Source organism: Neophocaena asiaeorientalis, unplaced genomic scaffold (assembly GCF_003031525.2).
Source record: "Neophocaena asiaeorientalis asiaeorientalis breed wild unplaced genomic scaffold, Neophocaena_asiaeorientalis_V1.1 scaffold113, whole genome shotgun sequence".
NCBI classification, from domain to species: domain Eukaryota; kingdom Metazoa; phylum Chordata; class Mammalia; order Artiodactyla; family Phocoenidae; genus Neophocaena; species Neophocaena asiaeorientalis.
The window spans coordinates 2775556-2847644 of NW_020172316.1; the positions used below are offsets into that span (position 1 = coordinate 2775556).

Consider the following 72089-nt stretch of genomic DNA (forward strand, 5'->3'; position numbering starts at 1 on the left):
TCTAAGCAGCAAGGATCTCATTCATTTGATGGAGAAATTAAAACCTTTATAGACAAGCAAAAGCTGAGAGAGTTCAGCACGACCAAACCAGCTTTACAACAACTGCTAAAGGAACTTCTCTAGGCAAGAGAAGGAAAAGACCTACAATAACAAACCCAAAACAATTAAGAAAATGGGAATAGGAACATACATATCGATAATTACCTTAAATGTAAATGGACTAAATGCTCCCACCAAAAGACACAAATTGGCTGAATGGATACAAAAACAAGACCCATATATTTGCTGTCTACAAGAGACCCACTTCAGACCTAGAGACACATACAGACTGAAAGTAAGGGGATGGAAAAAGATATTTCATGCAAATGGAAATCAAAAGAAAGCTGGAGTAGCAATTCTCATATCAGACAAAATAGACTTTAAAATAAAGACTATTAGAAGAGACAAAGAAGGACACTACATAATGATCAAGGGATCAATCCAAGAAGCAGATATAACAATTGTAAATATTTATGCCCCCAACATAGGAGCACCTCAATAAATAAGGCAAATACTAACGGCCATAAAAGGGGAAATCTAAAGTAACACATTCATAGTATGGGACTTAACACCCCACTTTCACCAATGGACAGATCATCGATAATGAAAATAAATAAGGAAACACAAGCTTTAAATAATACATTAAACAAGATGGACTTAATTGATATTTATAGGACATTCCAGCCAAAAACAACAGAATACACATTTTTCTCAAGTGCTCATGGAACATTCTCCAGGATAGATCATATCTTGGGTCACAAATCAAGCCTTGGTAAATTTAAGAAAATTGAAATTGTATCAAGTATCTTTTCTGACCACAACGCCATGAGACTAGATATCAATTACAGGAAAAGATCTGTAAAAAATACAAAAACATGGAGGCTAAACAATACACTAGTTAATAATGAAGTGACCACTGGAGAAATCAAAGAGGAAATCAAAAAATACCTGGAGAAATCAAAGAGGAAATCAAAAAATACCTAGAAACAAATGACAACGGAGACACACACATCCCCCAAAATTTATGGGATGCAGCAAAAGCAGGTCTAAGAGGGTAGTTTATAGCAATACAATCCTACCTTAAGAAACAGGAAACATCTCGAATAAACAACCTAACCTTGCACCTAAAGCAATCAGAGAAAGAAGAAATAAGACTGGAATAAAGACACAGACCTACTAGAGAATGGATCTGAGGATATGGGGAGGGGGAAGGGTAAGCTGTGACAAAGTGAGAGAGTGGCATGTATATATATACACTACCAAACGTAAAATAGATAGCTAGTGGGAAGCAGCCGCTTAGCACAGGGAGATCAGCTCGGTGCTCTGTGACTGCCTGGAGGGGTGGGATAGGGAGGGTGGGAGGGAGGGAGACGCAAGAGGGAAGAGATATGGGAACATATGTATATGTATAACTGATTCACTTTGTTATAAAGCAGAAACTAACACACCATTGTAAAGCAATTATACTCCAATACAGATGTAAAAAAAAAAATCAACCACAAAGAGGAAATATTTGTAGCCCTAAGAATGGGTCATTTCTTCAAGGATAAAAGGGAAAATGGAGAAAAGCAGAGGCTCAAAGGAAAAGAAAAATCAGATAAGGAGACCTACCAGCCAATTAAAGACTGTAAGTAAAACATATTGTTCAAATTGATTGGTTTTATATATAATCTCTCTAAAACCTAGAGAAGAATATTAAATAATTTCAGAGAAATAAGTTTGTGATGTGCTGAGATACTAGAAGGCAGATACTTCCCTGATGAACTATAAATAACACCCATTCATTCATTCATTCATCCATTCAAAACCTGCTCTATGCTATGTGCTCTGTGAGGGAATGAGGATACAGACTTAAATAAAACAGTCCCTTACCCAATGAAGCTAATTTGAATGCTGTTAATAAAGTCTATCTATAAAGAAAACTATGTTACTTCGTAATAAAGTCTGTCTATAAAGAAAACTGTTACCTCATTTGAATTATGCTTGAATGTTTCCTAATGGCTATTATAAGAGACAAGAGCAGCGCATATTTCTCATTCTGAGATATACCTGCTTTGGAAAAGAAAAGCATAACTACCATTATATTTGGCTTGCCTGTTCAGTTTGGAATTGGTGCTGAATCCCAACAAACAGGGAAAGTCCAATTAAAGTAAACTATACTCGGCGACTAAAGACAGTTGTGGGTATGGATGCAGCTGTTTGACTTTAAGGTTAAGGTGGAATCAGTGAGTATATGACTTAAAGAGACACGAAATTATTATCTTACAATTCCAGAGGTCAGAAGTCCAAAATGGGTCTTACTGGGCTAAAATCAAGGTGTCAGCAGGACTGCATTTATTCTGGAATTTCCAAGGGAGAATAAGCTTCCTTGCCTGTTCCAGCTGTTAGAGGGTACCTTGCATTACTTGGTTTATGGCCCCTCCTTCAAGTCTTCAAAGCCAGCAGAGCAACATCTTCAAATCTCCCTCTGACTCTGACCCTTTATATTCTGGCCTCACCCTTTCACTTATTACCATCTTTGTGATCACATTGGGACCAATCAGATAATCTAGAATAATCGAAATCCCTATTTCTATCATATCTGCAAAGTCCCTTTTGCCAAGTAAGTAGCATATTCATAGGTTCTGGGGATTAGAACATGGACATTTTAGGGGGCCATTATTCTGCCTACCACACTGAGGTTTTATTTTATGGTTAGTTATCTATGAAACCTTTTCACAAACACTTCCAGGAGATAGGGTTTTATCAGAAGTTTTCAGAAACTGGCTGCATTTGGAGGATGCAATATCTAAAGACCTAAAGATAGTCAGTTCCTAGTATATGAAAAAGTAAAAAAGAGAAAATTAGCCCTGTTAAAACCATCAAGAGGAGCCTATTGTTTGTGGGAGTCATACACATACAAGCAATTGATATATTCATACTCTTCCTACCAACAATGTTTTCAACAAAGACAGGACTGCTTTTTTAGTAATTACTGGGTAGTTGGTGAGTATGTTAGTTAGTTTGTTAGTTAGTTAGTAGTTAGTGGGTGGTTAGTGGGAATGTTTTTGGTTATCAAAATGATTGGAAGGGACACAAGTGGCATTTAATGGGTGGGAGTCAGACATGCCAGATACACCACAATATGAGGACGAGGACGACACAAATTAAGTAAGAAATGACAACCCACATTATTTGTGTAGGTAAAAACCTGTTTATAATTACTTAGGCCTAGAAACTATTTCCATTTTACATGTAAATACAAAGTATTTTTTCTCTTTTTTTAATACAAAATATTTTTTTGCATTCTTTTATGCAATGATCATATACATGGTACTACATAATCAAGCAAAACGTGTATTTTTTATTCAGAACTTAACCAAGAACTGCTCATCATTTTGGAAAATTATACCTTCATCAATCATGCTTCCTCAATGTATCAGTACAATACAACCTGCATTGTTAGCTATTGCATTCAGTGTGCCCCTCGGTATACATGCAAGTCCTTCATGACATCATCATGCCTTCCAGTGTAATTGTGCTTATGGATTTACATACTGGAATACATGTTTATTACATATTATTTTGTTTCTATTCCTTTTGCTATTACAATTAGGGCATTATATTTATTTTCCTAAATTTGTATGTGTAAATTTTTAAATTATCTATGAATTCCATGTTAAGTAAGGAAGGGAGGCATATTAAAATATTTGTTATAGAAAGGGAGCCATAGGACTGTGCTGCATTTTCAGGGCTACGACTAGCATTGATCTTCACTTTAGCATTGATTTTAGGTAGCCTTTGAAAATTACAGATGCTCCTTACTGCAATCACCGAATAATGATGAAGATTTTGCTTGCACTTTCATACTTCAACTAATTTAGTTGGCTGCTTAGAACTTTCTTATATACAGTGGCTAACAGTCTACAACATGTCCCTCTACTAGACCTCAGAGACTTTTTCTCCAACACTACTCAATCTACAGTTGTGGACTGGGGGGATATGAGAACATTAAATGAAAGTATTTCATTACACTAGTAATATAGGGTGATGAAATAGATCCCAATTTTTTTAAATAGAGAGGGGTTATGATACCAGTTATCTAGAAAACTACAAGAAGAATTTGGTTTGTAAAAAGTGTGTTTTATTTCATTGATACAAACAGCATGCCCATAAAAAGGAGTTAGATGTAGAGTGTTAGGCAATAGGTGTCTGTAGAAGAGAGAATGATTTATTCTTTTTTAAAAAAAATGAATTAATATTTTGTATTCCTACCCCTAAATTTTGAGAAATAATTTTTTATCTCCTAGAGAATTCTTGGTGTACATGTCAAGTTTTTAGAGGGAAGAACAATTTCTTTAAAAGGAAATATACTAGATAACCATAGGTAAGAGGAGATATACTCATAATCTAAGTATAATGGAGCTTCCATGAAGTCATGCTTATCAACCAAAACACAAAAAATAAGTATTGCACGAGCCTTTAAAAATAATATATTTACCAGAGTTTTCCTGAAAGGGGCAGTACAGGGTAAGTTTTACCTAGCACATCACACAGAATGTTGCCTAAAATTCTTCTTAACATTTCTCTCTCCTCCTAAAGTGCCACATACGTGGCCATTATTAAACTTTCTTCACAGTGTCTGTATGTTTTCAAATTATGACCCTTCTTACCAGCCTCACAGGATAAGGGGTTCATTCCCCAGGATAACTCCTTTTTTTAAAAGACAAGTCCCCAAGAATTCTGCTGAACAAAATTCTTCTCAAATTTCCAAATTAATGTTTATTACTCATACATCCCAATCGGTTTATACGGCTTCTGCTCTCCCTCTTAGGCTCTGTCTTAGGGACCATCTCAGATGTTCTGGGCCCTTCTGTACCTCATCAGATTATAATATTTCTTGCATCCTCCCAAATCTGGAGCCAGACCAGAAGTTCCTAAATCTGAGATACTCTATGGTATCTGCGCCATTAAAACTGTCACTAGAGTCTACCGCATATGTTTTCCTGTGCTTGTTTTCTCCATCTTCAAGTGCTTTCTATGAACTTCAAAATCCTTCCAAGATGGACTTTCACTTCTTCAGGAACTAACCACATTAAACAGATTAGGAAGCTAGCATTCCAACATTCTCCTTTCCTATGAATTTGTCACTTGCTTTTGATTTCTTAACTATGAGACCATTTAAATATTCATTTTTAAATTCTCTAAAGTATTATTTACCATGAAACCATTTATACAGTCTATTGAAAGATAAAAATTAAAACCTTTTAGTGACTCAACTCTAATTAAATAAATACCCTTTTTTGCCTGTTTCTCAGCATGAGATTAATTATAGTTTCTATCCAGCATTGCCCAAAGGAGACTTTGTATTTGGAAAACATGACTGAGTGTTGTAACTAGAAATATGTGCCCTGTAGAGAAGAGTTCTATACAATCTACATTAAAGCGACTCCAGGATTCCCCAACCCTTTTGCTCCAATGAAATTTCATCCCAAAGAGTAGTCAGTGGATTGGAGTTAACTGCATATTAGATAGATAGATTAGATAGATATTAATATAATATAATTTATTATATCTATTGAGGACTTTTTGGTCCTGAAAATTCTGCTTTGCTTAGGTAGTTCAACCTCCAGATGGGTCAGCCATTTCTCAGAACTAATATAGTCTCCTCATTATTAATTTGTTGATATCAGCTTTCCTATAACATCTGATTTTGTAATCTACACAAAAAATTCTGAAATAGAAAAACAAGGAAAAACGGAGGGAAGAGATGAAAGGAAGAAACAATTTCCTATTTATGTTCTTCAGTTGATGTTCCTTTTAAATAATTTTTATCCTGTAATATTTTGTGTGTGTGTGTGTGTGTGTGTGTGTGTGTGTATATATACATATATACATATATATATATATGTATATATGTATATATACACACACACAAATATATTCAAATGCTGTTTTGGAAAGGAGCAAAGTACAAATGTAAACATATATACTTACATAACACAGTTATATTTTCTTCTGACCCTTCACATTCTAATCACTATAAAAATATTTTTCCCCACTCTGGAATAATCTCTTTTACACAGACTGTGTGTTTTTTTTAAAAAAAAAACAAACGTTAAAGCCGCATCTATTAAGCTTAATATAAATGTAAATAACTACTTTAGGAGCCTCAAATATCACTATTCTTAGCAGGATGCAAAGGGCCTTATAGTTAAATGGTAATATAATTAGCATTATGCCCAGCAAAAAACCAAAGCGAAAACTTTAAGGGTGTTTTTAAAGCTACAAGGGTTCGGTTTTTTTCGTACAGTCACAAAATTGCTAACCTCAAACTTCTATGGTTCTAAAATCACTCAGGGAAGCCTGCTTTAGAACATTTAACAGAATGCATACTTGTTCTGTGAACTGATCTGTAAGTGCTATTACTGTTTTACTGCCTGCTCCCCACTCTCTACCAGCAAGTAAGTCTCAGTAGCATTTTGAGTGCTGTGACTGGAAATGGAATAAAGTATTTCAAGCACATTAAGATTTATCAAACTTACTAAAAAATAATTATTTCTTGAAGACTAACCTCTTTATGAAGTAATGTTTTAAGTGCATAAACTTTGTAATTTCCCACTAATAGGAAGTCTGCACTTTATAAAACTAAGAATAGCTTGCTTAACATTTACTTATATAATATAGTTGACCCTTGAACTACTCTAGGGTTAAGGGCACCAACCTGCCACGTAGTAGACCTGGGTATAACTTTTCAGTGGGCCCTCAGTATCCGCAGTTCCACATCCACGAATTTGACCAACCTCAGATGGTGTCCTGCTGTAGTATGTGTTGTACTTAACGGAAGAAAGTCCATGTATAAGTGGACCCGTGAAGTACAAGCCCTTCTTGTTCAAGGGTCAACTGTAGTTACTACTTGCCATGCACTATTCTAAGCACTTTATATACATTAATTCATTTTTTCAACAGCCCCATGTGGTAGACACTAGTACCATCCCCCAAGATCATATAGCTAGTGGGTGGAAGGATCTGTCTCCAGAGTGCACACACTGAATCATTACACTAAACGGTCTTTCATTTGTCTCTGTTTGGGAAATAGGTATTATTTCTAAAAGCATAATTGAACAGGATATTTTTTTTATGGATGCAGGTAATCAAAGGTGGAATGAGGGAGAGATGTGCCTTTGGGAGGAATCGTGAACTTCTGTCACCACAAAATTTGTGATACTTTGTATTTCATTACCTGATTCCGTAACTCTTTTTTTTTTAACGTCTATATATGTGTTTCCATGTAAACATGCTGAGCAAATAAGTTTAGGCTTAGACCATGTATCAATTATCAGTTAGCACAATAATGCTGCACTTTAATATACTATCCCCAAACATAGAATGTTAAATAACAACCATTTATTGTTTCTCCTCTTTGTCGGTAAGCTGGGCAGTCCTGGTTTCAGCTAGCCTCACTCATACCTCTGTCATCAGCTGTGGGTCAGGCAGGCAGTTCTGCTGATCTGGGCCAGGCTTGGGTTGATTCAAAATACCTGGGATGACCCAACTTTGTTCTACCTACTCTCTCGTCCTCCACTAGGCTAACCTAGGCTTGCTTTTACGGTGATGGCAGGGTTGTTGCAAGAGAAACAAGACTGCAAGAGTTCTTGATGCCTAGACTTGGGACTTTTACACCATCATTTCCATTGACTCCATTAACCAAAGCAACTGACTACACCATCCCAGACTCAAGGAGCAGAGAAATGGACCCCACTCTGCAATGCAAGAAACTGCAAAGTCACATTGTGGGGAGGTGGGGGGGGATAAGGTGAATAACTGGGCTCTTTTGTGATCTATCTACCATTGCATACGCCATTTCTTTTGTATTATTCTGAAACATTCTAATATATGGTCTATTCCCAATTATTTCCAAGTGTATACAGAACATACAACAATACAGATCATCTTCAAGGCCATAAAACAAATAGTATCAAATTTTAAAAGATAGAAATCATAAAATTACATTTTCAAACCATAACAGAACTAACTAGAAATCAATAACAGAAAGGAGTCTGAAAAATCCTCAAATATGTGGAAAATAAGCAATGCATTTATAAATAAATAAGTCAAAGAGGAAGTCTCAAGGGAAATTTTTAACTACATGATAATTAAAATCCAACATTTTAAACTGTGTAGAATACAGCTAAAGCAATACTTAGAGAAAAATGTATGGCATTAAATGCCTATATTAGAAAAGAAGAAAGATCTAAAAACAATAACTTAAGCTCTACTTTAAGAAGCCAGGAAAAAAAACCTAAAGCAAATGGAATAAAAAACTAAATATTATGGCAGAAGCCAGTACAATTAAAAATACAACTGAGAAAAACCTATGAAATCAAAGGCAGCTCACACTAAATAAAGGTGAAATGAGAACTTCCTTGAAATATTATAGTGCATTGGTTCTCACACTTAGTCCCAGGACCCCTTTACACTCTTAGAAATTATTGAGAATACCCCTGTCCCCAAATTTAAAACACAAGCACACACAATCACACATTCCATTAGCCTTCATAGAGATATTACCGCCACATATCATGTAGCCTCTGAAAAACTCCACTGCGTACTCATGTAAGAATGGAAAAAGCAAATAATGTCTTATTATTACGAAAAAGTTTTGAGTTCACGGATACTAAGCAAGACTCTCAGCAACCCCCAGGGGTCCCCAGACAACACTTTGGAGAACCTGAAGAGGAAGAATCTCCAAGGCTTAGGTAGATTGGAATGTTAAGAGTGAATTTATCATATGAGACTTGCTCATCTACCCGCTAAATATATATCCCCTGGAAGGGTCCAGAGGACACTCCTTTCATTAAGACTGTGCAATATACATTCACGAGGGGAATCCCACCATCCTCAAAGCTCTGTGGTGGCTGTTCTTTGCAAGCCAGGAAAGACAGAGGAAACTGCTGCCACTGAACCACGCTCCTTGAACTCAATAGGGGTAGTGGCAGAGTGACAGGGACCGAGTTGCAACACTGAATTGCCAAAAGCAGGTTGATGTGGTTGCCATAAAGCGTTGTAAAGTCAAAGCATTAATCAGAATAATTTGGCATAAATATATATCTTTGGCATAGGTAATTGATCATGGTGTCCCTAGGACTGAGTTAGAAGGGCAACCTACTAAAGTCTTAATTTGTAGATTTAACTTAAATCTGACAATGTTACATTGGAGTTAGGGTTTCAGTAGGAATAGGAACTTGCTGCTATTAAGAAATTGTATTATGCAAAAGATTCAGTGTGACCAGGCTTTATGGACCCTTAGAGAACCAAGTGCCTTAATGTTTGGTGCAATTTACAATGCATAAGCAAATCCTAGGTAAAGCAACTTCACCTTTTTTAGTTTAGAAAGCTGTGGAGGGCTTCCCTGGTGGCATAGTGGTTAAGAATCTGCCTGCCAATGCAGGGGACACAGGTTCGAGCACTGGTCTGGGAAGACCCCACGTGCCGCGGAGCAACTAAGCTCATGCGCCACAACTACTGAGCCTGCACTCTACAGCCTACGAGCCACAACTACCGAGCCCACATGCCACAACTACTGAAGCCCGTGCACCTAGAGCCCATGCTCCACCGCAATGAGAAGCCCGCTCACGGCAGCTAGAGAAAGCCCGCGTGCAACAACGAAGACCCAAAGCAGCCAAAAATAAAATAATTTTTTTTAAAAAAGAAAGCTGTGGAAGCAGCACATCTATTTTGCCCAGCACTCTACCACAAAAAAAAAAAGGATTAAATTCGCTCCTCTCCAGAGAGATGGGAGTTTCTCCCTAAGAGTGCTTATGCATTATAGTTCTATCACTTTAAAATATTTTTTTAAAGCTAGTGCTCTTCTCGTGCACAGAGTTGGTCAATTTATTTTGAAGCACTATAGAGGATTAGCTTCCGTCAATGTGTATACTATATTGAATACAGATGATTTTGAGGAAACCTCTTTTGAAGAACATTCTATTAGTTTCTGCTAAGTCCCATTTTAGGCCTTCCTGCACGTTGGTCTAGAGGTTTTCCTTTGTCATATTCTCTTAGTACTACAACTTCTTAAAAAAAACAAACTACAACTTCTTATCCATAGCCTATGGAGAAGCTCTGTGGTCCCAACCTGAAATGTGATGCCTCAAATGAAGTTAGGTTTTACTGAGCTATTATTCTATACAACTGTAGAAAACAAACAGTTACTTACTTAGGACTGACTCACAAAACTCATATGCTGCTTCTGCCTGAGACAGCCAAAATGGAATGCTGTGGAAAATGTACCCAAATTTTAAGAAACATTGAGACAGGAGCTTAAGGACAACCTTAATAGCTTTTTATTCTTCTCTTAATGTTTAGTAACTTTGGTTTTATCAAAAACTTAGTTTATGGGAAGAAAAAAATGTAAAAAACAGGGAAAAAAGGGAAGGAGAGGATTAAGATTGGCTTCAGAGACAACTCAAGCTTGGCTTTGCTATAGGTAATAGGTATCATTTTTCCCTAAATGAATGAAGTAACTTTAAATTCATTTAATTGTTCCAGATCATGTAAATCTGGATTTCCTGGAAAAGAAATATATATTAATGATGAAATTCAGAAAATGTAAAAGGCTTTTCAAACCATCAAAGTAGTGTCTGAAATCAAGGGTATAAATTACTCAACTTTCAACTACCAAAGTCAAAAGGTGATTACCCTTAGAGAGAGATTAATTGTAAAAACCACTTGTGCTGTCAAGAGAACACAGAAATTTACATAATTAGTAAAAAGGACATAAGTTCTATCATGATACTCCTCTACTAAAAAGTATCCAATTGCTGTTTCACTCAGAGTGTATTAGTTTTCTATTACTGCCAAATCAAATTATCACAAATTTAGTGGCTTAAAACAGCGGAAATTTATTACCTTACAGTTCCGATAGGTCAGAAGTCCAGTGAGCTCAGATGATTCTCACAGTCTTACAAGGCCAAAAATCAAGGGATGTGCTCCTTTTGGAAGGTTCTAGGAGAGAATCTGTTTCCTTGCTCATTCAGGTTGTTGCCAGAAGTCAGTAGTTGTAGGACTGACGTCTCCATTCCTTTCTGGCTGTCAGCTGAGGGCTCCTCTCAGATTCCAGAGGCTCTATCTCGGACTTAGGAGAAGGAGGAGATCCTCTGAGCTTAAAGGTTAATTGATTAGATTGGGCCCACCTGAACCACCAGTGATACTCTTCCCATCTCAAGATCCACACCCTTTTGTTTGTTTGGTTGGTTTCTTTTCTTTTAAATTGAAGTATGATTGACATATAACATTATATTAGTTTCAGGTGTATGACATAATGTATTTATTGTGAAAGATTCACACTAATCAGCCTAGGGAACATCCATCACCACACAGAGTTAAACAAAATTATTTCTTGTGATAACTTTTAAGATCTACTCTTTCAGCAACTTTCAAATATGCAATACAGTATTATTAACTGTAGTCTCCATGTCGTACATTACATCCCCATGACTTATTTATTTTATAACTGGAAGTTTGTACCTTTTGACCCTCTTCACTAATTTTGCCCTCCCACACCCAACCTCTGGCAACCACCAATCTGTTCTCTGAATCTATGAGCTTGGTTTTGGGTTTTTGTTGTTTTCTTTTGTTTGTTTTTACATTCCATATATAAGTGAGATCATACAGTATTTGTCTTCCCTGTCTGACTTATTTCACTTAGCATAATGCCCTCAAGTTCCATCCATGTTGCCACAAATGGCAAGATTTCATTCTTTTTATGGCTGAATAATATTCCATTATATATATATATATATATATATTTCGTTACCCACTCATCTGTCAATGGACACTTAGGTTGTTTCCACATCATGGATATTGTAAATAATGCTGCAAGGTTGTTTCCACATTATGGATATTGTAAATAATGCTGCAATAAATATAGGAGTGCATATATCTCAACTTAGTTTTTGTTTTCTTCAGATAAATACCTGTAAGTGGAATTGCTGGATCATATGGTAGTTCTATTTTTAATTTTGGGGGGGCCTTCATACTGTTTTCCATAGTGGCTGCACCCATTTCCATTCCCATTCCCACCAATGATGCACACGGATTTTTTCTCCACATCCTCGCCAACACTTGTAATTTACTGTCTTTTTGATAACAGCCATTGTAACAGGTGTGAGGTGATATCTCACTGTGGTTTTGTAGGGGTTTTTTTTGCGGTACACGGGCCTCTCACTGTTGTGGCCTCTCCCGTTGCGGAGCACAGCCTCCGGACGCACAGGCTCAGCGGCCATGGCTCACGGGCCCAGCCGCTCCGCGGCATGTGGGATCTTCCCGGACCGGGGCACGAACCCGTGTCCCCTGCATCAGCAGGTGGACTCTCAACCACTGCGCCACCAGGGAAGCCCCTCACTGTGGTTTTGATTTGCATTTCCCTGGTGATTAGTGACGTTGAGCATCTTTTCATGTTTACCTGTTGTCAAGGTCCATACCCTTATCACATCTGCATAGTTCCCCTTGCCATGTAATGTAACATAGTCACAGGCTCTAGGGATTAGGACACTGACGTCTTTGGGGACCATTACTGTGTCTACTATAGAGAGGAAAAGGAAAAGTCCTAAAAGGTCTAGAAGATCCTGTGTGATCTGAGCCTCTGCTACTTCTGATCTCTTTTCCTCCTACACTTCCCTTGCTCACGCAGCCCTGGCTTCCTCCAAGCTGTTCCCTGAACACACCAGGCAAATTCCTGCCTTTGTCCTTGTTGTTTCCTCTGCCAGAGGCTCTTCCCCAGATTCCACTCTAAAATTTCATCCCCATCAAGTCTTTGCTCAGATCTCATCTTCTTAATGAGGTCTACCATCACTGCCTTGTTTGATAGTCCAGTATTTGATTGTTTTTTCCCCATAGCACCTATTACCCTTTAACTTACACTACAACTTATTTACTATTTCTTGCTGTATCTTTCTGCTGGAATATTAGGTCCACAAGAGTGTCTTTATTCCTCTGATGTATCCCAAGGCTGTAGTACACATTAGGAGCTCAATAAATATTACTTGAATTGGTTGTTGAACAAAGTTTTCCAAATATTGACTGATGGATAAGGTTACACGTATACGTTCTGTTTTTTGTAGGTCATGTAAACTGCCATAGAGTACCTGAAACACTGAATTATCTCCTTGATCCTTACTAATTTCTCCTTTCTAGATCAATGACATTACTCAGTGTTTCCATATTTTAATTCATCAAGATCAATATTCCTTTTATTCTGGATCAAAAGAAAACTTTGAAAAAAAATGACTTATTTATACCTGTCCATTCCCTCTAAAAAATATTTTTGATCCTTTGTGATAAAAACAAAGATGTACAGTAAGACTAACACCAAACCTCAAAAAAAGGCAAGAAGAAACAAAGATGTAAAAAAGAAGTCTTTATTTCCAAAAGCTTAAATACAGCAATGGCATTTTATCTCAGATTTTCCAGGTTCTGTTTTTAAAGTCTACTCAAACCTTTTCATTTTGGACACTTCTGACAGTCACCACAAGATGGAGGTAGTTTAAATCAAATATGTTTCTTAAGTATTAGGAACACAAACGATGTTTTCAACAATAAAAAATCTAACTACTTAAATTCCACTTTGAAATTACGCTTCAAAAACTACCTCTGCAAGACTTATAGCAACTTATTAAGAAACAGCCAGGAAGAGACAGATGGCTTAAATTTATAAAATATCTCTACTGCTTAATCAAGAAATAACCTGATAATTTAAGATACAACCCACAGGCTCCAAAGACACCTGTTGCACTGACCCACCTCAGAAATAAGTTCTAAGTCCCTTCCCAGTGTCAATATCTCTATTTCAGCACACAATGCCCTAAGGTTTCTCACAGATTGCAGACTTGGAGCTAAAGCATGCATATGTCCTGGGCCAGAGATGCCTTTTTGTCCCAAGAATTTCCCTATGCCTAAACCTAGATTAAGTGCTGGCACAAACAAAATAACTATTTATATGAGGAATTCATCAAACTTTAATGATGTTTAAATATTCACAATGAACAAACATGTGCAGTGATTTATGTTGAGATGATCCTTTGTATATTGTAAATTTTTAAGAAACTTTATATGACCAAAAATAACTCATTTGCTTTATGTTGTTTTTAATATTTTCTTTTCAAATATTCTATTACACAGTAGATATTTCTAGAGCTGCAATTAGAACCCAGGAGATTCATTTAAAGCACTTCTCACGGGCTTCCCTGGTGGCGCAGTGGCTGAGAGTCCACCTGCTGATGCAGGGGACACAGGTTCGTGCCCCATCCGGGAAGATCCCACGTGCCGCGGAGCGGCTGGGCCCGTGAGCCATGGCCGTTGAGCCTGTGCATCCGGAGCCTGTGCTCCAAAAAAAAAAAAAAAAAAAAACCACTTCTCAACTCCAGTGCATCTTAATTAAATGATTTAAAAATCAAATAACCTAAGTTTTAAAGAAAATACACTATAATTCCACAACACTGCACTCTAAAGAATCTGGGTTTCTGTCCAGTTGCTATCAGTATATTTCTATGTGATTTTAGGCAAGACATGTGTTCTGTGTTCTTACCTTCTGTTCCAAATGCTCCATAACCTACCTCCCTAAAACTCAGTAGCTTGAAACAACCATCATTTATTTTTATATCTCACAATCCTGTGAATCAGGAATTCACACAAGTTTTGGCTGGGTAATTCTGTTCCACGTGTTATGAATGGACTCCCAGTGATACTGAGCTGGCAGCTGGGCTCTGTGGAAGGGTCTGTGACAGCCTCACTCACATACTTGGTGCCCTGGTCAACTAGAAGGCTTAGTTTAGCTAAGTCCTTTTCCCATTCCATGTAGTCTCAGGCCCTTTCCATATTTCTCCCACAGGGTGATGGGTCTGCTTACCTGGCAGATCAGGACTTCAGGAGACCAAGGTGGAAGTTGCTGGTCCTCTTACAGGCTAGTTCTGGAACTGGCATAGCATCACTTCCCCTGTACTATATTGGTTAAACACACACACACACACACACACACACACACACAAGGAGAAATAGATCCTGTGTCTCAATGGGGAGGAATGTCAAAAGTTTGCACCCATCTTTAATCCATGGCATACTCATTTTTTTAATAAGGGTAATTAGCAAACATTAACTACATAATGTTTAATGGATGCTTAGTGCATGCCAGACACTATTCTTAGTGATTTATATGTATTCATTCCTTTAATCCTAACAATCCTATAAAGAATATACTATCATTATCACCATTTTATAGATGATGAGGCTGAGGCACAAAAAGGTTAAGTAACTTGTCCAAGGTTATACAGTTATCAGACAGGACTTAAAAATAGTCTCAGTCCATAATCTAGGCTTTTAATCTTTATAAAAAGAAAATTCTAAGATTCCAGTAACTTTAACCACTACCTTTTTTTTAATATATATATTTTTTAATTTTATTTTTGGCTGTATTGGGTCTTCATTGCTGTGTGTGGGCTTTCTCTAGTTGCAGCGAGCGGGGGCTACTCTTCATTGCGGTGCACGGGCTTCTCATTGCGGTGGCTTCTCCTGTTGCAGAGCAGAGGCTCTAGCTGTGCAGGCTTCAGTAGTTGTGGCTCGTGGGCTCAGTAGTTGTGGCTCACGGGCTCTAGAGCGCAGGCTCAGTAGTTGTGGCACACGGGCTTAGATGCACCGTGGCATGTGGGATCTTCCCGGACCAGGGCTCAAACCCGCGTCCCCTGCATTGACAGGCGGATTCTTAACCATTGAGCCATCAGGGAAACCCCTAACCACTATCCTTTAATCGACCAGTTAGTAGTACAGTAATGTGAACTGCATAGGATATCAAATGCTTACTGAAATTAATGTAAGGACACTGAGTCAAGAAAATGAGTATCAGATAGATATCCACTTTGGAAAGCTATTTAAAATTATGTCAGAGGGATTATTTTCACCTTGAGTCATTTCCTTTTAATGACCTAGTCAAAATTTTTTAAGTTAAAATAATTTTGATTCAACTTATTTACTAATGTGAGGTGAATTTCCAAAACTGGATCTGAGTCGCAATACCTACACTTTTGCTTCATTAACATCCAAAAGTCTTACAAGCTCATTAAGAACTTTAACTTCAATCAGCTTTCTACATCAAATAGAATTCTCAGCCCTTTTCAAGCCTGTCTGAACCTACAATGTCTGCACAACATATACTAGTGTATTTTACTTTTAGTCTATTCCTACTTATTATAGGGATAAAAAAATGTATTGGAAAGTACTTGAGGTTTAAAAGAATATTCATATTTAAGGCTAAGTCTGTAATTCACAGGAGTGTCTTCATGCCCTAAATCACAGCGCTATTGCCAACCAATTCACAGGAAGTTGGAGAAACAGAGACTCACCTTTCTCCCTACTATCATAACATGAGAGTATCCAGTGTTATGAACAGAAGGGAAGAAATACAGAGAGCATTTGCCATTCAAGTTACACTGGAAATCTGAGATACAGATGAGCTGGAAAACACAAAGCTTACAATCAGAACACAATGTCATCTAGCTCAAGATTTGTTTATGGCCATAAACTTTCCTTTACTTGCATGTTAGAAGATGAATAAAGCTGTGCATCAAAATTAAACTTTGTTTTAAAAATCAAAACGCAATGGAAGCTTTTTAGTTTTTTTTTTCTAGTATCTTTCTATTTTTCTCTTATTCTTTCTTCATAGTGTGGGAAAAGATAGGGGCTGGAAAATCAAGAAAGGCAGTGAGACTAAGGTAACTGGGTAAACAAGAGTAAAAAATGGCAGGGGAATGCGGGGAACACTAAGTAAATTAATCATCTTGAGTCCCAGAAAAAAGATCAAAGCCCCATGCCTTATTTCTGCTCAATCTCTAGCAACTAGCATAATGAATAAGACAAAATAAACGTTTGACAAATGAATGATAATAACTTTAAAAGAGTTAGGATCAGGTAGCAAGAGGAAGGAAGGAAAGGAAAAGTACTCTTTAGATTTACAACACTTTATATAACCTGATTAAGACATTTTGGAGAAAAGGCAAAACAACATTTCAGAAGGGAATGAGGGAATTTAACCACAAACCTTCAAGCTAGAAATTACTATCTTTTTAGCCAACAAGTTTCTTTGCAGAACTTCATCTCCTAAAAACATTTCTACATTTCTTCACTCTAATTGCCAAAAAATATAGTTGGTAACAAAACCATAGTTCTTCATCTACAAAATCATCCAACAACTCTGCACACATACACACAAAAGGAACCACTGTGAAGTTAGCAAGGCTTCCTAAAAGCTTACCCTTTCTTAAATTTCAGGAAAACTCATTTCATATAAAAATGAGTAAGACCAAAGTAGTGAGGTCAAATCCCATACAAAGTTATTATGAGAAAAAAAGAGAAGAATGACATCCCTAGAGACAATGAAAGCATGCCAGAAAGACATAAGCCTAAAAAGATCAAACCCATAAACTTGTTTCAAACTGAGCTAAAGGACATCAATAAAATGATACAAGCATGAAATAACAACATAAATCAGAATTAGAAACCTAAAAATGATGTACAGAATTCAGAAAAGAATCAAAAACCAAAGGCAAAATCATTTCAAACTGAAGACTAAACCAGAAGGCACACAAGACTGAATACAAGAAATAAAGACTTAAAGGAAAGACACTGAAAAGAAGGAAAACTCAATAAGATACAGAAAGTATTTTAGTTTCTCCCACCTCCAACTGAGGAAGTAATTTTCAATGCCACAGCAAGTCTTCCTCATTTTTCAGAGTGCACTGAAGAAGAGGAATACAGTGATATTTCCAAGGGCTGTTAAATTCAGGGTCTTAGTTGACATGATGAATCAAAATGTTCTCATGGTTCCTGTTAAAAGTGGGGTCATAAGAAGCCAGGTGACAGAAACTTAGCCCATGTCTGTCTCACAGTAGGCCAGTCACAATATATAGTCAGAGAACTCTTGATCATTTGAACATTGTGCTGGTCCACTGCATTGATGGCATCATGTTCATTGAACCTGCAAGAAACAAGTGGGAAATACTCTGGACATTCTGGTAAGGTACATGTATGCCAGAGGGTAGAAGGTAAACCACAAAAATTCAGGTTTACCACATTGGTGACGTTATGAGTCCAGTGGTCTGGGGCACGCTAAGACACCTCTTCCTAAAGGATAAATTGTTGCACCTTGCTCCTCCTACCATTAAAAAAGAGACACAGCACTTGGTAAATCTCTTTTTGGTAAGCTTCTGGATTTTGGAGACAACCCAATATCAATGAGAAAGTGCTTCAAACCATTTCTCAGATTACTTAGAAGATTCTAGTGGAGCCCAGAGTGAGAGAGGGCACTGGGACAACTGACTTAACACCTAATCATCAATTACATCAGAGCATATGAAATACATGGCCAGAGCTGTCCCTCATAAGCTCGGTACTGTCAGATCCACAAAGCCCTGAGACCAGGCCAGCATTAACAGTAACCTATGGCACATTCAGATTGGGGCACAATGAGGTCCACAGGCTCCAAGTTTCATGACAAGGTGACCCAGAAGCCCATGTCACTTACCTCCAAGACACTGAACACCTCTCCCTCAACTCACAATCTATGACTTGAGTTCACTACCATCAGCTGACAGGAGGAAAAAATCCAGGCTTGATTCAGACAGATCGGCTTGATATGTTGCTGTAAACCAAAACCTGACTGCTGCCATATTAGATTCAGAGTGGACTTGAATGACAGTGATGAGGGGAAAATCCACCCAATGGGCTGAGCTTCAAGCAATAAACCTGGTCAGCACTTTGGTCTAGTGATGTGATGTCAAAATTAATGCTCACCGCAGACTTTATGTCAACATCTTCCTAGTTATTTAGCTTGTCTGAGCACATTCTCTAGTCCACTTCTCAGGAAGCGCTCAAAGGAAACTTCCTGAATTCTTGCATACTGATACTGTCTGAGCAATGACTTTTACTTAAAAATCAGTTTCATCAAAAACATACATGTAGGGCATCCCCGGTGGCGCAGTGGTTGAGAGTCCACATGCTGATGCAGGGGACACAGGTTCGTGCCCCGGTCCGGGAAGATCCCACATGCCGTGGAGCAGCTGGGCCCGTGAGCCATGGCCGCTGAGCCTGCGTGTCCAGAGCCTGTGCTCCGCAACGGGAGAGGCCACAACAGTGAGAGGCCCACGTACCGAAAAAAAAAAAAAAAACATGTAGATGCAGAGAACAGACTGGTGGTTACCACAGGGGAAAGGGGGGTGGGGGAAGGGGAAATGTGTAAATGGGGTCAATTGCATGGAAACTAGACTTTTGGTGGTGAGCATGCTGTAGTGTACACAGAAGTCAAGTTATAACGTTGTACACATAAAACAGATTATAAACCACTGCTACCTCAATTTTTTAAAAGATCAGTTTTCTTAGATATAAAATCTGCTCACATTTTTTTCCCGCAAATATCTTAAATGTATCATTTTCTCCTGGCACAGTACTGTATTTAAGTCTTGCTTTTCTAAGTCACTGTTTGTCTAGATAGCCAAACCCAGTTTATATCTGGGAAAATATTCTTAGTAGACAAGATGTTCTTCCAGTATATAGCTCCAAATATTCTTTTTCAGCAAAGTATTCTTCATACAGTTTTGTTCACTATATTTTTTTAATCTCTAAAATGTCACTTTTCTATAAATCCTTTCTATACCTTTTCTTTCTGATTTCTAAAGTCATCATCCTTTTTTGCACTGTATTTCCAAAAGGCATTATCTGTTGTTCATCTACTTTTGTGTGTATTCTCGTTTAGTCTTCATTTCTAAATTTTTTTCCTTTATTTCTAGTATTTTCCCAAGTTCTTCAAATTCTGATTTTTAGTATCCTTTCATATTTTGCAGCATTTCCAAAACATCTTAGAACCTATTTTTACATAACAGGTCATAATTTTGATCTATTTTATGTGCATGCCTTTCTGGTGTGCTTTCAATGTCTATGGGAAATTTTGTTCGTTATCCTCTTTTTTTTTAACAACTTTGCATGACTATACTTTTTTTTGTTTTTTTTTAGTTAGTTTTGGCTGCATTTGGTCTTTGTTGCTGCACGTGGGCTTTCTCTAGTTGTGGCGAGCGGGGGCTACTCTTGGTTGCGGTGCACGGGCTTCTCATTGCGGTGGCTTCTCTTGTTGCGGAGCACAGGCTCTAGGCACGTGGGCTTCAGTAGTTGTGACATGTTGTCTCAGTAGTTGTGGCTCACAGGCTCTAGAGTGCAGGCTCAGTAGTTGTGGCACATGGGCTTAGCTGCTCTGCGGCACGTGGGATCCTCCCAGACCAGGGCTCAAACCCGTGTCCCCTGCACTGGCAGGCAGATTCCTAACCACTGTGCCACCACAGGGAAGTCCCATGACTACAGTTTTATGTTACTTACTTATTTTTGTGTGAAATCAGCTTTTCTGAACTTTAAAATGAGGCTTGTTTCAAGGTAACTTTTCCAGCTTCACAGATTCTACTGTTTTTGTATAGTACTGGAAAATGTGGCAGTTTGTTTCCTCAGATTTTCCTGGCTTTTACTTTTGTTTTGTATTTTTGTTGGTTTTATTGTATTTTTTAAGTTGAGATACAACTGACATATAACATTGTATAAGTCTGAGGTATACAAAGTGTTAGTTTGATATATTTATGTATTTCCTGGCTCTTTTTAAATAAAGGATGTGATGGATACAAAGACAGGTAAGATACAATACTGGGTAAAAATAACGAATCCAAACATAGCAAACAAATATTTTTAGCCAGAAAGCAAACTTCATGCTCCACAGAGGTTTACGGAAATAAAATGCCCTCTCTAAAATAAAACCCACAGCCCTTTTACAAAAATGTGTATAACTCAAATACAAATCCAACAGTTTAATAGGAAAACTATCCAGATCTACCTTGAATAATTGAGTTCTGTATGTAAAGAAACAGGATAAAAAATATACTCCTATTTTAAGGTGGAAAAGACTTTAAAAGTTTCAGATGAAAAATACTCTACAAATGTAATGATAAATGGATTTTCATCCATGCCAGTACATTCCTTAGTTTCACTTCATCTCAGAGAACTAAACAAGTCTTCAATGGTAGTTTGCTGTGATTTAAAAAGGATATCAAAACCTTCTATACAGGGCTTCCCTGGTGGCGCAGTGGTTGGGAGTCCGCCTGCCGATGCAGAGGACGTGGGTTCGTGCCCCGGTCTGGGAAGATCCCACATGCCGCGGAGCGGCTGGGCCCGTGAGCCATGGTCGCTGGGCCTGCGCGTCGGGAGCCTGTGCTCCGCAACGGGAGAGGCCACGGCAGTGAGAGGCCCGCGTAACACAAAAAAAAAAAAAAACAAAACCTTCTATACAATGTGTTACTTTATTCTTTATAGATATGTATTAAAGATAAAGAAAGATGCAGATTACCTAGATACATGTGTTATGGTGAAATATCATGTCAATTAAAACCTCCTTTTCATACAAGTGCCAGCTTGATGAGGAGGATAAGGAGGATAATTTGAATAAAAGAGTGATGACTGCGAGTGACTGCAACAGTGAATTTAAAAAAGAAAAAAAAAAAAGCCATTAAGTGCATAATGATACCAAAGGAAAAAAAATTTCAATTCAGGACAGCAGTGGAGGTCACCAGAGCACCAAAAATAACTCTGAAAACTGATAAAGGAAACGAATTAAATATTTATCCTGCTATCCTGGTATGAATGTATTCCATGATAACCAAATAGCCCTAATGGATGGATGCGACAAGTTTCTTCTATATGAAAGAATTCCAACTAATAAATGCAACAGGAATGATAGGTTTGGAAAGTCCTCATTTTGCAAATCTTAATGAAATAACTGATTCAGGCAAGTATCATTAATGCATGCTTTTAAATACATTATGTAAAAAGTTTATGGGGAACTTTCCAATGATGGTGTTTGGCTTTTGCCCACATGCCCAATGAACAACCTGAGGACCATTAAAAGTGGGACAACCAGAACTAAATGCCTCATCGTTTGACATAAAGTACACCATACTACTATCAAGTATTCTTGCTCAAAAAAAATGAGATTGCAGAATCTAATTAACCTTCTCTAGATATAACTTCTAGGATATGGGACAAATGACAGAACTAGTTAAACAAGAACGCTATTCTTGCAAGAACGCTATTCTTGTTTAGATCAAATTCAGTCTGTGGTGCGCTCTGTAGGCAACTCACATGGTTCCTTCAACAAATCATGGTGTACTGAACAGTGGGGAAGAGCAGGGGAACTCTAATTTAAACTTCAAGACACTCCAAAGACAAAACCAAATACACCGTGTAGACCTAGTCTCAACAGAGACTCACACAAACCAAACATAAAATTTAACAAATTTTGGAAACAACTGGGAAATTTTTAAAAGGACTGGATATTAGAAATTAAGAAAATAGTGATGGTTATATGGTTATTAAAGCTGGATTACAGGTGGATGGAGGTTCATGACATATTTTCTCTATTTCTGCAAAGACTTCAAACTTCTTGTACTAATTAATAAATCACCCTTTCAAAAACTGCTCAATAATAATCGACAAGTTTATTATCAAGAAACTTCGGTAGGTTTTTTAAAAGGCTGTGTTGGTTTTACAAGACTGAAAGATGACAATTCATGACAGGGCAAATATAAACAAGGATAATTAAAATATTAAATACCATCTAAATTAAAAGACCATAATTCAAATTAATTATAATCTTTGTGTCTTGTTAGAATCAGCTGTACAGTTACCCGTCATGAAATTCACCTCACCAACTCATGAAGACTACAAAGCCTCACTACAAACTCAATTACATAATTTACAATAATCAGTGAGTGTTTTGCACTTAAGCATGCACTATCACAGAAAGCACAAAATCTTATATACAGGGATTTTTTGTTTCTTTAAAATGTATCTCAAGCATCATTTAAAGTGCGAGCTACAAATATGCTGTATCCTTTAAGAAAAAGGCTTCTAAAGGAAGTATGAGACAGCTATTCGATACTGTCAAGAGTGGTTATATAACTAACCGAAGGAAACCCAGCAGTACCCTGCTAAGTCTGTTTTATTGTGGCAACCTTCTCCTTTGTAGTTGAGTTCTTAGCTCTTACTGTATTACCAGCCAAACATGTATTCCATTGCTTTGGATACAAGACTTTCATCTTTTTTTGGCGTTTGTCTGTCAGAAATAACCTATTAAAAAAAAACACACACAATTGTAAGGTTATGGTTTCTTTAGTATCATAGTCAATTCTTCAGTTAATGGCTAATTTAAAAGTGCCAAACACTAAAGTGGATTTGCAACAATAAATTGTGTATTTAAAAATTAAAATATAGGCTTGCTTGGAACATCCTTATGCTTTTAAGAATAACAAAATTGTATTCCTTTGGCAAGGCAAATTACATCTGCTCCTTAAATTAGTAAACTGAACAAACAACACAAAAGCTAAAAGAGATAAGGACTTTAAAATACTAGTTTAAGAAAAACTAAAGGGAAAAATTAAACCAGTTCTAGAATGATCCCCAAATTTCAAGGGAAGTCAAACTGCCCTACTAAAGTGTTTTATTTGCTATCTCAGGACCTGTGTCTGCAGCTAGGCAAGTTCACAACTACTGGCTAATTAAGCAGGCAACAATAGCATACCGAAAGACAATCATAATACTTCTAGCATTCTTCAATGAATATAATGAACTTTTCCTTTAAACTTTTTTGAAATAAGAAGTTTTGAAACGGGGACTGGTCAATGTTTTCTTTTGATAACCAAAGCTACTTCCAATCTGAGGTTCTTCATTTGCAACACCATCAAATTTAGTTATCAGTTTAACAGGGAATTAACATTCCCTCATGCCAGAGACGTCCACAAGAGAAACTTTTTACGTATGCAACATACCTTAGAGAAAACTAAACTAATTAACTCTCAAAATGTTTTTTTAAATGGCAAAGAATTTTTTTAAAAACTCAAGATAAATTTCCAACTGGCTAAAATTCTAATTTTTAAAATAGGAAATTTAAAAATGCAAAGTTTATAGGTTTCATCAAGCCAATCAACTTCAGTAGGAAATATTTAATGGCATACAAATCAATCCAATGAAAAAGTTAAACATGCTAAGCACTGCAGCCCTTAAAGTATATTCTTTTATCCAATCTTTAAAATACCTGATAGTCACTAGTAGAAGCTTTGTATGCTGTAGCAAGAGGTCTCATGGTAGAAATCCTAGGAGTACTTCCAGGTTGGGTTGGTGTACCTAAGGTTTTGATTGGTGGTGTAAAGGCAACAGATGGAGATGATAAAGCACACCTGTCACTGTTTTCCATCACGCTCTAGAGAAATAAAGACAAAGAACTTCTCTGTTTATTAACATAATACATATCATCCACTATTATGTCCTACTTACAAAGAAAACTTCATTAAAAGTAGCGTACTTTATTTAATCTAATTAAACATTCAAATAACTTTAGGGTTGAGAAAACAATATGTGCTTCTCAGCTAGCATATGAGATCTAATGCTCAACCAGAAATCTCACTTGAACGACCTCAAATATCCTCAAGAAAACTATAGACTCTCAAGAGTAAGAATCTCCTAACAAACACTACGGAAAATTAGTAAGAAAAAAAAAAAAGAATTCTTAGGGAAACTGAGGGGTGTGGGGCATCAAAGTCCAGTGCTTTTTAGTAACCCCAAATTTTCCTCTAGCCTCTGCAAACACCTGCTACAGCACAACGTAATAATTACACAACTACTCAGTGATCCTAGATTATGATAACAGGAGCCATGTCTGCTTCATGCACTAGTGTGTATACATAAGTCCCAAGCACAGTGCCTGGTAGGTAGCAGAAGTTCACATACATTTACTTAAAGAATGATCATGATTTTACAAGCCACGAAGTTTAAATTGTGCCCAGGATTATTTTATCAGTATACAAATATATAATAATATTTAAATATTTTAAAGTAGAAATGACTAATAAAAAGCTTCAGCTTTTAGAAGTTAACCCTCAGTTACCATTCTTATGAAATATTTCATTCTGAAATAGCACCACTCCTTTGAGGTAAAGAATTTGAAGTTGCTTTGCACAAAAAAGGGAATGGGTTAAAAGTTAAAAGACCTAGAATGCAGGCTTCACCTTAACAACTCTGGGTAAGTTACCTAAGTCTCCTTGGCCTCTTTATTTGTAGAGTGAAGGGGTTGGCATGTATTACCTCTAAAGTTTTGTGACTAAATATCTTTGACTTACCAAAAAAGAGTGCTGTAACATCATCCATCACATTTTATAAAATAAGAGGCACAGTGAAGCAAAGTGACATAACCACCAATGTTAGTACTTAGACTTGTGCACTACATATAAATTAAACTGCTTTCCTTACACCAGCAATAACTCACTTTATCTATACATGGTTTTACACCAATCATGATGGACTCTCCAAAAATTCTCCCATCTTTGCTTAAAGCTTTCCGGGCCTGCAGTTTAGATTGATAACGAATATGCATCCAATTTCCTGTGTTAGACATCTGCAAAAAATGAAGTTTTCTCTTAAATTAAAATACAAAGTATACAAAATTTAAACTTAATGAGTTCTATTAGAAAACAAAAACATATGAAATAAATCTGCTTCCACTTTTTATTTGATGCCCTGTAAAAAGCTGTATACTAGGATTCAACAAAAATCCTATTAAACTATTTCAATACATTTCAATAGTTCTCAAATCTCTTATATAAAGAATATGTGACAAATATTCTCTGAAAGCAAAGTAATTCTCAAAAGATAATGGTTCTTATAAAAAGGTCTTATCAACACTTGCTATGAAATTTTTTAAAAACTGTATTCATCAATCTGATTTTGCATAGGAGTTAAGTCAATTTCTAGTAATAGAAAAAAGATTTGTTATTTATAACTGGCAAGCTAAAAAAGCTCTAAGAACTCTAAGAAACATCTCCCTTTTCCTTTATCCCCAATAAAACAAGCTCAAATTGGAAAACTTGGCATGATCTTTTTTAAGAGACTGTGAACTATTTTTAAAAGGGGGAAACCTGAAACTCTCACTCTCTTGCTTATCTTCTCTCTTTATCCCTTTTTATCAAACACTATGCAACTACCAGCCTTCCAAACTCCAATAGATAGATACATCCTATGAAAACTTTAAAAAAAAAGAAAAATTTTTAAGTTTGGAAAAAAAACACAACATTCAGCAGCAGTTTTCCCTCAATTCACAGGTTATCTTTCCTCAGCTTAAATCTTGAAATGAAAAGAATTAAGACTTACCACATGTTTTAAGATATTTCCATACTGTGCAAATTGTAATAATATATAGGAAGCAGATGCTTGAGGAAACCTGGGGTTGGCGGGGGGACAAAAAGTTGTCTGAACAGTCAACTTCGATAATACAAATGCAAATTACCTTACAAGTGTTTCACAATAAACTCCCCCTAACTGTCTAGAACATTAATAAGAGACCCTGAACATCCTATTTTCCCCTATATTAGCTAAATCTATTCATTTGCCCATCACCCAAAAGCAAATTATGTTAAAATTACTTTTGACTCAGCCACTTTTCTCCAGCCCCAAATTCCACCTTCTACTCTCACTGTCATTATCATAATCCTTAGAAAAGTACTATGAAGTTACAGTTCTGTAAATAACTTATTTTACATGGGTGTGTGTGTGTGTGTGTGCACATCCATGAGAGAGAGAGAGAGAGAGAGAGAGAGAAAGGGAAATGTTGCGATATACTACTATGGTTATTAAAGAGGAAAGAACTTTAAATTATATAGAATCATATCAATATATATTGAGCACTACCTGAAAATTCAGAAATGTATTCCTGAAACAAAAATACAGTCAGAACCAATATCAATGGTTAACAATCAATTAAAAGGACTGTTACCAAAATTTTAATAGCCATATCTCTGTATGGGAAAATTTTAAGTGATTTTTACTTTCTTCTTTATAAAGTTCTGTATGCTTTGAATATTACAATGAGATATAACTTTTATAGTCCAAATAATAAAGCTATTTTCAGCTTGAAAATCTGGAGTTTCCTTAACCAGTAACTTCAGTTATCTGGAGCTTGGATTAGAACCCTAAAGGAAAAAATGTAAGTCACAAAAATAAATGAGAAACTCCACACGTTAAAATCTATGTGACTAAAATACTCACTGCATTCAGGACTGGAAATTTATTTTATGTTACGTAAATTTGGATATAAGGTTACTAATCCCAAAGAAAACAACAAATGAGTCAGGGTGCCTACAAAGCAGAACTAAAAAAAAATTAAAACGAAAGGGAGAAATAATGGTTGCAAGTGATGCAGGCACTTGAGAAATAAAACATAATTCCAAGAGTCTAGGACCACTCTGAGTAGAAGCAGTCCAATATCCTGTCACAGAATCACCCTACAACAATAAATGATATTTCATGATGACCCTGAGTCAGCAGGAAAAAATTAAATTATCAAAGGAAGAAGATATATAATGTATTTTAGATGTACTTCCCTATAAATAATCAAAATAAAATATTTTATCCCTTAGAAGAAAATGTTTCTGTGCTTGCAATTAAACTTATATGCAGGGTTACTGAAACATAAAACCAACAGAAAATAAATAGCTGGGAAAGTGTACATCTTAAAAATGAAGGGTTAACAGAAGTACTTCAAGTAACTTATCTAATTACTGAGGAATCTTAAAAATGACACCATTACTACTGAACCTGAAAAACACTTGAGAGTGGACAGACACATTCAAAAACATACAGCCACTTACTTCACAAGAGAATACAAAAATTTAAACACATAAAAGGGAAGAAAAAAAAAGAAGCAGCAGCAGTCAGCCCAACTGCTATGGACATATGGCTAAGCATGCCCTTTCTGGAGAACAAGGGAAAGCAATGACCCTGCTTATTACCTAAACAGAATCAGTAACAAAGAATCTCTCTGAAAGGTTACACAAAAAACAGGTGGCAATTACTGCCTTACAAGGGAGAAAAACTAACTGGGGGAAAAAGTGGGAAGGAAAACTTTTCACCATATTCTTACACATTCTTCTGAATTTTAAATAAATTGAATATATAAAGTCCACTAATATTTATTTACTGGGCATTGTTCTTCCTTCAAGGAGCTCATATGTTTTTATATTTTTTTAAACCCCAAAACTAAATATAGTAAGGTCCAGTAACAGTATGACATCACACTGTCAGAAACCAACCTTATGTAGTACAGTATAAACAATCACAGCCTGAAAATAAAAGACCTGGGTTTTCGATGAAGCTTTACTAATAACTAGATGTAAGCCTCTGAGTAAATCACTTAATCTGTCTATATCTCAGGTTTTTCATATGTAAATGATGCAATATGATCTCTAAGACACTTTAAAGTACTTTATTAGATCTAAAACTCCATTCAACTAGGACTGTCATGCACAATTTCTATTAATATTCAATATTCTGTAGCTAGAAAGTATCAACCCTGTGACATAGTATGCGTATATATACAAATGAAATTCAATCTGTTAGTTCAAAACTGGTTAAGTCCAATATAAGCATAGACACAGTCACAACAAAGAGAGAAAGGAGCTTCCTAAGTCTAAAGGGACAACCAACCCTCTTCCAATATCCAGCAAATGTGCTCAAGAGAAGATAATCTGAGAAGAGGCATACAGATAAATGATGGAAAAACTATTAAAAATCAAACATTACTTAAACATTACTTAAAATACAAAAATCAAACACTACTTAAATACATGCTGAAATGTCAAGGTGGTATGTACTGATGTCTGCAACTTACTCTGAAATATACCAACAACAAAAAAGATGAATTAATAGTAGATAAAACAAATGTAGCTGTTAACAACTGCAGAATCTAGGTGGTCGGTACATATGGGTGTTTGCTGTGCCACTGTTTTAGTTTTTTTATGTTTGATAATACTCATTAGAAAATGTTAGGGCTTTTTTTTTTTAAGTAAATAATCTAGAAACCTTACCCGAACACAGTCACCCAAGTGTCATCAAAGTGATCTTCAGATGTCAAAGAATCTCCTTGAGTATAAAAAGGATCCAACTGGGCAGGAGATAATGTTGTCTTTCGTGGTTGACCAATGTTTGCTGGACTAAACACACTTTGCCCTATATTAGTATATTTAGTAAGTTAGTTACCAATATAAACATCTTGATTTAAAATATCAAAGCTTTAGTTTTAAATGGGAAAGTATATTAAAAGTTGGCAATTCCATAAATAATTCAAAATACACACTATAATCAAATGATAATTATATACTACCACACAATTTGAGAGGAAGTCATTAAAATTTGAGCATAATTTATCATTTTGCAAATGCTTTATTATTTATTATAAATTTGCTAAATGTTTTATTAATTTCCAGTTAAGCTTACAGCAGAAGGATCTCCAGTCAACCTCAAGGACTTCATATTCCAAACCTACCACTTTCATTATGACACCTCTGCCTTAAAAAGATTCAGTAACTCCTCATTACACACAAAACAAAATCCAACAAAATCCAAATGTCTTGGTTGTTCTCCACAATATAGTTCCAACCTTATTTTTTCAATATACCCCTAAACAGTATCTACCCTAGTCCCTAAGATGTGAACGCAGTTTTCTTTTATTGAGGTCATTTCTATCTGAAATGTCTGATTCTGTTCTTTCTTTTCTTATTCTTCAACAATAATTACCAATTAATGAGTACTTCACGTCCAACATGCCAAGCTAAACACTTTACGTGTTCATTTTATCTCAGAGGCTCTGTCCTACTGAGACCACACATTTCTGAGAAGCAGAGACTATTTCATCTTTGGAGTAGTAATAATGATTCACATACGAGAAATATTTTTTCAGCACTTAAATGTACACCAAGCATTATTCTAGGTATTAAAAATACAGTAATGAACAAGTTAGACCAAAGGGGGGAAAAATCTCTAATAGAGCTTAAATTCTAGTGGAAGAAAGACAAGTAAATACCTAGTATGTTAGAAAACAGAAAATCTTACAGGAAAAAAATAATAAAGAGAAAGGTGAAAAGGAACATGTATATACATAAGGGTTAATATTCAAAATATATAAGAAACTCATACAATTCAATAGCAAAAAACAAACAAAAAATCAATCCAATTAAAAATTGGGCAGAGGTACTAAATACACATTTTCCAAAGACATACAAATGGCCAACAGGTACCCAAAAAAGGTGCTCAATATCACTAATCATCAGGAAAATGCAAATCAAAACCAAAATGAGATATAACCTCATCAACAGCTATCATCAAAAAAAAAGAAAGAGATAAGTGTTGGTGAGGATTTGGAGAAAAAGGAATCCTTGTGCACTGTTGGTGGGACAATAAAGTTGTTGCACACACTATGGAAAATAGTATAGAGGTTCCTCAAAAACATTAAAAATAGAGCTACCATATGATCCAGCAATCCAACTTCTGAGCATATATCCAAAGAAAATGAAAACAGGATCTCAGACATCTGCACTCCCATATTCAATATAGCACTATTCACAAGAGCCAAGATATGGATACAATCTAAAGGTCCATTAATAGATGAATGGATAAGAAGATGTGGCACGTATATACAATGGAATGTTATTCAGCCATGAAAAAGAAGGAGGTCCTGCCATTTCCTACAGTATGGATGGATGTTGAGGGCATGATGTTCATGATGATAAGTGAAAGAAGTCAGACAGAGAAAGACAAATACTCTATCACCTCACTTATATGTGGAATGTAAAAATGGCAGAACTCACAGAAGGAGTAGACTTGTGGCTACCAGGGGCCGGAGGCTGGGGGATATGGGGAGTTGTTGTTCAAAGGGTACAAACGTCCAGTCATAAGATGAATAAGTTCTGGGGATCTAAAGTACAGCATGGTGATTACCTCTAATAATACTGTATTATATACTTAAAAGCTGCTAAGAGAGTAGATCTAAAGGTTCTCACCACAAAAAAAGAAATGGTAATTAAGTGACATGATGAAAAATGTCAGCTAAGACACTGGTCATTTTGTAATATCAAAATGACCACAGTGTGTATCAAATCAACACACTGTATACTTTAAACTTACACAATGTCAATTATATCTCATTAACTCTACTAAATGTTAGTTTCCCTTTACTATATCCATAAATTAACCTGTGACAGAAGACTTACATGTTACTCCAAGAATCAAATGAAACTTTAGGTAGACAAGAACTCACAAAAGTTAACTGTTTTTTTTTTTAACTGTTTTAACAATATATAACTTCAATACTATAAATGATGCACTTAGTACAATTATTCTTTTGCATCAACAGCACAAATATATTCAGTCAAACCTAAAATAAAAGACTTCCAGGAATGATGTCCATTCTCTTGCCTCCGAACAGTAGTAAACCGAAACTATACCCTCAACAGAATTAAAAGCCAAAGGCATCAATCAAAAACTACAATGCAACAATGTGATTCTAACTAAAGAGGAAAAATATGGTCATCTAAGGATTTCAAAATTCTTAATTTTTTATGCCATACAACTTGAATCCCTTTACTTCATCTGGAGTCAAATTTAGAGACCAGAATTAATCTAATTTAACCCATTAATGTAGCCTTTCCTTAAGGGAAAATAAAAATACATTTCAGATCACCTCAGATCTACTAGGCTTATTAAAGAATCTATTTAATTCAGAACACTATCCTAGACCCTACTAGAAAATAAAGATGCTCAAAACTGACTGCTTATATTCAGCTGTTGAGTAACCAGGCAAAAAAGAATTTAGCAATAAGAAACAAATATTCAAATATTTTTACAACAGTAATCAAGCAAAAGAAAGTATGTAACAGTTATTAACTCTAGAGAAAACAGAAAGATATACAAGAAGGACATGGAATCCTAGTACATTACATGGCTCAGTCTTACAGATTTATCTAATTTTAAAATTGAGTTCATGCTTAAAAGAGACAATATGAAGTAAATAACTGAAAAGAATGTCAAACTGCATACATGCTATAATACATCTAGCAATTTTTCTTTTTCCTAGCAATTCTTCTTTTCCTCATCACCACGGATGCATTTAATAGGTACAAAACATTTCTAAAATGAGGCTGATTTAAAATGAACCACCCCACTTTGACAAGTGTCTGCTAATCAACCAACTTATCAACTACCCCATTTTAGGAAATAAAGAGAAGCACGCAAAAGATAAGCTTAAATAAGTTTAGTTCTTACTACAAAGACATGCCTTTAACACAAAAAAGATGGTAAAAGGCATTCTAGTATAAAACCTAAAGCCAATTCAAAATTTTTATGTTCTGCATTACCATTAAGAAGGTACAATTTAGTTCTGCTACATTATGTAATAACCTTCAAGCAAGAAATTAAATGGAAATCTCAAAATGAGACTACCATTATGACTTTTAAAAATAAAACAAATCAAAATTAAGTCTCAAACGAATAAGCAATCTAATTTTTGCCCTGTCAACTACTCTGAAAAACATAATTACTTATACATAATCTAAAACTATTTACATAACTTTAGCATAATTGCCCCCCACCTTGTTAACATTTCATTGCTCCACTGATTTTACTTCCTTTCAATCAGACTTCTGGTACTCACATGCAATGCTTTATAAGATGAAAATAAAGTGTGCCTAGCAAACCACATCAAATTGAACTGTAATGTGTCTCCCTTTGTAAATCACTACTCCGTCTTCTTAAGATCAGACTGAAGTGGAGGGCAAAATAACTTATTACCCTTTATGAAAATGTCTTCAATTGAAGACCACATTCAATTATTTCAAAATAGACAACTAACCTAAATGAAAATAAAAGAGATTAAAAGAGTAGGAATTTTAAACAGACACATGGCATATGAAACTTGGGAGAAAAAGAGGTTCCTGGCAGTGTTGTTACCTTCTAACCATGAAACAACGTAGCACAATGTATAATAAAGAATTTGGCCTCAGCCCAGAGAGATGTCTGGCCTTTATCAGGTTCCTGGGAGACAACCTCTAAACCCTAGGAATTTCCCCAGCGACAGGAGTGTTTTCGTTACTTGTGGCAGGCCCCTCAACCTCAAGAGCACCTGATAGTTTATGATAACAAGGTGACTCCTAGTGAGGGTAGGTCACGCCATAAAGACCAACCATGAAGACCATCCATGTTGTAAAAAAGGTCACCTCTAGGCAGAAGGGATAGAGACTGAGTTTAGCCACTTGATCAGTGATTCAATCAGTCATTTGTATGTAATGAAACACCAATGAAAACTCAGGACATGGAGGCTCCAGTAAGCTCCCTACTAGCCAATACTCTGTGTAGTGCCATATATCAATGCCAGGAGGGTAACATGCCACGGAAGTTCTTGTTTTCAGCCTATGCATCTCTTTCTTTAGGTGGTTCTAATTTGTCTGCTTTCTCTATAATAAAACTGTAACCTTAAGTATAGCACTTTCAGTTGGTCCTGAGTCTTTCCAGTGAATTATCCAACCTTAGAGTGGGCTTGGGAAAGTTTGAATTTGCAGCCAGCAGGTCTGAAGTGAGGGTGGTCCTGGGGACCCCCAAACTTGCAGCTGGCACCTGAAGAGAGAGCAATCTTGTAGGTACTGTTTCCTTAGACTCTTCAGTTTGACAAAGTCTTTGTACCCAGAATAATATTGAACAATGAATACAACAATAACCAAAACAATATGGCGAACTGAACACTTTATTCATCTCTAATCCCTGTCAGACACCTAATGACAGTCAATCTAGAAAGTCCCAGGTTTTGGAGAACACAGAAACTGTGAAAGGTGTGAAAGAGGCTCCTCGTTGAAATTAAGGAAAACTAGCTTAAGAGTGTATAATACGGGATGAAATGGCAAGCCCTTCCTCATCTTACCCAGCCACTCTACCACCAAGAGACCAAGGTTTTAGTCCCTGAGGAAAAGGAATCTCAGTGGCTCAGGACTCAGTGGGTCCAGTCACAGTGGAGAAAAACTATGTAAAAGAATAAGTAAAAATCTGCATATTGTAAAGAAGACTTCTACGGTATGGAAAAAAGGGAACCTTCCTACACTGTTGGTGGGAATGTAAACTGGTACAGCCACCATGGAGAAAAGTATGAAGGTTCCTTAAAAAACTAAAATTAGAGTTACCATATGACCCAGCAATTCCACCCTTAGGCATATATCCAGAGAAAAACAGAATTCAAAAGGATGCATGCACCCCAATGTTCCTTGCACCACTATTTACAATAGCCAAGACATGGAAGCAACCTAAATGCCCACTGACAGAGGAATGGATAAAAAAGATGTGGTACATATATACAATGGAATATTACACAGCCATAAAAAGGAATGAAATAGTGCCATTTACGGAGACGTGGATGGACCCAGAGATTGTCATACAGAGTGAAGTCAGAAAGAGAAAAACAAATATTGTATAATATCACTTACACTTACATTTACAATCTAGAAAAGTGGTACAGATGAACTTATTTGCAAAGCAGAAATAGAGTCACAGATATAGAGAACAAACTTATGGTTACCAAGGGGAGAATGGTATGAATTGGAAGATTGGGACTGACATATACACACTACTATGTATAAAATAGATAACTAATGAGAACCTACTGTATAACACAGGGAACTCTACTCAATGCTCTGTGGTGACCTAAATGGGAATGAAATCTAAAAAAGAGTGGATATATGTATAAGTGATTCACTTTGCTGCACAGCAGAAACTAACACAATATTGTAAAGCAACTATACTTCAATAAAGATTAAAAATTTTTAATTTAAAAAAATTTTTAAATTAAAAAAAAAGAAAAGAAGACTTCTCCCTTTCTATATTCAGAACACCAGCTTAGACATTAAGACTGAATATTACAGAATTCTTCTTTGGGAAACTTAAGAGAAAGATCTATATATACTAAAATCAGAGATTTTTCCAAACAAAAATCTACCTAACTGTCCAATCCTCCTACAGTGAAGCCCAAAAAGAGACAAAACAGCCTCTCTCCACCAATGTCCCCCTTCCTACCATTGTTAATACACATACACACATGGATTCCAAGTAGCTTTTTAGTGCCTCATTTCACCAAGAAAGGCAGAAGAGGTGAAAAAAACAAAAAGAGAGGAAAAAAAAAAAAGAACTAAAAGGAAACAGACAATATGAGCAGAAATAAAAGACCAACATGAACCTCACTGATAAGTTATTTTACCCATGAAACAAGAAAAGGATACTACATTTTAAGTACATTAAGAGAGCAACAACAAAAAAAAGGTTACTGGAAATTAAAATAAAATAAAAAATTATTAGATGTGTTGGAAATTGAGATTGTGGACATCTTTCAGAAAGTAGAATACAGATATAAAACACACTCTCGCAGAGAAAAAGTAGAAATTTAGAAATCTTTGCAGTGCTCACAAACAGAAGAAATTCCAGAAAGAGGGAACAGACAAAACAGAGGGAAAGCTATTATCAAATACAGGGAAGTTTCCCAGAACTCAGGGTAAGTGTCTTGATTTAAAGGATCCACAATTCCCCAGAAAAATAAATGGAAGTCCCAGACCAAGGCACAGTTGTAAAACTGAAAACACTAACCCTACAGAGATCTTAAATTTTTTGAAACCAATCCCCATACAACAACTCAGGAATCATCACTACAAATGACTTCTGCAGAACACTAGAAGCTAGAAGGCAAAGAAATAATGCCTCCAAAATTCCAACCTAGAATTCTATACTTGGTTAAACTAGCAATCCATTTTAAGGGAGATAAAAAAGATTTTCAAACTTAAGGTCTTAAATTTAATTTCCCATGCAAGCTTTCTTAGAAAGCTACTCATATATTTCTTCACCAAAATTAGGAAATAAACTAAGAAGAAAACATGTTAACTAGGAAAAATAGCTCAACTCTAGAAACTTGCTAAGGCAAGTCCTAAGATGATAGCTGTACATCATGCTGATATAGGAAACAGCCAAAAAAGAAGCTGAGAATGAGAAGTTCTCAGTTTAAAACAAAACAAAGATGTGTTTGAAACTATGAGCATTTTTTAAAAGATATATATGTATCATAGCAGCAGAATATTTGCTTAAAATATGAGCAAATGGCACACAGAAAAATTAGACAAATGGAAAAAAGAAACAATTATTAACTAACAAAAAATTAACATTTTACAGGAAGAATAAATTATAATAATACTACTTGGTGCAAAACTAAACAGTGCTTACATAATCATAATAATACACTGACAAAGGAATAAAGTTTGATATATTTTAATTATATTCAGATAAGGTAATTAAAGATAATTATATCTTATCTCCCCTACATTAAGATAAATATAGCAATACTAAAAATGAAAATAAAGGGCTTCCCTGGTGACACAGTGGTTGAGAGTCCACCTGCCGATGCAGGGGACATGGGTTCGTGCCCTGGTCCGGGAAAGCATGCCGCGGAGCGGCTGGGCCTATGAGCCATGGCTGCTGAGCCTGTGCGTCCGGAGCCTGTGCTCCGCAACAGAAGAGGCCACAACAATGAGAGGCCCACGTACTGCAAGAAAAAAAAAAAAAAAAAAAGAAAGAATTAGCAATAGGACTTCCCTGGTGTCTCAGTGGTTAAGAATCCACCTGCCAATGCAGGGACACAGGTTTGAGCCCTGGTCTGGGAAGATCCCACATGCCGCAAAGCCACTAAGCCCATGTGCCACAACTACTGAGCCTGCACTCTAGAGCCTGTGAGCCACAACTACTGAGCCCACGTGCCACAACTACTGTAGTTCACGTGCCTAGAGCCCGTGCTCTGCAACAAGAGAAGCCACAGCAATGAGAAGACTTCACACCACAATGAAGAGTTGCCCCCGATCACCACAACTAGAGAAAGCCCACGTGCAGCAACAAAGACCCAACGCAGCCAAAAATAAATAATTTTTTTAAAAAAACACCAAAAAAAAAAGAATTAGCAGTATAATCATATACAGCTAAGTAATGGCCCTCCAAGATGACTACATCCTAATCCCTGGAACCTATGAATGTTACCTTATATAGCAAAAGAGATTTTGCATTTATGATTAAGGATCTTGAGATGGGAAGATTAACCAGGATTATTCAGGTGGACCCCCAAGATATCCACTACTGTCCTTACAAGAGAGGTGATATGATGATGGAAAAGAGACTGGAGTGATACAATATACTTTGAAGATGAAAGAAGGGGCCACAAACCAAAGAATATAGGTAGCCACTAGGAACTGGAAAAAAACAAAACAAAAAACAGCAGGGAAATGGATTCTCTCTAGGGCCTCCAGAAAACCAGTCTTACCAACACCTGACTTTAGCCCAGTGAAATTGATTTTGGACTTCTGACTTCTAGAACTATAAGAGAATAAATCTGAGTTGTTTTAAGCCACTAAATTCATGGTAATATGTCACAGTGCTAACAGAAAGCTAATACAGCATCTCATTTAGTTAAGTGGAGGTAAATTCCAAAAGGAAGAGCTCTAAGATCTGGACTGGCTAGTTGTGAGGAATAAAGCTAAAGACTGCTGCATTTCATTATAAGTATTTAAGTACTATTTGACTTTTTTAAACAATCTGCATTTATTCTTTTGACTAAAATATAAAATACTATCCCACCAAAATTAGAGACCAATAAATGGCACTATGGCTAGTCTGGCATGAAACTAAATAAATTTTGGTGACTAATTTTAAAAACTTTATCTGGTAGGCAGAAAATGGTCCCCCAAAGATGTCCAAGTCCTAATACCCAGAAGCTGTGAATATGTTATATTACATGGTAAAGAAGAATTAAGGATGCTATGGAATTAAGATTGCTAATCATCTCATCTTAAACAAGAAGATTATGCTGGATTAACACAGTGAACCCAACACAATCACAAGGATCCATAAATGGGGAGGGAAAAGAATGATGTGAAATAAAGACTCAACTAGCCATCGCAGGCACTGAAGATGGTAGGGAGCCAGGAGCCAAGAAATATGGGCAGCTTCTAGAAGCTGGGAAACAGGAAAAAACCCCAAGATTCTCCCCTAGAGCCTCCAGAAAAGAATGAAGCCCTACTAATAATTTTAGCCCACTGAAACCCATTCCAAACTTCTGGCTTCCAGAATTTCAAGATAATAAATTTGAGTTGTTTTAAGCCACTATAATCTGTGATAATTTGTTTCAGCAGTAATAAGAAACCAATATAATCTAGATTAAGGCTAGTGGTGACTCAATATTATCAAAGAAAAACTATGCCATGCCAAGATGGATACAAATATTCCAATCATCATTTGGTTTTGGGATGTCATTGCCTCAAAACACAATATACATACATGAGTTTCCTCTGTCTGTTGTGACACACTACCACAAACTGGGTGGCTTAAAACAATAGAAATTTATTCTCCCACAGCTCTGGAGGCCAGAAGTACAAGAATAAGTTTTCAGCAGAGTCAAACACCTGTTGAAGGCACTAAGAAATAATTCATTGCTGGCCCCTGTAGCTTCTGGTGACACTGGTAAGTTTTAGTGTTCCTTGGCTTATGGCTACAACACCAAAGTATGCCTCACTTCATGTGACCTTCTCCTCTGTGTCTTTCCTGTTTGTGTCAAATTTCCCTGTGCCTCTAAGAACACTTGTGATTGGATTTAGGGCCCATCCAGGTAATTACCAGGATTATCTTCCCCTCTTTTCCTCTCTCCTTAACTCACTAAACTGTCCTTGAGAGCTACCCCTCTCAAGATCCTTAACTTAATCATGTTTTGGCCACATAAGCAATATTCAAGGTTCCAGGAGTTAGAATGTGAACATATCATTTTGGGGGCCACCATTCAACTCACAACTTATATCCATCAATCTGTTCAGTCAACCAACATTTACTGAGGTCCCTTTACACCCAGCTCTGTCACAGGTAAACAATGAAGATATACAGAAGGAATCTCTACCCTTTGGCTCATAACCCAGTAATGGAGAAAGATAAGAACCTAGCAGAGAGAGCTTTATAGGAGCACATACAAGGAACAGCTAAGCCAGATCAGAAAAAGAAGTGTCAGGGAAAGATTCCTCACAGATAAATTAGTCCTTTATCCACCTTCTGGGAACGCTAACAGAATTCTGAGTTCCTGGCATCAACAAAAGCAGCCAAAAACTGCTATAATCTAAATATCACACTTACCCCATTAATAATATGCTAACACAAATAAGGATTCTAGTTCAGTACATATAAGTGGTATACCACCTGAGAAGAGAGCTGATAGATAAAGAACTTCTCAAGAAAAAAAAAATTTTAATTAAAAATAAGATGAAAGGTGGACCTTCAAGATGGCAGAGGAGTAAGACATGGAGATCACCTTCCTCCCCACAAATACATCAGAAATACACCTACATGTGGAACAACTCCTACAGAACACCTACTGAATGCTGGCAGAAGACCTTAGACCTCCCAAAAGGCAAGAAACTCCCCACGTACCTGGGTAGGGCAAAAGGAAAAAGAAAAAACAGAGACAAAAGAATAGGGATGGGACCTCAGCTTGGGGAGGGAGCTGTAAAGGAGGAAAAGTTTCCATACACTAGGAAGCCCCTTCACTGGTGGAGACTGCGGGGGAGGGGAGCTTCAGAACCACGGAGGAGAACGCAGCAACAGGGATGCAGAGGGCAAAGTGGAGAGGTTCTCACACAGAAGATCGGTGCGGAGACCAGCCCGAGAGGCTTGTCTGCTCACCAGCCAGGGTGGGTGGGGGCTAGGAGCTGAGCCTCGGGTTTGGGAGGTCAGATCCCAGGGAGAGGACCGCAGTTGACTGCATGAACACAGCCTGAAGGGGGCCAGTGAGCCACAGCTAGCCAGGAGAGAGGCACGGAAAAAGTCTGGAATTGCCTAAGGGGCAAAAGACCATTGTTATGGTGTGTGCAAGGAGATGGGATTCAGAGCACCGCCTAAACGAGCTCCAGAAACTGCATGAGCCGCAGCTATCAAAGCAGACACCAGAGACGGGCATGAAATGCTAACGCTGCTGCTGCAGCCACCAAGAAACCTGTGTGCAAGCACAGGTCACCACGCACACCCCCTCCGGAGCCTGTGCAGCCCGCCACTACCAGGGTCCCATGATCCAGGGACAACTTCCCTGGGAGAACACACAGCGCGCCTCAGGCTGTGGCAATGTCACGGCCTCTGTCACTAACTACCTTACCCAAACACACCCCTACCCCGGCCTGAATGAGCAAGAGCCCCCTAATCAGCCCCTGCTTTAACCCTGTCCTGTCTGAGCAGGAACAGAAGCCTGAGGGCAACCTACACGCAGCACTGTGGCGAAAATCAAAGCTGAAGCCCAGGAGCTGTGCATACAAGAAGAGAAAGGGAAATTTCTCCCAACAGCCTCAGGAGCAGCAGATTAAATCCCCACAATCAACTTGAGGTACCTTGCGTCTGGGGAATACCTGAAGAGGCAACGAATCAACCCAAAATTGAGGTGGTGGACTTCGGGAGCAGCTGTACCCTTGGGGTTTGCTGCCTGCAACTGACTTGTTCCTAATTTTTATGTTTATCTTAGTATAGTTTTTACTTCTTGTTACCATTCATAGATTTGTTTATTGCTTTGGTTGCTCTCTTTTTTTTAATTACTTTTTTAATACTTTTAAAAACTATTTTTACTTTAATTACTTTATTTTATTTATTTATGCATTTATTTTCTTTCTCTTTTTCTCCCTTTTCTTCTGAGCCATGTGGCTGACAAAGCCTTGGTGCTCCAGCCTGGTGTCAGGCCTGAGCCTCTGAGGTAGGAGAGCCAAGTTCAGGATACTGGACCACCAGAGACCTCTGGGGCCCAGTAATATCAATCAGTAAGAGCTCTCCCAGAGATCTCCATCTCAACACTAAGACCCAGCTCCACCCAATGGCCAGCAAGCTCAAGTGCTGGACACCACATGCCAAACAACTAGCAAGACAGGAACACGACCCCCCACCCATTAGCAGAGAGGCTGCCTAAAATCATAATAAGGTCACAGACATCCCGAAACACACCACCGGACACAGTCCTGCCCACCAGAAAGACAATATACAGCCCCACCCACCAGAACACAAGCACCAGTCCCCTCCACCAGGAAGCCTACACAAGCCACTGAAGCAACCTTACCCACTGGGGGCAGACACCTGAAATGACAGAAACTATGAACGTACAGCCTGCAAAACGGAGACAACAAGCACAGTAAGTTAAGCAAAATGGGAAGACAGAGAAATGTTCAGCAGATGAAGGAGCAAGGTAAAAACCCACCAGACCAAACAAATAAACAGGCAATTGGCAGTCTACCTAGAAAAGAATTCAGAGTAATGATAGAAAAGATGATCCAAAATCTTGGAAACAGAATGGAGAAATTACAAGAAACGTTTAACAAGGACCTAGAAGAAATAAAGAGCAAACAAACAATGATGAACAACACAATAAATGAAATTTTAAATTCTCTAGAAGGAATCAATAGCAGAATAAACTTTCTTCTCAAGTGCTCATGGAACATTCTCCAAGATAGATCATATTTTGGGTCACAAATCAAGCCTAGGTAAATTCAAGAAAATTGAAATCGTATCAAGCATCTTTTCCGACCACAGTGCTATGAGACTAGATATCAATTACAGGAAAAAAACTGTAAAACATACAAACTCACGAAGACTAAACAATACACTACTAAATAACCAAGAGATCACTGAAGAAATCGAAGAGGAAATCAAAAAATACCTAGAAATAAATGACAATGAAAACACGATGACCCAAAACCTATGGGATGCAGCAAAAGCAGTTCTACAAAGGAAGTTTACAGCAATACAATCCTACCTCAAGAAACAAACATCTCAAATAAACAACCTAACCTTACACTTACAGCAATTAGAGAAAGAAGAACAAAAAAACCCCAAAGTCAGCAGGAGGAAAGAAATCATAAAGATCAGATCAGAAATAAATGAAAAAGAAATGAAGGAAACAACAGCAAAGATCAATAAAACTAAAAGCTGATTCTTTGAGAAAATACACTAAATTGCTAAACCATTAGCCAGACTCATCAAGAAAAAAAAAAAGACTCAAATAGATTCAAAGAATTAGAAATGAAAAAGTAGAAGTAACAACTGAAACTGCAGAAATACAAAGGATCTTAAGAGATTACAAGCAACTATATGCCAATAAAATGGACAACCTGGAAGAAATGGACAAATTCTTAGAAAAGCACAACCTTCCAAGACTGAACCTGGAAGAAATAGAAAATATAAACAGACCAATCACAAGCACTGAAATAGACAGTGATTAAAAATCTTCCAACAAACAAAAGCCCAGGACCAGATGGCTTCACAGGCAAATTCTATCACACATTTAGAGAAGAGCTAACACTTATCCTTCTGAAACTCTTAAAAAATATAGCAGAAGGAGGAACACTCCCAAACGCATTCTATGAGGCCACCATCACCCTGATACCAAAACCACTACAGGGTAATATCACTGATGAACACAGATGCAAAAATCCTCAACAAAATACTAACAAACAGAATCCAACAGCACATTAAAAAGATCATACACCTTGATCAAGTAGAGTTTATCCTAGGAATGCAAGCATTCTTCAATATATATAAATCAATCAATGTGATACACCATATTAACAAACTGAAAGATAAAAACCATATGATAATCTCAATAGATGCAGAAAAAGCTTTTGACAAAATTCAACACCCATTTATGATAAAAAACTCTTCAGAAACGAGGCACATAGAGTACTTACCTCAACATAATAAAGGCCATATATGACAGACCCACAGCCAGCACGGTTCTCAATGGTGAAAAACTGAAACCATTTCCTCTAAAATCAGGAACAAGACAAGGATGTCCACTCTCACCCCTATTATTCAACATAGTTTTGGAAGTTTTAGCCACAGCAATCAGAGAAGAAAAAGACATAAAAGGAGTCCAAATCAGAAAAGAAGTAAAGCTGTCACTGTTTGCAGATGACAAATTAACCTCCAAAATATACAAGCAGCTCATGAAGCTCAATATCAAAAAAACAAACAACCCAGTCCAAAGATGGGCAGAAAATCTAAATAGGCTTTTCTCCAAAGTAAATACACAGATTGTCAACAAACACATGAAAGGATGCTCAACATTACAAATCATTAGAGAAATACATATCAAAACTACAATGAGAAAAAAGAAAAAACCTGTAAATACGGGCTTCCCTGGTGGCGCAGTGGTTGAGAGCCTGCCTGCCGATGCAGGGGACACGGGTTCGTGCCCTGGTCCGGAAGATCCCACATGCCTCGGAGCAGCTAGGCCCGTGAGCCATGGCCGCTGAGCCTGCGCGTCTGGAGCCTGTGCTCCGCAACGGGAGAGGCCACAACAGTGAGAGACCCGCGTACCGCAAAAAAAAAAAAAAAACTACAATGAGGTATTACCTCACACTGGTCAGAACGGCCATCATCAAAAAATCTGCAAACAATAAACGCCGGAGAGAGTGTGGAGAAAAGGGAACCCTCTTGCACTGTTGGTGGGAATGTAAATTGATACAGCCACTATGGAGAACAGTATGAAGGTTCCTTAAAAAACTAAAAATAGAACTACCATACGCCCAGGCAATCCCACTACTGGGCATATACCTTGAGAAAACCATAATTCAAAGAGAGACATGTACCACAATGCTCATTGAAGCACTATTTACAATAGCCAGGACATGGAAGCAACCTAAGTGTCCATCAACAGATGAGTGGATAAAGAAGATATGGCACATATATACGACGGAATATTGCTCAGCCATAAAAAGAAACGAAATTGAGTTATTTGTAGTGAGGTGGATGGACCTAGACTCTGTCATACAGAGTGAAGTAAGTCAGAAAGAGAAAAACAAATACCGTATGCTAACACATATATATGGAATCTAAAAAAAAAAAAGTTTTGATGAACCTAGGGGCAGGACTGGAATAGAGATGCAGACATAGAGAATGGATTTGAGGACACGGGGGTGGGGGAGGGTAAGCTGGGATGAAGTGAGAGAGTGGCATGGACATATATACACTACCAAATGTAAAATTGATAGCTAGTGGGAAGCAGCTGCATCGCACGGGGAGAACAGCTCGGTGGTTTGTGACCACCTAGAGGGGTAGGATAGGGAGGATGGAAGGGAGACACAAGAGGAAGGGATATATGTATACGTATAGCTGATTCACTTTGTTATACAGCAGAAATTAACACAACATTGTAAAGCAATTATACTCCAGTAAAGATGTTAAAAAAAAAAAAAAACTAAAGAAAAAATAAAAATAAATTTTTTAAAATAAAAATAGGATGAAAAGTAGCGTAATATTTAAATAGTAGCAGAAGAAAATTGAGGGGTGAGGATGGGGAAAGAGAGGACAAATATTCAGTATTGTTTATCAGAGGCGATAATGGTTGAAAAAAGTTTTTGAAATTCTTTAATCTAGATTTCCCACTTTGTTATATGACCAAGGTTCTTCTACACCAGAAATAAGATTCTAAAAGAGATTTTTAACCTCACTTTCAGAATTATAAACTAACCAAAGTCACCTTTGGATACAAAGACCTAAGCATAAAATAGCAATTCATGCCATTAAATCCTGTGATGTCTCTTTATAAAAGGTGTCAATCTCAGAAAGTTAAAATTTACAAATCATACAAGAAATTTTCATTTATTTAACACTAAATATAAGAGTTTAAAATAGCTCTAGGGCTTCTCTGATGGTGCAGTGGTTGAGAATCTGCCTGCCAATGCAGGGGACACGGGTTCGAGCCCTGGTCTAGGAAGATCCCACATGCCGCGGAGCAACTAGGCCCATGAGCCACAACTACGGAGCCTGCACGTCTGGAGCTTGTGCTCCGCAACGAGAGAGGCTGCGACAGTGAGTGGCCCCGCTCGCCACAACTAGAGAAAGCCCTCGCACAGAAACGAAGACCTAGCACAGCCGAAAATAAATAAATTAATTAATTTAATTTAATTAAAATTTTTAAAAAATTAGCTCTAAGTGAAAAGTCTTCATTTTCTACCTCAATTTTCTCAACTCCCTTTTTCCATGTCTTCTTTACGTATTGACCACGCATGACAGTACTCATGTCTATCACATCTTTTCAAAAGTATTCTTAAAAAAAAGAAAGTATTCTTTTTCACTTATGCCCCATTAAGACTTTACATAAATTCCTTAAACTCAAATAAGAAGTAGCAGTGGCTCCCAGTGGCCAATTTATGAGTTATCTTTTCCTATCATAGTTCTTATATTTTCACACATGATTTCTAAAATTACAAAAACCTCATAGAAGTTACAGAATTAGAAAAAATAAATTAACAAAAGGAGGTTTAATTAACTTTAATCCTGTACTCTTCCACTTGACATCAATCAGAATATTACAATGCATGCTTTTCAGGCGACTAAGAGATCTTTTAAAGCATAAAATACATTACTTAACATTATGTGCTTTTGCATCTTCAATGTCTCTGGGATCACTGACTGACTCAACCAAATAGTCAATATTATAACAAATAGTCACATAGCAAAGCATTATCACGTAACAAAGCACTGTCATCTGCCTATTTGATCAAATTAGGATTGTTAAAACCTGAACTAATTCCCCTAGAACATTTCACCTCAAGTATGTAACTGAGACAGAGGTGACATCCTAGATTTTTCACCATTATATATATGTGGCAGACAGAAATCTAAAGACATCACCCCAAATCTTCTGTCCTCTGGTTTGATTGATTGGTAATTCAATCAAACTCTAATCCAGGTATTGCTGTGAAGGGACTTTACAGACAGAATTAGGTTATTTATCAGCTGATCTTAAAGAATTACCCTGGATTATTCCAGTGAGTCCAAAGTAATCAGATGAGCTCTTAACAGCAGATGGCAGAAAAGTCAAATCAGAGATACGACAGAAGAGAGAAATCAGAGAGATTCAAATCATAGAAAAGGACTTGATCTGCCATTGCTGTCTTCATAAGCCAAGGAATGAGGGCAGCCTCTAGAAGCTGAAAACAACCTACAGGTGACAGCCAGCAAAGAAACAGAGACCTCATTCCTACAACAACATGGAACTGAATTTGGCCAACGACCTGGATGCAGATTCATTCACAGAGCTTCCAGAAAAGAACAGAGCCCTGCTAACACCTGACCTCTAAAGCAAAGAACCAAGCTGTCCCCAGACATCTGACCTTTAGAAACTATGATGTAATAAATGTGTGTTGTTTTAAGCCACTAAGTTTTTGGCAATTTGTTATGGCAACAATTTAAAACTAATACAGATTTTGGTACCAAAAGGGATGCTGCTGTAACAAATATGTAAGTGTGGAAATGACTTTCGAATAGGGCAGTGGGTGGAGGCTGGAAGAAACTTGAGGAACATAATAGAAATCGCCTTGAACAAACCAGTAGTAGAAATCTAGACTTTAAGAACACTGCCATGATGACTCAGACTGCTTGAAGAAATCAAGATTTGGAGGATAAAAAGATCTAACTTGTCATTGGATATTATTTTTGCTACCATCTTGCCTTTAAACAGGAGTGTTTAGCACATTTCGTTTTATATAATTGTCCATTTGGTTCATTTAAACCTACTGTCTTGCTCTTGTTTCTTCTGTTCCATCTGTTTTTGCTGTTGTTCCTCCTTTCCTTCTTTCCTGCCTTCCTTTATGTCTAAACCACCACCATCTTTCACCTGGACTAATGCAGTAGCCAACTGTATGGTCTCCTTGCTTCCACCCTGTTCCTTATTTCAAAGTCTATTCACATCACAGGACCAATCTCATCCTATTTTTTTCCACCTTTTCTGGGTAAAGACCAACTGTTACGATGACCTACAAAGCCTTGTTGCATCAGCCCATATTACCTCTCTGACCTCAACTCCTATTACTCGCCCCCTCACTCACTCCATTTCACAGTATATACTTTATACTTGTTTGAACACCCCAGTCACAATCCCACCTCAGTGCCTTTGTACTTGCTATTTCCTCTGTTTAGAAAACTTGCCCTAAATGTTTTTAAGCAAATGTTACTTTTCCTATAACTATTTGTAGTAAGCAGAATAATGCTTCCTCTCACCCCCAGATGTCCATGTCCTTATCCCTGGAACCTGGGAGTGTTACATTACATGGCAAAGGAGAATTAACGTTGCAGATGTTAAGACTGCTAATCAGCTGACCTTAAAATAGGGAGATTATCCTGGATTATCCAGAAGGGCTCCAAGTATTCACAAGAGTCCTTAAAAGAGAGAGAGGGAGACTTGACTGCAGAAGAATGGTCAGAGATACAATGTTGCTGGCTTTAAAGATGGAGGAAGGGGACCACAAACAAATGTGGGCAGCCTCTAGAAGATGGAAAAGGCAGAAAACAGATTCTTCCCTAGAGCCTCCATAAATGAAGACAGCCTACCAATGCCCTGATTTTAGCCCATTGAGACCATTTCAGATTTCTCACCTCCAGAACTGTAAAACAGTACACTGAACTGTTTAAACCACTTCTAAGTTTGTGGTAATATGTTATGGCAGCAAAAGAAAACTAATACACTACCTTAGTTAATATAAGCCCTCATTCCTTACTTCCCTTTGCTGCTTAATTTTCCTCCATAAAATATATTACCTTCTAACAAACTATTTTACTTATAAATGTGAATTCTATAAATAAATGTAAGCTCCATAAAGGCAAAGATTATCTATTTTGTTCAGTTTCCCAAGGCCTGATACTTGGTGTGCTCAAATATTTACTGAATGAACATTTGATAGATTATAAATATATAAATATTAGAAGAGATGTGCTTATGATGATGCTAACCGTGACTAAAAAGACCATTAATCTTAAAGAAAAATGAGATATAATCAGTGGCTGTTTGTAGTCAATGACATTTAGATTTATAGCTATGCACTAATATCTCTCAAAACATCTTTATTATTCAGTCTCTGTATTCTTCTTCTTCTCAATTGCAACTACTTTTTTTAAAATTAATTGTTAACAATTCAGGAGACACTATTAAATACATAATTTTTAAATTTTTAAATATTTTTCAGTAAAATATCTCATCTATAAGTTCAGAAAATAATAATATACAAATAAATATTTCCTTGCTGAAGGAAGTTATTGACATTTGAGAAAGTCTCCAAGTTTGAAATATAAAAGACAAAATTTTGGCAATGACCAACAAAGGTCTTATATTATCTTCATTCAAAGAGTAAAGAATAGTCATTGGTGTTAAAAGACATTGCTTACCTGTTCCAGGAGTAGTTGTCATAACTCCGACAAGAGGACTCTGCATTACTGAAATGTTTGCCTACGTGAAAACAGAAGTGTTAAAGTAAAAATGCAAAATTCTAACCATAACACAAACACAATAAGTGTTGAAAAACTACATTCAACAGACAACTGAATGTCTACCAGGTATTGGAAATGCCTATTAGCTCACAATTGAAGAGTACTCTCTAAGTTTTTTTATTTTTTTTAAGCTGAACAGTATTAATCTAAAATGCCAGACTTGTTAGCATATTATATGTTTAATATAAGAAAAGTTGCATTAGATAAAAAGACATTATTTTTAGTAGACAGTAACACTGCTATTTGTTTTTAGTTCCTAAGATACAATATTTGAAATAACAGAGATAATGGTGATTCCTCAAATCATCAAGTTCACGTTGAAAAATAGATGGCAAAACTATATTTCTAAATTGACATTTACAAACCATGAAATACTATAGATTCAAATCAGTCTATACAGTAAAAGACAGCATATCTCTGCCTTTACTAGTAGAAAGTAACAAAGACTAATTCCTTTAAATGTGAGAAAATTAGAGATTAAAGTAGTTAAAAGTCCTCCTATAAACAAAAACAGAAATATCTAATCCAGAATGAGAAACAGACTCTTTCTCTAGAAGTAAACATATAGAGAGAAAATTTTTTAACAGATTCTGACTGAACTAAGAAAATCTAAAATCTGGCTATTATCCAGCAACCAGACCAAATGCTGAGAGATTGTTAGGAGGGATACAAAATGCATTGTTCAATTCTTAATGATAACTTCTTTCCTGATTAGAGAGAGGTTAACCAAAGTGTCAGGTGGCAAAACTAATTTGGACTTTAATAACATTCTTACCAACTTTCAAATCAAAAACTTTCTCTACAAATTATGACCCACAAGATTTTTAAACATTTTGAACATAGCAATAACTATAAACTACCTTTCTTTTCATGTATTATGAGAGAGGTAATGAAAACTGGCATAAACTTATAAGCCAGAGATCCTCATATCAAACTAAACATCAGATTTATCTATCAACCTTTAGAAAAATACTCCAGACCAGAATATTCTGGACATAGTTAAGTTTTGTTGTGGTTTTTTTTGGCGGTATGCGGGCCTCTCACTGTTGTGGCCTCTCCCGTTGTGGAGCACAGGCTCCGACACGCAGGCCCAGCGGCCATGGCCCACGGGCCCAGCCGCTCCGCGGCACGTGAGATCCTCCCGGACCGGGGCACAAACCCACGTCCCCCGCATCAGCAGGCGGACTCCCAACCACTGCGCCACCAGGGAAGCCCCATGGACATAGTTAAGCTTATAACACTACTGTCCACATATGACACAAGCCACACAAGCAGCTGTTAATTTTATAGTATGCATGTATACCTCAATTCAGTATAGGACTAGCCACATTTCAAGTGTCAACAGCCACACTTGGCTAGTAGCTACTGCACTCGACAGGAGGGCACGTGTAGAAGTGATGGAAAAAGAAAGTAATCTGTTTAACTCAATGAATTAATTTTGCCTTGCTTGACAAACAGGCCTAGTATGCCATGCATATCAAGCCTATAATCAAAATTTACTGAAAGATTTTTCTACTTTTCTTAAACTTGGCAAAAAATATGCTATATTTGATTTAGGGAAAGGCCATAAAATATTTCTCCAAATCAAACAGCAGAAATGTCGTTATACAAAGAACTTACCAGTTTAGCTGATACACTTTGTTTACATATCCTTCTAGGCATTAATAGTAATAGGAGAGAAAACTTTTGACTATAAAAGCTACTAAACTTCCTACTTAAAAGAAAAATCCACACTACCTTTCAACTGACAATCAAGAGAAATCACAGTAGTGTGTATTAGCAGAACACTGCTCTTGTAAACACTGGCTCTAGATTCAAGATTGCTAGGTTTAAAATCTGGCTCTGCTAGACTAGCTGCCTTACCCTTGACAAATTACTTAGGCTTTTCGTGTCCTAGTTTCCTCAATGATAAAATAAAGCTCGTAAGAGCTACCTCACAGATTCACTGTGAGGATTAAATGAGACAATACATGAGAAGTTATAAGATCAGGCCATGTGCACTGTAGGTACTTCGTAAATATTACATACTTTTTTGTTCTATCAGTACCATTAAAACAGAGAATCTCTACCTTGTATAATCTGACTGAAAATAACACCATCAGAACACCTACATCTACGCCAACCAAAACTTAACATCACCATCAGAACACCTACATCTACACCAACCAAAATTTAACATCACCATCAGAACACCAACACCAGGAACACACTAAACCATCAGCTCATAAACATGCAGAAGGAAGCGTTTTCAGTAAAATAAGTAAACAGTGAACACAGCTCTAAAAGGATATTGGTCTTATATTAATAAAACCATCCCTAAAATAAAGACCTCAAATCATTACAAGGTGCCTTAGATCTGGATAAACCCCGAACCTTCACTTGTTCTTTCACAAAATTATGTATAAATATTGAACTTTTTAAACAATTTAAATGATAATCATTTCTACATGTTTATTAAGGAGGTTGGGGGCATGGACAGGTGAATAGGCACACCTTTAAAAACCACAGAATTACCTATACGAGAAAATTATCTAAGTTCTATCACATTTTTAAGTACATTTCATGATAAACACAATTTAATTAGACTCTAGGATAACTATCCCTAATGCTTATTCTGTACAATAGAATTACACTAAAACAGACCTCAGGCAAACACTTCAAATTACTGACCCTCCCTGTAAAACCACATGAAAACATGAAATAAGGACAGGTATGGTCCTGAATGAGGATATGTGTATCACCTGTCTTCTTGAAGTTAAAGGTGTTGATCCAAGTCCTGGGCTGGAAATGTCATCATATATACTTCTAACTGGTGGAGCTCCACTTTTATCTTTATGAGCTGGTACAACTGGCTGTGGTGGTGACCCACCTAACAATGCACAAAAAATATAGACAGGTGAGAAAATAAAGAAATCCTCCATCTTTCTGGTAAGATCTTTTAAATTAATATTTTTAAAATAATGACTTAAATTCCTGTCTCCCAGCAATTCTTCTCAGATCTTAATACACAGAAGAATCACCTGGGCATCTTGTTAAAATTCAGGTTATGGCTCAGATCATGTGAGATGGAGCCTGAGACTATGAATTTCTAACAAGCTCCCAGTGATGCCAATGTTGGTGATCCACAGACTGCACTTTGAATAAAAGGTTCCAGAATAAGTAAATAGAAATTTTAGTTTTTAGTAAACACATGCAACTTTTGTTTTCTCTAGATGCTTTTCTTTTGTTTTCTCTAGATGTTAAGATGCTTAACATTTCAATATAAAATTTGATCCTATTTCTCACTTGAAAGTAGGTATTAAACAGCTCCAGTTTGTATACACTTGAATATAATCTCATAATGTGGAATTGGCTGTCAAATTCCTATTCTTGTTTCTCACAGTAGAAATATATTTAAGTACATAATAAACATACAGGAAAAGGACCAACTTTGGGGGATACAAAGGGATCCTCGTTAAGTCAGAGAATCAACAATGCCAAGTAGCAAAGCAGTCCAGGCCCTCTGTAAGACTAATGTCTGAGCCTAGACAGTATGGCATAAGGTATTTAGATCAGAGCACAGGCTATAGAACAAGACTGACCTGGGCTTTAACCTCCTGCTGTCACTAACCAGTGAGCTTCAGCAAGTTCTATACTGCATTTAGCCTCAGCTTCCTCTTTTGGAGGATACTACTAACTACCCTTTAAGACTGATAAAAGAATGAAAATAACATATAAAATGCTTAGCATACTGCCTGGCTCATAAACACTCAATATATGGTAGCTACGGTAATAAAATAATACACTTGAAATATGTAAAAAACAAAAATCTGTCCAGAATAACGTTCTTAAGTGAATCACTTCAAATATAACTTATAATTCTCCCTGATCAATCCTAAAAAAAAAAAAAAATGATAATAAACCACTTTAACTGAAATAATACCTTAAGGACAATTAAAGTAAGAATTTTCATTTAAACATCTATTGAAAGGATATTAGCTCACATTTGGAATTCAATCATTTTTGTAGCTCTCACTACTCACAGTCAAAACTTCCAAGTTATCTTTTCCAATATTTGTTTGCTAAAAGAGTCCTGTAAAAGATATGTTTCATTTACATAACATTTTGTGCTGGCAACTGCAAATCATAGTTTGTGGATTAAGTCCTTTCACTAAACACACTATAAGTGAGACTCTTAATTCACTATGACTAGAAGTAGAATTAATATCTACAGATTTTCAAATTACACTTCTTTTGACTATTTGCTATTATTACATTTAAGATGTATTATTTAAATTGAATTCAGCTGAAGTTAAACGACCATATTCCCCTCCCCCCACCCACACACACTAACATCTCCGAAACAGGGATAATTTACAAAAACTGGCAAATGTTCTATCATATTTAGTGTTTTTCTTTCTTAGTGGTACTTAAAATAATGGTGAGTTTGGGCTTCCCTGGTGGCGCAGTGGTTGACAGTCCGCCTGCCAATGCAGGGGACACGGGTTCGTGCCCCGGTCCGGGAAGATCCCACATGCCGCGGAGCGGCTAGGCCCATGAGCCATGGCCGCTGAGCCTGCGTGTCGGAGCCTGTGCTCCACAACGGGAGAGGCCGCAACAGTGAGAGGCCCACGTACCACAAAAAAATAATAATAATAATAATGGTGAGTTTTACAATCAATGGCATCTTAGATTGAATAAAATGTAGTATGCATATTTTTAGTGAGTGGTTCTTGGAATTATAGTAACTTATATTGCTTACACCTCTATTCCAATAATCTTAAAATAAAAAATAGAAACACTGCTTAATTTTTTTAAATAAATGTGGTTTGAGGGTGAACGCTGCATCACTACCCTTTTTAAAATTCTTGTACATGTATTGATAGTACTATAAAACTATTTTAAGCAATTTACCTACCTGCAAGTAAAGGTGATCTCATTTCCATTACTCCTACTGAAGGGCCACTAATTGATCGAGGTTGTGGAGTCACTGGAGCTGGCAAATCCCCCATTAAAAATCCAGGTAGGAACTGGGCATTAACCCCTGGCTTTGGAGATGTGGGTGAACCCAGCATCATTGGTTCAGATCCTAAATGAATCAGAAAATAAAATAATACAAAGAAAGGACTTTAATGTAACAATATCTAACAAAAAGATGCAAGAATCCAGCATAAACAATTTTTTTAACATCTTTATTGGGGTATAATTGCTTTACAATGGTGTGTTAGTTTCTGCTTTATAACAAAGTGAATCAGTTATACATATACATATGTTCCGCATAAACAATTTTGAGAATTTAATCAAAACTGTTAAGTATTACAGAACCATAGTTAATTTTATTATTTTAAAAACCAATAAAAATTATTTCTAGAAAAATGTGAAACATTTTGTATTAACCAAATAATATTTGACAGCTGTTTTTGTTTATATTACTTCATAGATTTAAGAATCAACACTTACTTTTAAATTTTAAAATTTTAGCTTATTATCTAAAAAAAAATCCCTAATACATACAGAATAACTTCTTTCCATTTCTGGATCAGCTTCTACTATGTAACAACGGAAAACAAGAACAAGGTGCACTAGTTACACAAAGTCTAAGCAAATCAAACACAACAGGTTTAGCGTGCTGTATGTCCCGTTTTTCTTTCCCCATATACAACCGTCAGTCATTTTTGTAATAAAAGTGTAATCATGCACACATTAAAGCACATATGAAATAATGTGATGATTGGCATACCAATTAAGAATTATAATGAAAAGATTTGGAAAGGTTATGTTTTGGGTCATTTTTAAAACCATTCATTTTAAAGTTAAGAATAACCAATAAAAGTCTCCCCAACATAAAACCAACTTAAGAACTGATACTTCACAATCATCAATTCAAAATTATTTTTCACAATTTATAGGGTAGGTATTATTATTATTCCAACTACGAAAAAATAAGGAAGCTATAACTTCCTCTAATTTCAGAACAAAATAGCCCAGTAAGGAAAACATGGGCTCTGGAGTCAAGAGACCTCGGTTCCAGTCTCAGTAAAATGGACGTAACTGTAGTACCCACCCAAAGAGCTTTGATTAGACTTACGGCAAGTAAAGCACTTATCTCAAGTGCCTAACATACAGTAAGTATTCACCAAATATTAGTTATTATTATTCTAATAGTATCTTACAATAGCCAAAACTGAGGAACTGATGTGTACATGTAGAATTTGCAATTTCTGCTTATGAAAATTTAATTTTTCAACTATCTGACAAGCCTGAATGTGATTCATGGTACTCAGAAAGGTCAAACATTTGGTATGTTATTTATATTACCTTTATTAACTATTCCTTAACTTCTAAACAGCCTCAAAAATGTGTTTCTTGCTATCCAAATGCTGTCAATTATTTATTCTTCCTCTTATTTCTAATCATAGTAGACCTAGATATTAACAATGCAAACACATAAAAAAGGAAAAAGGAAAAGAAATTCAGGAAAAGAATAAAGCAAATACTGAAATAAGGTGTGAAGAGCTATACTACATTGTAATTACTTCAAAGTGCTAGTTACAATGTTACCACAGTACTATTACATATTTCCAAAGAACATACCACTAAAATCAAACCAAAAATCTAAACAAAAGCATATTATGAACATATATTTATAAACCCATAGTAATAAATGTATTACAAAGCTTTAGGTACCACCAACTACATTCACTCTCCCAGCCCCAAAAGAAAAAAAATACATATATGGCAAGTATAGAAATAATGAAGTCAAGAAAATTTCTGACACATCCGAATGTATATTGTGATACAGTAGAAAGCAGCAGAGTGAGGAGGGCACAAAGGGCTCTTAACTGAACTGTCACTTACCACCCAACCCTTTCACTTAGAGAGCTATACCAATGGATCTGGAAAGTCTTAAATTCCATTTCAGTCTTGTACTCCTAACATGTTAAGTACAGTGTCTTACTCAGCTAGCATTGTTTGTTGAAGTAACCATTAGTTTTACTGTACCATTAGGTGCTGGGAAAACGTTCATTCCTCGTCTGGAATATCTGCAATATGTGGACTTGAACAATTAATACAACTAATGTCAGATTTCTGACCAGAGGTTTATTCATATTTGTAACCCAAAAAAACATACACTCCAAAATGTTTTTGTTGAGTAGAAAACTTTGGAACTGGAAACGAAAAGTTTTTTGACCTCTAAAATAATACAAGACATAATACCTAGACCAACTTTAAATGTAGCTGAGTATCTCTGTTGATATTATGCATTTAGTTTTTTATAACTAATGCTAAAACACGTTACTCTATTCTCAAAAGAAACTTATTTTGCACAAAACATGGCAAGCATTATATATCCTTCAACTCTAATAAAACTCATTCTACAGATACATAACCTGCTTGCTTGCTCTCCTTTCAAACTCATAAAGTTGTAACCGAACTTTCAAATACATCTCTATGACAGTAGACGATTTATTTTCTGTTCTAAGATATTCAACGGTTCTCACAAAACTCAGCAGACACACACACACAAAATCGACATCCTGCTAACTTGGCAAGATTTTCTGAAGACAACACATCTCAATAATGCCCGCCCCCATTAAATAATGGTAATGAATTTTTTTTTTTAAATCATGACGTGACCGATTAGAGGAAAAGACCACCTACAATACTTAAGTCATTTTCCCAAGATAAAGCCGGGGGAAATCGAGCGAACTCCTGGCCTCCTATTAAGGCTAATATCTCAATGCCTGCATCACCTGGTTAATTAAATGTCGCACGATTCAAGCTTCCATTAAAAACAGATTTCTTCTGCAAAGCCCGGGAGAAGGAAGGAATCAAACAGGAACTAGAAGCCTAGGTGACCAAACAGCGGTGAAAGGTAACCACACTCCAGGGCACTGCCCACCCAGGTGTTCACAGGTGAGTTCCTTCCCACCAACTTCTCCCCGGATCCCGGAACCTAGCATCGCGTCTACCGCGCTGGCGGAGTCCCAGGTATGGATAGGTCTGGCTCCGGCGTAAGGGGGCACAAAACAGCTGAGTCACCACAAGACCGCCATTTCTTCGCCCTCCTCGGGGCCCGCATTTTCCCGGAGCCGCCTTGGTAGCGGCTGGGTGTAGACTCCTCGAGTAGGGGGCGGACTAAGAAGTTGGGTGCGAGCCAGAGGCTGCCCCTCTGAGGCTGAAATTAGAGACGAGAGCCCTATGACTACTGCCTTTCAGGCTTGCCCGCTTCCAAGATTACGGTGTGCATCGCAGTCCTAGGGAGGAAAAGCAGTTTTTTACTCACCTAACGTGGGCACCTGCGGTTCCACAGCAAACGCTGCCATCGCAGCAGCGGCGACACTTGGCCCCGCACCTCCCCGATTTTCAAAAATGGCGGAAATTCTCCCCACGGATAGGGGCGCGCTGCCTTATGGGGTTGCGTAACTTCCGGACATGCGCTATACCTAAGTTGTGACGCCGGAGCCGGCATTTTGGAATGGGGAAACAGTCTTTTCGGAGACGCGACATCTCCGAGAGGGTTTTTACTGGTAGGGTGATGAAACAATGTGGAAACTGCGGTTCTGGGAATTCTTCTGCTCACCTTGTGAGCCTCCTGATTTTTTGGTGCTTGAGTTTTATAGAAGCACAAGTTATTTTACTCACGATTTCATAATTAGCGTGAGTTTACCCAGTGCTCTGTCATCCGTCAGCTTTTCCAAGTACCACCTGGAAAAGTTGGCCTGAAGAAACAGATGTGCCGCTTTCCAATGTAGATTTCCGGCCTTAGTTGCATGAACCTCAATTCTCAAAACATATTTTCTACCATCTCTATGCCATTTTTTAAAATTTTGTGTTATATAGGCACAATTTTACATTAAAGCGTTAACTCATACTTGCTGTTTTATTATATATTAATACATGCAAAAGGTTTTAAATAATGAAGGCTAATAATAAACACCCGTGAAGTCACCACGCTGCAGAATCCTCTGTATTCCTCCCTATGCCATCCCTACTGTCCTCCTCCCCCTACTTTGCTGCTTTTCTTTAGAGCGTATTCAAATATCACACACATATTCTATATATGTGTGTGTGAAAATATGTTATTTCACTATTTGCAGCAACATGGATGGACCTGAAGATTATCATACTAAGCGAAGTAAGTCAGACAAAGACAAGTATCATATGATATCGCTTATATGCGGAATCAAAAAAAATGATTAAAATGAACTTATTTAAAAGACAAACAGGCTTAGAGAACAAATTTATGGTAACCGGGGGGAAAGGGTGGGGGGGGGGAGGGATAGACTGGGAATTTGGGATTGCTATATTTAAAATAGATGCTATATTTAAAATAGATAGGGAATTCCCGAGCAGTCCAGTGGTTAGGACTCTGTATTTTCACCACAGAGGGCACAGGTTCAATCCCTGGTCGGGCAATTAAGATCCCACAAGCTGTGTGGGGCGGCCAAAAATAAAATAAAATAAAACAAAATAGATAACCAACAAGGACCTACTGTATAGCACAGAGAACTCTGCTCAGTACTCTGTAATAACCTAAATGGGAAAAGAATTTGAAAAAGAATTTATACATGTATATGTATAACTGAATCACTTTGCTGTACACCTGAAACTAACACAACATTGTTAATAAACTATACTCCAATATAGAATAAAAATTAAAAAACGAACAAGAATAAATGAAAGAAAAAAAGATGTTGTTTTGTTTTGCTCACTAATTTTATAAAAGTGATGTGCTACATGTATATATTCTGAGACACTCTCTGATCCATACCAGACTCATTATCCTCAAAATACCCACCCATCCTCCCTATTCCCTCCGGGATTTCGTGAAATCCCAAATCCAGCCAAGAATTGTGTAATTTCTGTGAGGCAATAATAATTCCAGCATTAAATGACAAGTTCCCAGAAATCAAAATGTAAAGCCCTTACAGATGAATTGAGTTTTTTTTTAACAGGTGTATGGGTTGAACTGTGTCCCCCCAAACATACGTTAAAGTCCTAACCTCCAATACATATGAATATGACCTTATTTGGAAATAGGGTCTTTGCAGATGTAATCAAGTTCAGATGAGGTCATACTGAATTACTACAAAATTGGTGGCTTAAACCAACACAAATTTATCTTTTATAGCTCTGGTGGCCAGAAACCTGAAATGAGTATTATAGGACTAAAATCAAGGTTTCAGCAAGGCTGGTTTCTTCGGGAGGCTCCGGGGAGAATCTGTTTCCTTGCCTTTTCTAACTTCCGAAGGCTAACTATATTACTTGGCTTTTGGCCCTTTCCTCCTGCTTCAAAGCCAGTGGCATAGTATCTTCTATCTCTCTGACACTGCTTCTCTCTGCTTCTGTCATTACATGGCCTTTTTCTTCTATAGTAAAATCTCCCTCTGCCTCCCTCTTAGAAGGACATTTGTAATTACATTTAGGGCCTACACAAATAATCCAGGATAATCTCCCCATTGCAATATCCAGTTGCAGTGATTAAGTTAATAATCATATCTGCAAAGTAACATTCATAGATTCCTGGGATTAGAGTGTGGATATCTTTGGAGGCTCCATTCAGCCCACCACACCCAGCAACCCACTTTCTAGAAATAATGTACCAAAAAATGTTCATCAATGAAGGGATTTTGATATAAATTATGGTCTGGCCAAACAAAAGAATATTATGCACCTGTTAAAAGGAATAAAATGGATTTGGTATGTGACTGTGTGTATTGACCTAGAAAAATCTCCATGATTGATATGAAAGAAGCAATTTGAAAACATTATACAGCATCATTTTATTTTAATTTAACAAAAAGTGTGCTTTTGGGAACAGATGCAAAGAGAAAGGCAGATGCTTGTTTAAATAAAGGAAAAACCTAGAATATATTTCTGCCAAACCACTAACAGGGAAGGTAAAATGGGAGAGGGGTTTGTAAATTAGAGGACTTAAGAAGGGCCTTCAATTTACCTTATATAATTTTTAGTGGTTGATTATAGGCGTTACTTACTATTTTTAGTATTCTTCAAAGAAAACTTTTTTTTCCTTTAAGAAAGTCATTTTCCTCTCTTCACCTGCCTTTCAAACTTCTACTCTTTCAATTGTCTCTTTCTTTACCGAGTTATAAAGATGCCCAGTTTTCCCTATCAAAAAACCTTCCCTAGACACTGCTCTTTTTTCTAGTGACCATACACTAATTCCTCTCACATTTTCTCTTTTTCTCAGTATCTCAAAATAAGAGACTACAGACTTTAGTAGATGATCTATTTCCCTAACTTCACCATCTTATTGTTTAATTCATTACACACTGGCTCCTGTGTGAATCCTCTTCTGAAACTACTGACCCCAACTATTTTTGTCCTAATGGCTAGATTAAGCCTGTCTCCTTGACATCTGCAGTATTCAACAGCTTTGACAATCTTTTCCTCTATACAGTGTTTTCCTTGTTTTTGGTGGTACTACACTTTCTGTTTCACCTCATAACTTTCTATTCTTTTTCTGGCTTTTCTATACCTGATCCTACTTCATTCTAACCTGGACACTTAATTATTAGTAGTCAAGCCTTTGTCCTCTCTCTCTTCTTCAATTCTTTATAGTCTCTCCTGGAGTCCTCATCAATTGTCACATCTATGAAAAAAGTCCCAAATATTATATGCCCCAGCTCTCTCTAAGCCAAATGATACTTTTCCAGATGCTTGATGAACAATCTACCAGCACATCAAACCTCAAAAACAAGCTCATCTTATCCCTAAAATCATCCCCATTCCAGTTGTCCCTTTTTCTATTAGTCTCAGAAATCCAAAGCTAAAAGCACAGTATGTTAGAGCAGAATCTAAAGTAAGACGGACCTGAATTCGAAGCCTAACTTTCCCACTTAAATCCTGTATTACTTCAATTTGTATTACCTCTCTATAGATTTTATTTTGTGTAAAATAGAAACAATACCTACTTTGAAAGGTGGTTATGCTTAGTACAGTGCCTGGTCCACTTTGCTTTTCCTGGCTTCCACCTTCCCTTCCATCAAACATTCAAATACCAAATCCTATTCTTTCTCTCTCCTCAATGCCTAGACAATTGCAGTCAACTCTTAACATATCCCTGCCTTCAGTCTCTCCCACCAAATCTAACACACCACTAGCCAATGCTCCCCTCCTTGTACACATTAGTCAGCTGTCCAAAACCCTCACTGACTTCCTCTTCCCTACAGCAGCCCAACGCCACAAACTTCACGTGTGCAGCACATGCCAACCAATAGTGTCCTCCATTACACCATATACATTCTCACCCAGGCAGCAATGAAAGAGGAAAATCAGAATCTCTTGGGGGTGGGGATGGGATGACTTCCCCGGTGGTCCAGTGATAAAGAATCCGCCTTCCAACGCAGGGGATGCAGGTTCGATCCCTGGTCGGGGAACTAAGATCCCACATGCCGCGCATGGGGCAACTGAGCTGGCGCCACAACTACTGAGCTCGTGTGCCTCAACGAGAGAGCCTGAGTGCCACAAACTACAGAGCCCAGGCGCCCTGGAGCCCGCGCGCCACAAATAGAGAAAGAAAAACCCACACACCACAACCAGATAGAAGCCCGGGCGGTGCAACCAAGAGCCCACGTGCTGCAATGAAAGATCCTCCATGCCTCAATGAAGATCCCACGTGCCACAACTAAGACCGGCTGCAGCCAAAAAAAAATTTTTTTAAAAAATAAAGAATCTCTTGGGGTGGAAAGTGCTATAGACTGAATATTTGTGTCCCCCAAAGTGTATAGGTTGGAAATCCTAACCCCCAGTATGATGTTATTTGGGGGTGGGGACCTTTGGGAAGTGGTTAGGTCATGACGGTAGAGTCCACATGAATGATATTAGTGCCCTTATAAAAAAGTTCCCATGGGCTTCCCTGGTGGCACAGTGGTTAAGAATCCGCCTGCCAATGGAGGGAACTCGGGTTCAAGCCCGGATCCAGAAAGATCCCACGTGCCGCGGAACAACTAACGCCGTTCGCCACAACTACTGAGCTTGCGCTCTAGGCCCCGTGAGCCACACTACTGAGCCCGCATGCCACAACTACTGAAGCCCACGCGGCTAGAGCCCATGCTCCACAACAAGAGAAGCCACCGCAATGAGAAGCCCGTGCACCACAACGAAGAGTAGCCCCCGCTCGCCACAACTAGAGAAAGCCTGCGTGCAGCAACGAAGACCCAACGCAGCCATAAATAAATAAATTTATTTAAAAAAATAAAAGAGGGGCTTCCCTGGTGGCGCAGTGATTGAGAGTCTGCCTGCTAATGCAGGGGACATGGGTTCGTGCTCCGGTCCGGGAGGATCCCGCGTGCCGCGGAGCGGCTGGGCCCGTGAGCCATGGCTGCTGAGCCTGTGCGTCTGGAGAGACCACAGCAGTAAGAGGCCCGCGTACTGCAAAAAAATAAAAAAATAAAAAAATAAAAGAGTTCCCAGAAGCTCCCCATCCCCTTTGGCCATGTGAGGATATAGCAACAAGATGCTGTCTGTAAGCCGGGAAGCAGGCTCTCACCAGACACCAAATCTGCTGGTGCCTTGATCTTGAACTCTCCAGCTTCCAGAACTGTGAAGAAATAAATTTCTGTTGTTTATAAGTCCCCCAGTCTATGGTATTCTGTTATAACAGCCCGAACAAACTGAAAGAGGAGGGTAGGAGCATCTTTTTTAGTGATTTCAATAGGTACCCTAAAAGGAATATACATTGTCACCCTGCCTTCACTAAGGGAGGTTGAGAACCATGGCTTTGAAAATAGTCTCTTCACCCTCTCACCCTAACCTTCTGCTCCAATCAATGCTCCCATCATTCCCCCCTGCAAGCCTTCAGCCTCTTGTGAAAGATCTTCACACTGTATTCCTTGCTCACAGCAATCTCCCTGCCTAGCATCCCTTTGCTTTCCACCACAATTTGCAAATCCCTGTCCTTCTCACAAGTAGCAGCTCTCTTCCACCATGAAACTTGCCCCAGCCCTGCCAGCCCTCAATCATCATTTCATTTCAAAATGTACAACACATTTCTGCAACTCATCTGTTCCAAGATATTTGTTTTGTAAGTTTTCTTTTCAGCCCCGTTAGATGAATTTTCTTGGAGACAGGATCATAACTTTTTCTATTCTGTATTTCTGTCACTTTACAATAAACCTATGTTGAAAAAGTAAATAAATGAACAAATTAATGATAAGCTCTAAATTAATAATAATAAACATTGAATAAAATGTAATTATATGATATAACTTATTTGATGCAATGTTGCATGTTTTCAGATGTTTAAAATAATAATTTTGTACATTAATTCTATTAGAAGGGCTTATATATATTACACAATGAAGACCTATTTGTAGCTCTGTTTATCCTTTTTCTGGTAAAATGAGATTTTTATAACTTGGATTATCTTGACTGAGTAACATTGTATGGCACCATTTTACCTTTTTGTGTTTCTTGTTAAACTACACTCTACAGAAATATTGCACGTTCATCATAGTCTTCTGTACATGAATATTATTATCTTAACAGCAATACTTGTTTTCCTACTTTCTTTTCTGAACATAGTAAATAAAATGTCACATAAAGTGGAACACCTGTTCCCTATTTCTATTCTGGATTTGTGGTTCCCTGAATGCTGCCTTCCAGTGACATATGATTCCATCAAAGTGCTATTTTCGTAGACCACTGATTTTCAAGCTTAGATGGAGAACGCTTTCACTTAACAAGGTATTGCGCAGATAATACATACAACAGAGCCACTCTGGTTGGGGAAAAATAAAAAACAGGAAAAATGCAAGCCCCACTAACTCAGTATTCTTACCCCCAAACTGTCAACTGTCGCCTCCAAGTAATCCCTGAAACACTTGGGTAAAGTACCTAGGGCTATAGAGAGTCCAACCTGAAAATTAGCTCTGGGCTATATATATTTCAACTTTCTTCTAAACACAAAACAAATTTTTAAAAAGTGAGAAATATGTGAAATCTCAAAATTTATTTATTTTCAATATATTTGATATGTTTTCAGTCAAACTGCTGTGTATCTATCATACATACCGAATACTCATCAACCTATTTATAAATGTCTATTAATATGCAGTATTTGTATATAAACCTAAATTCTTAAATCCCACTCCTAGACTATTTTAAAAATAAAAACAAAGAATTATTTTAATTGAAGTGAAGAAAAACAGTATCCACCTTTGGTAAGAATTTAGAGAAAGAATAGAGTTTGTCACCTTTGTAAAGAGAGCGAGGAGAGGCGACATCTTCTCACTCTTTTTCTGATCATTTCAGCCTTTGGCAGCTGATGTAGCATGGGCTGTCCATCATGTAGACTGTGATGTCACATAAAGCACACAGAGGAATCATGATTTCCTAGGACCCATGGACAAGTGATCTCCAAAAGAGCTTCATGGTGTTTAAGATGTAGGGATTGTACCCAGAAAAATACAAATCCATTATTCATTATTAGCATTATCTCACTGCTCTAAGTAATGATGACCAAAGCTGTGCCTTTATAAGTTAAAATAAATAATACATTTGGAAACTTACGAGTTTTTTCTGATCATTTCATTACAATAAACAGCTGGCAGAAAGGGTGTATGAAACATCAAAAGATACATCAGTTTAGCTGACTCACTTGTTGTCTATTAATCAATTAAATGGTTTTTGTCACCGGTTGGAAGTAAAAAGGTAACATCAAAACTTGCATAACTTTGGGAGGGAGGGATGAATAGGCAGAACATGGTGGATTTTTAGGGAAGTGAGACTATTCTGTATGATACTATAATGGTGGATACATGTCATTATAAATTTGTTCAAACCCATGGAATGTAGAACACCGAGAGTGAATACAAATTAATGTAAACTACGGATCTGGGGTGATAATGATATTTCAGTGTAGTTTCACCACTTGTAACAAGTGCACCATTGTTGATAAAGGAGGGAGATGTTGATAAAGGAGGAGGCTAACCATGTGTGGGAGCAGAGGTTTATGGGAAATCTCTGTACCTATTGTTCAATTTTGCTATTAATGTAAAACTGCTCTAAAAAACGTAACTTTCAGGTGGTATATATTATATTTTATAAGTATAAATATGTTATAAATAAAATTTTATTTTCTGCTTTTATATTTGAACTATCAGATAGGCTTAACTGGTTATTTGAAAGCCCCTTGGAAGTTTCAGCAGGAAAAATGGGCAACACTGAAAAAAAATAGGATTGACTTTAGAAAAATCTTTGACTCGGATTTTCCTTGAAATAATCTACTGAGATAAGGGAGAGCAGAAGCAGGGGAGGAGCATGATAGCTGAGGGTATCCTTTAAACAAGAAAAGCCATGAACTGATAATTGTTGATGGCTAATTGATTATGGTATTCTTTATAATTTTGTGTATTTTTACATTTTCCATAATTAAATTCTTTTTTTCAATCAATAAGCCTAAATTCTAGGGTATTCAAAGGTCATACATTCTGTCCCAGCTTATTGGAAAACATAAGAGTGAAAAATCAATGAAAAAATTAATCTTTCCTTACTTGATAATGTCTTCATTTAGAGAAGTAGCATTTTGCTGAGGACAGGTGCAAATCTTGACTTTAAATACTTAATAGTTATATGACATTAACATCTCTAGGACTCAGTTTTTAAATCTGAATAGTGGAAATAATAGTAGCTACAATGCATTGACTTATTCACACAGTGATATATATTATATATATTCAATAACTGAAATTTATCCTAATGCTCCTATATGTCATTCAGCTTACTACATAGCTTTTAACAAACTAACTTGTCTTCTTCCCCAATTAGTTCACCAGACAGCTCTTGCCAAGGTCACCAAAGACCTCCATAAGGCTAAATCCAAGATTTTCAGCATTAGTTCACAGTGGCATTAGTTAACAGTAAACACTCTTTGAAATTCTCCCTAATTTCTTTGACTCTCTTGGTTTCCCTCCTACCTCTCTGACCATGTGGCTAAGTCTCTTTTCTTGGCTTATCCTCCCCCACCTAGCCTAGAAATGTTGTTCCCAAGGCTCAGTCTTATGATCTGGTCTTACTCTAAACTCTTTCTCTATATGATGGCATTCACATCCATTGCCCTATTGACTCCCAATTCATACCACCAACCCAAATCATTCTCTGATGTCCAAATTTATATATCCAATTGTCTATGGGACATCTCCACTTGGATATCTCAAAGGCACTTCAAAATCAAATTAAAAAATCCAAACTTGTGGTCTTTAATGTAAAACCTGAATATTTATCTCAGAGAATGGCACCACCAGCTATCATCTAGCTTTTAAAGAATGAAATCTTGAAATGGTTTTTAAAACCCCCTTACAACAGCAATCCAATCCTGTGAATTCTACCTCCTAAATACCTTTCAAGTGCATCCACTTCTTTCCACTTTTACTGCTTTAACCAAATCCCAGCTTTACCATCTGATACCTGGAATTAGCTTCCTGGTTAGTCTTACTCCCCCTCCCTAATCCACGCCCCAAAGCACAGCTAGAGTTATCCTTTAAAAATAACATCTGAGCAAATTGCTCTCCTGCTTAAAGTCTTTCCATTTCTTCCACTGCTCTAAAAGACCAAAATCCTGAAACTGCCCACAAGCCTTTGCTTGATCTGGACTAACCACTCAGTCTCATCTGACACCATCTCACACCCTCTTGTTCACCGCTCCAGCCTCTCAGCCTTCTTCTCATTACTCCAATGTGTCATGCTCTTTCCCACCCCTGCGTCTTTACATGTGTTCTTCCCTCAGTTCTGGAAGATCTTCAACAACCCACTCCCCCATGCTCAGTTAACTCCTACTTATCTTTCAGCACTGATCTCAAACATCACTCAAAAGTCAGGAAAGTTTTCCCTTATAACTAGACAAGGTTATGGTTTGAATTATATACTTCTGTAATTTTAAAATTATTATCTAACCCCCCCTGCTTGTAAGCTTCATGAAGTCAGGTACTTGGAGGTTTTTGTTAAGGTTTTTATTAAATTAAACTTTATTATCTTGAGATGTTTGTAGATTCACAAGAAGTAAAAAATAATGCAGAGAGATGCTATATACCCCTTACCTGGCTTTCCCCAAATGGTACCATCTTGCCAAACTATATAGTACAATGTCACAACCAGGATACTGAATATTGATACATCAAGATAAGGGATATTTCTATTTTCACAAGGATCTCTCCTGTTGCCTTTTTATAACCACGCCCATTTCCCCTCTGTTGCAACCACCTTCTTAACCCCTGACAACCACTAATCTATTCTCCATTTCTATAATTTTGTAGATACATATGTAATACAACATATCAGAATGCTGTATTAATGGAATAACACAGTGTTAATATTTGGGGATTGGCTTTTTCACTCAGCATAATTTTCTGGAGTTCATCCAGGCTTTTGCAGTATCAGTAGTTCGTTCATTTTTATTGCTGAGTAATAAATATTCCATAGTATGGATGCACCACAGTTTGGTTAAACATACCTCCATGGAAGAACATCTGGGTTGTTTACAGTTTGGGATACTACAAATAAAATTCACAGGTTTTTGTATTAGTATACATCATCTGTTTCCTGGGGAAAATGCCCAGGATTGCAGTTACTTGGCCATATGGTTGTCGAATGGTTACTTTTTAAAGAAACTGCCAAGCTGTTTTCCAGAGTGGCTGTACCATTTTAAAATCCTACCAGCAACATATAAGTGATTCAGTTTCTCCACATCCCTACCAACACTTGGTGTGGTCACAATTTTTCATTTTAACCATTCCAAGGACTTCGCTGGTGGTGCAGTGGTTAAGAATCCGCCTATCAATGGGACACGGGTTTGATCCCTGGTCTGGGAAGATCCCACATGCCACAGAGTATGTGCGCCACAACTACTGAGCCTGTGCTCTAGAGCCCGTGCACCACAACTACTGAAGGCCACGTGTCCTAGAGCCCGTGCGCTGCGAATACTGAGCCCGTGTGCTGCGACTATGGAAGCCCCGCACTTAGAGCCCATGCTCCACAAGACAAGCCCCCAATTGCCACACGCAGCAATGAACACCCAACACAGCCAAAAAGTAATAAAATATAAAATAAAATAAGGTATGGAAACAATTTTCTAAAAACAAAACAAGCAAAAAAACCCCATTCCGATAGGTATGTAGTGATAACTGGTTGTGATTTTAACTTGCACTTCTCTGATGGCTAATGATGTTGAACATCTTATCCTGTGCTTATTTGCCATATGTGTATCCTTTTCTGTAAAATATCTCTTCATGTCTTTTGTCCATTTTCTAATTAAATGGATTTTTAACTGTTGAGTGTTGAGAGGTTTTTAATATGTTCTATATACTAGTCTTTTCTTTTGGATATGTGGTTTGCAAATATTTTCTTCCACTCTGTAGCTCATCTTTTCATCCTCTTAACAAGGTCTTTCATAGAGCAGAATTTTTAATTTTGATTAAGTCCAATTTATAAATTTTTCCTTTTATGGATCACGAGTTTGGTGTCAAGTCTAAGAACTTTTTGCCTAGCCCTGGAGCGCAAATATGTCCTCCTATTTTTTTCTAGACGTTTTATACTTTTACATTTAAGTGTATACTCCATTTTGAGTTAATTTTTGTTGAAGGTATGAGATTACATCAAGGTTCTTTGTCTTTTTTTCTTTCCCTACAGAAATACAGATGTCCAATTGCTCCAGCAGCATTTGTTGAAAGGCTATTTTCCTCCATTAAATTGCTTTTGAACTTGTGTTAAAAATTAGAGTGTTTGCATGAGTATAATACTGGGTTCTCTATTCTGTTCCATTGATCAATGTGCCTATCTCTCTGCCAATATTACACAGTCTTGATCACTGTAGCTGTATAATGTCTTTTAGCTATGCCATAAATACTACTATAGCTAGTACTTTATATAAAGAATACTTTATTCTTCTTTTTCAAAATTGTTGTAGCTATTCTTGTTCTTTGCCTTTCCATATACATTTTAGAATAATCTTATCTATATCTATAAACATTCTTGCTGGAATTTTGATAGGAATTGCATTAAACTTGTATATTAACTTGGGGACAATTGACATCTTTACTATGGTGAGTTTTCAATTCACGAAGACAGTATATTTCTCCATTTATTTAGATCTTTGATTTCTTTCATCAGCATTCTATAGTTTTGGGCATATAAGTCCTATACATGTTTTGTTACATTTACAACTAAGTATTTCTCCTCTATCACCCTCCCTCTCTCTCTCTCTCCCCACCCTGGAGTGATTGTAACTAATATTGTATTTTTAATTTTGGTGACCAAGTGTTCATTGCTAGTATGTAGAAAAATAATTGACTTTACTATATGTATCTGGTATCCTGCAACCTTCCTGAACTCACTTATTAATTATAGATTTGTGTAGATTCCTAGGAACTTTCTATGTAGACAATAGTGCTGTCTGCAAAAGGAACACTTTTATTTCTTCCTCTCTGATCTGTATACCTTTAATTTTCTCTTTTTGATTTATTGCTCTGGCTAGAAATTGCAGCAATATGTTGAAGAAATAGTGAGAATGCATATCCTTGCCTTGCTACCAATCTTAGCAGGAAGGCATGTAGTCCTTCACCATTAAGTATAATGTTAGCCATAGGTTTTTTTTTTATGGCTGCTCTTTATCAAGTTGAGAACGTTTTCTCTTTTTCTTATTTTTCTGGGAGTATGCTAAATGGGTGTTAAATTTTGACATAAGTTACCATTTCAAATGAACTATAGAAACCTTTATGCCTTGGCTCAACATTTGAAAATCAATCAGTAAAGTCCACCATTTTATCAGGCAAAAGTAGCTATTACCCTCACCCATTTATAATATAATTGTTTCTCTACATATATTTAGAAGATATCAGATTTTGATATAATTTTGTCTTCAACCATGAAATATAATGTAGAAACTCAAGAGGAGAAGGAAAGTTTATTGTATTCACTCATATTTTTATCATATTCTTTTTTCCTGAGATTTCTTCTTTTATCATTTTGTTTCTGTTCAGAGAAATTATTTTAAGCCAATCTTTTAGGGTAGTTCAATTGGCCAAAAATTCTTAGTTTTCATTCATCTGAGAATGTCTTGATTTTCTCTTAATTCCTAGAGGGTGTTTTTGGCGGGTATGGGATTTGAGGTTGAGAGATTTTCTCCTTCAGCTTTTGAGAAATATGATGCCATGTCCTTCTGGCCTCCATGACTTATGAATAGAAATCTGTTGTCATTCAAATTGCTTTTCTTTTGTCTTGCTTTTGTTTTGTTTGCTTTTCTTTTGCTTTTCTTTTGTTTGCTTTTGTTTGCTTTTGTTTTGTTTGCTTTTCTTTTGTCTTGCTTTTCTTTTGTTTGCTTTTCAAATTGTCATTTCAAATTGTTTTCTCTGTCTGCTTTCAAGGATTTTTCTTTGCCTTTAGTTGTCAGAAGATTAATTATGATGTGTCCTGGTGTGTATTTCTTTCAGTTTATCCTACTTGAGATCCATTCAAATAGTATGTATGTAGTACTAAGCATAACCCAATAGTCCTAAGAAGCCCAAAATTTATTAAGAGCATTTGTTAAGAGCATTAGTTCTAAGTCTACTTTGGGTTGCATTGTATGAGGTTCTATAAATTACAAGAGAAAATAAAATTCTAACACTAATAACAAAAAACTTTTTTGTTGTTTGGAATATCTGCATGTTCATTAACTATGAATTATATTATACAACTTAACACTTTATCATTTAAAGTAAAGATAATTCAAGGGACTATCCTATAGACTGGGGGAGGATTAGAATACTCCATGCTACAGACTGAGGGAAGACTGATACACCCTGTGCTATGGGCTAGGAGAGACCTAGCACACTCTGTGCTACAGAATCAGGAGAGGCTGGTATGTTCTGTGTTACAGGGGAAGACTAACACATCCTGTGCTATCAACATATATTTTACAAAAGCAGAGAAGTTTCCGAAGTATGTACAGAATGACTAAAAGGTTTTTCCTGACCAATTTAGAATAACAAAATAATAATATTATTAGTATAGCACTATACAGTTTTAGAAAACACATTTTCATACAGCTCAGTTGTAGAGCCATTGATTAGGAGAGATGATATCAAGTTAACAGATAATATGGGCTTCCCTAGTAGCGCAGTGGTTGAGAGTCCGCCTGCCGATGCAGGGGATACGAGTTCGTGCCCCGGTCCGGGAAGATCCCATGTGCCATGGAGCGGCTGGGCCTGTGAGCCATGGCCGCTGAGCCTGCGCATCCGGAGCCTGTGCTCCGCAACGGGAGAGGCCACAACAGTGAGAGGCCTGCGTACCGCCAAAAAAAAAAAAAAAAGTTAACAGATAATAAAAGACAATGACTTTAATTGCTCCAGGTTCCTCTGACCAAAGTAGTGCAATGGGAAGACCAATCGCTGACCGGTCTGAGTGGAGTTGAGCCTCAACTTGACCATGAATTTGCAATGTCAAGGAGCCATACACTTGTGGCATTTGGCCAGCTTGTTGTATTATTTGTGAACAAGGTCCACAGCTGTCCATCCTTGCTGAATGGAAAGAGATCACAGAATTGAATTCTAGTGATTTCCCAATTTCTTAACCCTACTGAAAAGGAAATTTACTTCTTAAGTAAAGTTTCAATGAATGCTTCTTTTGTCTGGAATTAATGAGAATTGTAGAATATATTAGTACTTACTAAAAAAAAAAAAAAAGAGCCTTCTTGAAATACAAATAAGTGCTTAACCTATTCCAAGGATATGGACTATACAGTGAGATAATTTCATTTCTAAGCTACTCATCATTCGGAAATGTACATCAATTTTTTATTTAAATCAAGTGCCCACTACTAAGCTAGGTGCTATCACTGTAACTTCTTCAACATTTGCAACTTAATCCTATTGTAATAATAATTGTAACAACTTTCAAAGAAACAAAAAAGTTTATAAACATTCAATTGCTGATTCTTTCAACTTTCTTGTGAGGACAGTTAACAGTTTACCCATACAGATATGGTCATCCAAGGACCCTATACCTTGACAGAACAGAAAAGAGTATCAATTATTTCCTTAAATATCAGCTTGATTAATATTTTTAAAGTATAAAGGTCTTTTGGGACTTCCCTGGTGGTCCAGTGGTTAAGACTCTGTGCTTCCAAAGCAGGGGGCACAGGTTCTATCCCTGATTGGGGAACTAAGATCCCACATGCCGCGTGGTGCGGCCAAAAAGAAGAAAAAGAATAAAGGTCTTTGAAAATCACTTATAAAAGGAATGTGTGTGTGTGTGTATGTGTGTGTGTGTGTAGCTTGATGAAAACCAAAAAAAATAGGCTGCACATTGGGGAAGGAAGTTTTTAAAATATGATTTTAGGACTCTGTCTTATAACAAAAGGAATACACAATTGGTATCTGTAGACAACATTTTTTCTAGTGATTTCTAGGAAATTGTTTTCTTTAAACTTTGGGATTTATTGTTAATGTTATCATTGTAGGTAGATGCTAGTGAGGAGGAGTTTTTGTACTTCTTCTTACGGCTGCTATTTACTTCAGTAGGACCAGGAGCAGTCGTGTTGGGAGATCCTTAGAAAACTCTGCCCTTGGTCATTTGCCCATCTCTCCTAAGAAAGACCTCCGTGGTTCAGACATTTTAAAACGGGGGAAAACCTAACCAGCAGAAGACTGAGAGAGCAATGCAGATATGTCTGGTTATTACACAGTGGTGTTACTTTGAATGCAAGATCCATGGGGGCAGGGATTTTTGACTGTTTTGCTTATCCTCATATCCCCAGCACCTAGCACAGTGTCTGACATGTAGTAGATGATCAATAAATA

At 37.1% G+C, this 72089-nt stretch overlaps 1 protein-coding gene across 2 annotated transcripts; it reads right to left on the reverse strand.

Moving 5' to 3' along the window:
* Window positions 1-22570: 22570 nt before the first annotated feature.
* NUP35 (nucleoporin 35) lies at window positions 22571-56673 on the reverse strand. 2 transcript variants are annotated; one of them, XM_024766798.1, is made up of 10 exons: window positions 56579-56636; window positions 54610-54715; window positions 53210-53380; window positions 51054-51181; window positions 48211-48271; window positions 29004-29145; window positions 26293-26362; window positions 25412-25540; window positions 24185-24349; window positions 22571-23220 (listed from the first exon to the last, which is right to left on the reverse strand). In XM_024766798.1, the coding sequence occupies exons 3-10, from the start codon at window positions 53367-53369 to the stop codon at window positions 23143-23145; spliced, it is 933 nt and encodes a 310-aa protein (XP_024622566.1). In that variant the 5' UTR covers window positions 53370-53380; window positions 54610-54715; window positions 56579-56636; the 3' UTR covers window positions 22571-23142. The 2 variants fall into 2 exon arrangements, with proteins under 2 accessions (XP_024622566.1, XP_024622558.1); XM_024766790.1 differs by lacking the exon at window positions 54610-54715 and having other exon boundaries at window positions 56579-56673.
* Between the last annotated feature and the right edge of the window lie 15416 nt (window positions 56674-72089).

What these genes read in the sequence shown, in the direction of transcription:
- NUP35 (XM_024766790.1), bottom strand. Translation starts at nt 56,618, where the DNA reads ATGGCAGCGTTTGCTGTGGAACCGCAGGTGCCCACGTTAG. An exon ending in ACCGCAGGTGCCCACGTTAG is followed by an intron (nt 53,381 to 56,578) that starts GTGAGTAAAAAA and finishes TGATTCATTTAG; the next exon opens with GATCTGAACCAATGATGCTG. An exon ending in CTTTAACTTCAAGAAGACAG is followed by an intron (nt 48,272 to 51,053) that starts GTGATACACATA and finishes GTTTTCACGTAG; the next exon opens with GCAAACATTTCAGTAATGCA.